The sequence below is a fragment of the Apium graveolens genome, chromosome 4 (assembly GCF_009905375.1).
Source record: "Apium graveolens cultivar Ventura chromosome 4, ASM990537v1, whole genome shotgun sequence".
NCBI lineage: Eukaryota > Viridiplantae > Streptophyta > Magnoliopsida > Apiales > Apiaceae > Apium > Apium graveolens.
In genome coordinates, this window is record NC_133650.1 from 152,331,252 (window position 1) to 152,403,340 (window position 72,089).

Consider the following 72,089-nt stretch of genomic DNA (forward strand, 5'->3'; position numbering starts at 1 on the left):
AGCGTGTACATACACTTATTTGGTACGTATAATCACATTATCGACTCAGAAAATAAATTTCTCATGCACAACATATTGTGGGCTAAAAGTTTTTCCCGATTTTCACGGTTACTATTCATCAAGCGTTTTACAAAGTCTCAAAAATTTGAGTTATTACAGTCTTCCCCTCTAAAAAAGATTCTGTCCCGGAATCAAATAGAAAACAGGTGGAGATATCTTTCCTTCATTGCGTCCTCTAGTTCCCAAGTTGACTCTTCAACATTCTTATTTCTCCACAAGATTCTGACCAACTTCACAGTCTTGTTTCTCAGCACTTGTTCTTTCTGGTCCATCACTCTCACTGGTTACTCAACATAGGTCAAATTTGGTTATAAGTATACCTGTTCATACTCTATCACATGTCACGCATCGGCATGGTACTTCCTTAGCATTGACACGTGGAACACGTTGTGCACTTATTGCAGGTTAGGAGGCAAGGCGAGCTCGTAAGCTAGAGGTCCTATCCTCCTCAAGATCTCAAAGGTATCTATGAATCTAGGACTCAGTTTCCCCTTCTTTCCAAACCGCATCACTCCTTTCCATGGAGATACTTTCAACAACACTGAATCTCCCACTTCATACTCTCTATCTTTCCTGGTCTGGTTGGCGTACTTCTTTTGTCTATCTTGAGCCGCTACCAGCCTTTTTCTGATGAGTCCCACCATCTCTCTGGTCTGCTGGATCAACTCAGGTCCTATTATCTTATGTTCTCTAACTTCATCCAAACATAAGAGAGAGCGACATCTTCTTCCGTAAAGAGCTTTATACGGAGGCATTCCTATGCTAGCGTGGTAGCTATTGTTGTAGGAAAACTCGATCAGGGGTAAGTGGCCATTCCAGTTTCCTTTAAAGTCTATGGCCCATACTCACAACATATCTTCTAGGGTCTGGATAGTCCTTTCGCTTTGCCCATCTGTTTGGGAATGGTAAGCGGTACTCATATTTAGTCTGGTGCCTACACACTCTTGGAAGCTTCTCCAAAATCGGCCTTGGGTCCCTATCTGACTGTGCCTCACTATGATTTTTCTCAGGTAAGTATCCACCAACTTGTCTACGGTTTACCTTTCATTGATTGGTTTTAGTTCTTGGTAGGCCTATCACAAAATCCATGGCTATATGCTCCAACTTCTATTCCGGAATTTCCAGAGGCCGTAATAGTGCACTCGGTTGCTGATGTTCGGCCGTCACTCTCTGCATGTCAAACAATTGCTGACCCACACTTCTCTCTTCATGTTAAGTCATCAATAATATTCCTTAAGGGCACGGTATGACACCCCCAAATCCGGGGTCAGGATTGGGTGTCACTACATAACTTTAAACAATATAAACCTGTATATTAAAATAATTATACAGACAACCCCTCATTATACCAGATCGCTTAGAGGTTATGGTATGAAACAAGAATCTAACCTTCTAAAATTACAATATCTAAATACAATTTCATTACCTCATTACTAATTTCCTTGTATTAATCACTTTGACACCTCCAAATTTCTTCAGTTGAGATTTCTCCACTTTTTCTATCTATTAAAAGCTACTCACTTTTGTCCTCATTAGATACTGAAATAAATAAGAGTTCACAAAGCAAGAGTGAGCCAGAAATGCCGAGCAAGTATCATAAATGGTTTCCAGGTATCAGATCAAAGAAATTCTTGGAAACGATTATTGAATTATTTCAAAACATCTTTATATATTTAAAACAATTGAGCGAACAAAACGTCGGCCCCCATTGGCCTTTAATCATAAATCACATTTTTCTGTAAAAGAACAGTAAATGTTTCAATATTTCATCCCTTTGAATCAAATCTTTATTTGATTTTGTAATTATAAACTATTCAAGAAGGAATGCCATTAATGGCGATCAATAATAAATTAGACTGGACACTAGAGACCAACATATGCACTATAAACTGATGATCAGTCAGGATATAGTGCAGATCGACACCCAACTGCATAGACCCAACCAACATATAGGGTACCCAGGAAACTATGGCCTAATAACCAAGGGACCAACCATCTCGGGCCCTTAGGGTCCAGGTCATTCCTGGCCCTCATCATAATTATCCAGTCCGTAGAGTATTTTGATGTCAAATTATTTTGATTTCAAAACACCTCGATTCAGGGTCCGCAAATAACCCGAACTAATGGGTATTTCCTCAAGAGATCAATCGATAATCAAGGAACAAGATCAAAAAAGTACTTGCATAAATAAGAGTAATTGCAGCAAAATATAAAAATATTTAACTATTCTGAACTTAGAATAGGAACGAAGAAATATTTGCAGTAAGGTTATGAATACTTGGCTTAATTGATTCGCTTTCTAATCTTCAATCACCATTCTTTGCTCACATCTATTTTGTATCCACTCGTCCCATTAATACACACAATCAGACTTTACTTTCACTATCACTGCCTGGCTTTGAATGCCTTGAACTAGGTGTATCTATCATAAGGGAATGTTATTCCAATTAACCAACAATGTATCATTGTCTATTTTACGCTTATTCTTATCGTCTACCCATCCGATAATAACAAATAAGGATCATATTCGAATCAGATAACGTTTAAAAGACATGCTAACTCATAGTCCACATAACACATACACATAAGGCATGTAATCATATTATTCATATAATACACCATCACATAATTCTTATAGCACATAAGTTGAATCATCAAAAGATAGGTCTCGATATGTTTAGAATTGAAATCAGGTCAAAAAGGGTATTTTATGGATCAATAACCAACTCAGTATGATTCATAAAACAAACTCCCTTTTGATACAAAAGAATTTAGGTCTCAAAAATATTTTTAATAGAAGCAGAATATTTTTCTGAGTCTAGAGGCGTTCGTTTCGTATTAAACGGATGAACAGTTGATTTATTATGAATAAAATAAGAATAATTCAATTATTAATAATATTAATTGAATTTTTAAATACCTTTATATATATATTAAAAGCTAAAAATGATTTTTAAATCATTATTTGGCTTAATTATAAATAATTACATTTTATTTAACTATTTTTAGATAAAATTAACTAATTAAATGCATTAATTAATTAATTAAATCCATAATTAATTAATTAAAACAAATCATAAATAATTAAATCAAATTTAGATTTTTGAAAATAATAACGAAAATTATTTTCTGGAATTAATATAATTCAGTTAATTATTTTAAATAATTAACTAAATTAAATTTTGAATTAAAACAATTTTTGGAATAAAAGAAATGAATTTTTATTTAAAATAAAAACAGAAATTCCAAAAACATAAAAATTAGGATTCAAGTCGGGGGAAACGGATCAAAGAGCAGTTCAGGTGAAGAAGACGACCGAAAAAGTTTGAAGAACTCGGGTTAGTACTTCTGGGAATCATTTAGTTCTTTTAAATATATGAATCGGTTGTAAATCATCTTAGGAAACTATTCCAATCATCAAAATCAATCAATAACCCTAGAATTAAAAACCCCTAAAAATCAACTAAGAACATTCAAACCAATAAAGCCTAATTTTATTTCTGAGAATCAAACCACCTTTTCTATATGTTATTGAACTCGGTTTTTGACATATAATATACCAAATTGACCAGAAAAATATTATCTACACGATGGAATCATCATATCATATCAACAACATCAACAAAAAAATTTCATAATTTAATTTTTAAAGAATTCGAATTAAAACAAATAAATAGGAAAAATACCTTAATTCCTGCATAAAAACGGATGATTGATTATGAAAGTACTTTTCGAGAGCTTCGATTTGATATATGGCACGCCCAAATCAGAGTTCGATAACGCCCTCATTCGTGGGTTTGATTATGAAGAACGCAACGTTTTATTAGGGTTTTCTCTGTATTTCATGGGAATTTACTGACTGATTATGATTATACGAATAAAATGAAATAATAAAAGGGTTATATATATTTATGGAATATTGGATCATGTTGGATCATTTTGGATCGATAAGTTAGTTACTTAGTCGTTAAGTAACTACAAAAATGATCCGATTTGGTACCCGTATTGGATAATTATCCCAACCGGGCCTCTTATAAAACACTTTATACGAAAATAATGTAATATTATCCCGTCTTTTGAGAATACAGGTTTTGTTGCTTTATCGAAATGATTATCGTATCAAAAATTATATGCCGGGACGCGTATGGGTCAAACCGTAATCCGGATCGAAAATTTTGAAACACGGAAAATGTCCGGAATTACCAGATTAGGTTAGGAAGGAGTTTTCGGAAGAGTTTCAGATTGTAAAAACGTAAAAACGGTTAAAGTTGGACGATTCCCGCCTTTATAAACCATTTTTGTAATTATTCTGAAAATAATAATAAATTCATAAATAATTATAAAATCATATAACATTCCAAAAATTACCAGAAGAATATCACAGTCATCTATATTTTATTCTAGACATCATAATATTAACATACTCACATTTTATCATATATAAACATCCAAAGATCAACACCAATCATCAGATAATTCACCAAATATTCACATAATAATCACATAATAATCATTTATTGATAAAAATAATTACACGATATTTCCCGGGTGTTACATCCCAACTGTAACATCCCCAAATCCGGGGTCAGGATTGGGTGTCACTAAACAACTTTAAACAATATAAACCTGTATATTAAAACAAATATACAGATAACCCCTCATTATTTTGGATCGCTTACAGGTTATGATATGAAACTAGAATCTAACCTTCTAAAATTTCAATATCTAAATACAATTTAATTACCTCTTTACTAAATTCCTCGCATTGCTCACTCTGACACCTCCAAATCCACTTCAGCTGCAATCTCTTCACTTTTGCTGACTATTGAAAGCTATTCATTTTTTCCCTCATTTGATACTGAAAGAAATAGGATTTCACAAAGCAAGAGTGATCCAAAAATGCCCAACAAGTATCATAAATGGGTTCCAGGTATTAGATCAAAGAAACTTCTGGAAATAATTTTTTTTGAATGATGTCAAAACATCTTTATTTATTTAAAACAGTTGAGCGAATAACACATCGACCCTCATTTGCTTTTAATCATAAACCGCATTTTTCTGTCAAAGAACAGTGAACGTTTCACTGATTCATCTCTTTGAAACAAATCTTTGTTTGATTTTGTAATCATAAACTATTGAAGAAGGAATGCCGTTAATGGTAATCAACAATAAATTAGACTGGACATTAGAAACCAACATATGAACTATAACCTGCTGATCAATCAGGATATAGTGCGGATCTATACCCAACTGCATAGACCCAACCAATATATGGGGTACCCAGGAAACTATGGCCTAATAATCAAGGGACCAGCCAAATCTGGCCCTTAGGGTCCAGCTCATTCCTGGCCCTCATTGTAACCATCCAGTCCGTGGAGTATTTTGATGTCAAATCATTTTTATTTCAAAACATCCCAATTCAGGGTTCGCAAATAACCCGAAAGAATGGGTACTTGCTCAAGAGATCAATTGATAATCAAGGAACAAGATCAAAAAGGTACTTGCATAAATAAGTGTAATTGTAGCAAAATATAAAAACATTTAACTATTCTGAACTTAGAATATGAACGAAGAAATATTTGCAGTATTTTAGAAGAAATGTTAGGGTACTTGCCTCTATTGAGAATCCCTCTGATCTTTAACTATCTGCCATATTACTCAGTCCTGATGTATCTGTATTTCCATTGACATGCCACTTGACCTTTCCTATCATTCACCATTTCAGGTTTATCTCTATTCTGAATCCACTCGTTTCTTTACTATACATAATCAGGCTTTACTTTTACAATCTCTGTCTGTCTTTGAATGCCTCGCACTATATGTATCTATCATAAAAGATACCATTTAATTAACTGACAATATATAATTGTCTAGTCTATACATTTATCTTTATCGTCTACCCGCCCGATAATAAAAGATAAGGATCATCTTTAATCTTATAAAGTTTAATAGACGCGTGGACTCATAGTTCACATAACACATAGGAACATAAGACACGTATCACATATTTCATATAACACATAGTCACATAATTCATGTGGCACATGAGTTGAATCGTCAAAAGATAGGTCTCGATACGTTTAGAATTGAAATCGGGTCAAAAATAGTGTTTTATTGATCAATCACCGACTCAGAATGATTCATAAAACAAACGCCCTTTTGATATAAAAGAATTTAGGTCTCGAAAATATTTTTAATAGAAGCAGAATATTTTTCTGAGTCTAGAGGCATTCGTTTCGTAGTAAACGGACGAACAGTCTATTTAATACGAATTTTTGAACATTTTTCGGAATAAAAACAGGTCTCTGAATTATTTTATAATTAAATAATAGGGTTCGAATACTCGAATATGACTTTAAAATAATTTTATAATAATTATCGAGCCTTGAAAATAATTTAAAATAATATTTTAAAGCTCAAAACTATTTTTCAGAATTTTTAAATCCAAATAGCTCATACTTGTATATGGATATTTTCAAGAAGTTATACTGCGTCATTTATCCGATCAAACAAAACCGCTACCCTTGAGAATATGCGCTTCTTTCATTAGTTCACTTGTCTAATTTCTAATAATCAACACATGGTCTCAATTCACACTATCGTAATTTATGAAACTCGTTGGTTCTAAAGTGTTACTTCTTAAAAGATTTCTATATAACGGATTCATGAACAGGTAAAAGTGATATAAATTGTTAATTAAAGAGCTTAATGATGAACTAGAAGAATCCATAAATAAAGTTTTTGAGAAACAGTGGAATAATTATATATTCATTAGTGGAGTTCCGAGATATTCTGAAGGAATAAATGAAAGGTATGGTTAAGTCCCTAGTTTGATAAAAAGATGTATGATATGTTAGTCAGTAATATATATAGATATTAGTATTATATGTTCTGAAGTATGGTGAAATGATGAGTTGATGATGGTGGATTGATTTGGTTGATTGATTGTTTGGTTAATTTTTGGTGTCGGCTTGAGTCCGACTGGTAGCCATAATATAGAGGAGATGCTGCCTAAATTTTTAGAAATACCCTACCTTTAAAGTCAAAAGTATACTTTCGTGTGTTATTAATATTCCTGTTGATACTCCAAATAATTGCGATCTCGATTCCTGAAAGAAGTGGTTGTAGCCAAACTGACTTTATATAATTGGTCTCTGATTTCATTTAGCTAGCCATCACTTGGTTCGATTGATCAATTAAAAGAGTTAATTGGTTAATTTTACCGACTTATGGTCAGTTAGATGGAAATTGATTCCCTTATTATTAGAGAAAGGGGAGTACTATCTAGATTAAGTCAAATTCTGATTTGATTTTCAGATATGAAGTCAAAGCAATGAGAAATTTGGAGGAAGTAAGGACACCTGTAGAATTCAGAAGTTTAGCGGAATCAGCGCGATGTTACGGCAAGTGTGCGGGGCTTTAATTGGATAAATATGCCCTTTGCAATAGTTAAGAGAATTAAAATGTTATTTGCACATACGAGTGAGAAGAACGTTTTCAAGAACTAAAGGTTCGAGATAAGAGCCAAGAAAAGGAAGGGAGAGAATGAAGAAAAAAAGGCTTGAATAAAGAAGAGATTGGAAACTACGCCAGTATATATGCTGTTAGACGATCAAAGATATTTTTACCATCTGCAATAAGGTTTTATGCAAGGACTTAAAGTATACCAATATAGAACGATGATGTAATAAAAATTATTCCAAAATACCGGAGAGCTCGTGAATATAAGTATTTGATATAAGCTGACAATGTTGGCATGTGAACTGAAGAAAAACATCTCTTGATTATGCAGGAGAGACGATGTACAGCGGGCATAGACCTCAATAGAAACATATCTTCAATGTGAAAAAGCCAAAGATGTGACAGAGAATAGTTGGAGTGTATTAAAAATGAAAGTTGTACGATTAGTTACGGTGTAAATAAGATTAAGGAAGTGGCTGACAATGGGATTTGATAGTTCGGTCGACAAGAATTCAAATAATTATGGAAAGTTTTTATTCCAGTATTAGCCACAGAATGTATAATCTAGTAACAACCGAATTGGTACAATTAGAAAGAAGAAATCGTTTATTTTAAGAAGAGACAAGGAGTCATGAGAATGAAGAACTTGACTAGAAGGGAACGTGGAATCAAAAGAATGATAAAGAAATTTTATGAGATTATCATATAAGAAAAATATGAACGTCAACGTGCCAGAGCTAATATATAGCGTGGAGTGAGATGCCTATATTTGGAGATAGGAAATTCATTCTAAGATTGCGATTAAATATGGAAATTTAAATGAAAGTACGGATCGACATGGTATAAGAATGGAAATGGAAGGACGTGTAAGTAAATGAAGAATTAAAGCCAGCATCAGAGGATGAACCTATTACCGTAACCTTTTCAAAAATAAGAATAGCTCGTTAAGGGATGATATGGAGAATCATTTGAAAACCAGAGTTGAAGCAAGCGTTATTTAAATTATTGAGGATAGGTTAACTAAACCTAACCATCCTTTTATTAACAAATACTTTACCTAAGGAATAAGTTGATATTGCTACAAGGAGATTGTGTGCACTATCAGATTCAAGTGTGGTTTGGAACTGATCAATATTATTAATCTTTTTGGACAGCAGTGAAGTGAAGAATTTGATGAAACATATGTAAATTGAGATAGAGAATGCATCCCAGGAATACGATTAAGTACCGAGAGCTAAAAGAAATATCTAGTGACCAGACATGAAGAGGAAATGGGGGAAAGCGTCAATTGAATCATTAATGATAGGTTATTCCAAATCTGGTCATTCTCTTTTATTAATGAACAACTTGTCCAATAAGTGGGTTAGTTTCTGCTTGAATAAATGGTGGTACGTCATCAGATCCAGGAAATGATTATAAATGATCAAAACTATTTGATTGGAGATTTTACAGAAATATTTAGAATATAGTGAATTATGTCGAACCGGAATAGTATATACCACTCCTAAATTAACAAATATTAACTAAGATTGGACTAAAAAAAGAGGAATTTGGCTAAACATCATTAATTCAAGAGATTCAAGTTATTCCAAGAGTATGATGCAGGATATAGATGTCAGAGAAGACTTTCTGATAATATGACATAAAGAAAAGAATAGACATTATATGTGACAAGGCGTCAAGGGAGAGCATTGCAGTTAGTTTCGTATGAGAACTCCCTAAAATTAAAATAAATGATAATATGGGTTAGAATATGCGGGTGATACCCCTAAGTTAGTAAATTTTCTCTACTCGATTGTGATTCAAGGGAATTAAGGTGTGATGATGCGTTGTGCATCAATCGTACCTAGTTGAGATTTTCTCGTTAACTCTTAACACTAGTGTAACTTCGAGAACGTCGGAAATCAAATACGCCATGGCCTCAGTATACCATTCGCAGATGAAGAAGAAGATTACGGGAACGATTAAAGAGCCTCGAATGCGATTGGAAGCGATTACGAACTAGGTTGATTCAACAAAGAGACATGTGGGAATGAAATTCAACAATCAATAACTATTGGAAACGTTCATAAGCACAATTACTAGAATTAGAAAGAAAAGAAAAATTTATTTGCGTTATGATGGTACTTTGAGATGGTAAAATAGGCAGAATAAGTAGAAGTGAGTTGGCTTCACCGCCACCTGTATAGGAGATTCATAGGGTGTTTATATGTGTATACTCAAGAAGAGTAATTTAGCTCCATTATATATATAGAATATGGAGATTTGAGTTGAGTTATTCAAGAAACAAATAAAATATGATTTTATTGAGAGGCTGTTGAGGAATGATTGATATTATATGTTAAAGTTATGAAAAGTTGTAAGATTGAAAGATTCACCTGAGAAAATGAAAGTGAGATACTTGAAAAGTATTAGTATTATTCTTTATTGTGATTCTGAGGACATAATCCTTTTAAGGGGGAAGGATGTAACATCCGGGAAATATCGTGTAATTATTTTTATCAATAAATGATTATTATGTGATTATTATGTGAATATTTGGTGAATTATCTGATGATTGGTGTTGATATTTAGATGTTTATATATGATAAAATATGAGTATGTTAATATTATGATGCCCAGAATAAAATATAGATGATTATGATATTCTTCTGATAATTTTTGGAATGTTATATGATTTTATAATGATTTATTAATTTATTAATTATTTTCTGAATAATTACAAAAATGGTTTATAAAGCTGGGAATCGTCCAACTTCAACCGTTTTTACGTTTTTACAATCCGAAACTCTTCCAAAAACTCCTTCCTAACCTAATCTGGTAATTCCGGACATTTTCCGTGTTTTGAATTTTTCGATCCAGATTACGGTTTGACCCGTACGCGTCCCGGTGTACAATTTTTGATACGATCATTTCAATAAAGCAACAAAACCCGTATTCTCATAAGACGGGATAATATTACATTAATTTATTATCCAATACGGGTACGAAATCGGATCATTTTTGTAGTTACTTAGCGGCTAAGTAACTAACTTATCGATCCAAAACGATCCAACATGATCCAATATTCCATAAATATATATAGCCCTTTTATTATTTCATTTTATTCGTATAATCATAATCAGTCAATAAACTCCCGTGAAATACAGAGAAAACCCTAGCAAAACGTTGCGTTCTTCATAATCAAACCCACGAATGAGGGCGTTATCGAACTCCGATTCGGGCGTGCCATATATCAAATCGAAACTCTCGAAAAGTACTTTCATAATCAATCATCCGTATTTATGCAGGAATTAAGATATATTTCCTATTTATTTGTTTTAATTCGAATTATTTAAAGATTAAATTATGAAAATTTATTGTTGAAGTTGTTGATATGATGTGATGATTCCACCGTGTAGATAATATTTTTCTGGTCAATTTGGTATATTATATGTCAAAAACCAAGTTAAATAACATATAGAAAAGGTGGTTTGATTCTCAGAAATAAAATTACGGTTTATATATTTGAATGTTCTTAATTGATTTTTAGGGATTTTTGATTCTAGGGTTATTGATTGATTTTGATGATTGGAATAGTTTCCTGAGATGATTTACAACTGATTCGTATATTTAAACGAGCCAAACGATCCCCAGAAGTACTAACCCGAGTTCTTCAAACTTTTTTGGTCGTCTTCTTCACCAGAACTGCTGTTTGATCTGTTTCCTCTGACTTGAATCCTAATTTTTTTGTTTCTGGAATTTCTGTTTTTATTTTAAATAAAAATTCATTTCTTTTATTCCAAAAATTGTTTTAATTTAAAATTTAATTTAGTTAATTATTTAAAATAATTAACCAAATTATATTAAATCCAGAAAATTATTTTCGTTATTATTTTCGAAAATCTAAATTTGATTTAATTATTTATGATTTATTTTAATTAATTATTTATGGATTTAATTAATTGATTAATTCATTTAATTAGTTAATTTTATCTATAAATAGTTAAATAAAATGTAATTATTTATAATTAAGCCAAATAATGATTTAAAAATTATTTTTAGCTTTTAAAATTTATATAAAGGTATTTAAAAATTCAATTAATATTATTATTAATTGAATTATTCTTATTTTATTCATAATAAATCAACTGTTCGTCCGTTTAATACGAAACGAACGCCTCTAGACTCAGAAAAATATTTTGCTTCTATTAAAAATAATTTTCAAGACCTAAATTCTTTTGTATCAAAAGGGCGTTTGTTTTATGAATCATTCGGAGTTGGTTATTGATCGATAAAATACCCTTTTTGACCTGATTTCAATTCTAAACATATCGAGACCTATCTTTTGATGATTCAACTTATGTGCTACAAAAATTATGTGATTGTGTATTATATGAATAATATGATTACATGGCTTATGTGTACGTGTTATGTGGACTATGAGTCAGCGTGTCTTTTAAACATTATCTGATTCGAATATGATCCTTATTTGTTATTATCGGATGGGTAGACGATAAGAATAAGCGTAGAATAGACAGTGATACATTGTCGATTAATTGGAATAACATTCTCTTATGATAGATACACCTAGTTCAAGGCATTCAAAGTCAGGCAGTGATAGTGAAAGTAAAGTCTGATTGTGTGTGGTAATGGGACAAGTGGATACAAAATAGATGTGAGCAAAGAATGGTGATTGAAGATTAGAAAGTGAATCAATTAAGCCAAGTATTTCTAACCTTTCTCCTAAAATACTACAAATATTTCTTCGTTCCTATTCTAAGTTCAGAATAGTTAAATGTTTTTATATTTCGCTGCAATTACTCTTATTTATGCAAGTACCTTTTTGATCTTGTTCCTTGATTATCGATTGATCTCTTGAGAAAATACCCATTAGTTTGGGTTATTTGCGGACCCTGAATTGAGGTGTTTTGAAATCAAAATGATTTGAAATCAAAATACTCTACAGACTGGATAATTATGACGAGGGCCAGTAATGATCTGGACCCTAAGGGCCAGAGATGGCTGGTCCCTTGGTTATTAGGCCATAGTTGCCCGGGTATCCCATATGTTGGTTGGGTCTATGCAGTTGGGTATAGATCCGCACTATATCCTGACTAATCAGCAGTTTATAGTGCATATGTTGGTTTCTAGTGTCCAGTCTAATTTATTATTGATCTCCATTAATGGCATTCATTCTTGAATAGTTTATAATTACAAAATCAAACAAAGATTTGATTAAAATATATGAAACATTGAAACATTCATTGTTCTTTTACAGAAAAATGTGATTTATGATTAAAGGCCAATGAGATCCGATGTTTTGTTCGCTCAATTATTTTAAATATATAAAGATGTTTTGAAATCATTCAATAATCGTTTCCAGGAATTTCTTTGATCTGATACCTGGAAATCATTTATGATACTTGTTGGGCATTTCTGGCTCACTCTTGCTTTGTGAACTCTTATTTCTTTCAGTATCAAATGAGGACAAAAGTGAGTAGCTTTTAATAGACAGCAAAAGTGGAGAAATCTCAGCTGAAGAAATTTGGAGGTATCAGAGTGATCAATACGAGGAAATTAGTAATGTGGTAATGAAATTGTATTTAAACATTGTAATTTTAGAGGGTTAGATTCTTGTTTTATACCATAACCTGAAAGCGATCCGGAATAATGAGGGGTTGTCTGTATAATTATTTTAATATACAGGTTTATATTGTTTATAGTTATGTAGTGACACCCAATCCCGACCCCGGATTTTGAGGTGTCACACACGGTACATTTTCCTACTTCGTGGGTGGATTGAATACCTGGAGTTGTGCCCTTCGTGCAATAACTCGTGTCTTAGTTCTTGCACCTTTGGAACCCAAATATGGGATGCATACCTCCTGATCCCTTTCTCATCTTTCTCGCATCTAACCTCCTCACCGGTCAATGTTTCTCTTTCTTCATTCATCTTCTTTTTTTAACACACTCGTATCTTTTCAGCTAGTTCCTGTACTAGTTTAATCTCGAATAGTCTGTCAGGAGCAATTAATGATATCAAACAAAAACTATCAGAAGTTCACTTCAGAACTTATATATCAACGGATGTTGATGATATCAACGGATGATGAGATATCAACGGATAATGATTTCGACGGATGATGATGTCAACAGATAATGAAATTAGTATTGGTCACATCAGTTGATCTTCGATGAGGAAAAGGAAATAGGAACTCAAGCCGGTGAAGGACTTTATCTCAGAAGCAATTTTATAGGTTTCCTTGTTGTTAATAGAATAGGATTCCTTATACATTGGTAGTTGTGCTCTATATAAAGCACAGATTAGGTTAATGCTTTATGAATTGTGACATTGTTATATCTTTCGCATAACCTAACAGCTCTAAAGGATAATTGTTCTTCCTTTCGAGAGAGCATGTTTGTAATAAGTTTTTATCAGTGAATATAAAAACTGTTGATTCTGTTGAAACTTTATCGAATCGATTGTATGAACTGTATTCACCCCCCCCTCTACAGTTGATTAAGGGACTAACAATTAGTATCAGAGCTTGCCACTAACGTAAAAATAGTTTAAGATATGAAAATCAATCTACAATGGCAGACAAAGAAGAAGAGACACAGGATCTGAAACCACAACCCCCAACCACATCACAGATAAGCAGCAGCATGAGTATATATGAAGCAATCAAGGTTCCCATCCTGAAGATACATGAATATCCAACATGGAAAGTTAGGATGGCCATGTGCTTGAAAGCCATGGATCGTGAATACCTAAACAGGATCTATGATGGTCCTCATAAACCAATGAAGGTAGCTATTTCGCTTACAGGAGAACCAGAGAAGATGATAGACAAAGACAGGAAGGACTATACTCCTGAAGATATCTCATCTATCATGAAGGATGCTAAGGTTAGACATATCCTGCACAACAATCTTGATAGTGTTATGTACAATAGAGTCATTGGATGTAAAACAACAAAAGAGATATGGAATGCTTTAGAAGTAAAGTTTCAAGGTACAACTGCTATCAAGAAGAACATGAGGACAGTACTTACTCAAGAATATGAGCACTTTGACTTAAAGGACAATGAGTCCCTAACTGAGATCTATGACAGATTTTAGAAGTTGTTGAATGACTTATCCCTTGTCAACAAAGAATATGATCTGGAGGACTCAAACTTGAAGTGCTTACTTGTTCTCCCTGAAAAGTGGGACTTTAAAGTCACATAAATAAGGGATAACTATAAACTTGATATTATACCTCTAGATGAGATCTATGGAATTCTGAAAACTCATGAACTAGAGATGGAGCAAAGAAGCAAGAGGAAAGGATCAAAATCTAGTCCAGTTGCACTCAAGGTTGAAGAGAAGCCTAAGGAGAAAGCTAGGAGGAAAAGCTACTTCAAAGGGAAATCCATGATTGCAAAGTCAGATACCGAATCATCAAATTATGATGATGACTCAAATACTGATACTGAATCAGATACTGACAGTGATCACAATAACAATAAAGATATGGATCAAATGGTTGCCCTGCTAGTTAAAATGTTCAAGAAGATGGTCTACAGAAACTTCAAGAAAGGGGGAAGATATTCCAGAAAAGGGTCCAGTTCCTCAAACTTTGATAAGAGGAACAATAGAAGAAATACTTATTGGAAGGAATCTAGATCTGGAAAACTTGACAAGTCAAAAGAGAGATGTTACAATTGTGATGGACTTGGACACTTTGCAGCTGACTGCAGAAAACCCAGAGCTGAGAATAAACAAGCTTGGATCTCAAAAAAAAGAGAAACCGGGATGATTCATCAGACTCAAATGATGGGATCAATTATGCTCTCATGGCAAATGCTAATACTGAGGCTGACAATGCTGAATTAAAGGTACCTCAGACTACTCTTGTATTTGATACTAATGATATCTATGAATTAAGATTATTTCATAAATCTCTGCAAGTTAGTTTTAGAGATCAAACCTTAGAGAATAAATAGAATCAATAGTGAGAACTGTGTTAAAGAAAAGGAATGATCACCTAGAAATTGAGTTACTTTCCATTCTAGAGATTTAAAAAGAAAGAGATAATGTTGTTTTGTTAAAGAAAAAGTTGTTAGAAAAGCATGCTTATCTAGAAAAGGAGCTAGCAAAAGAAAGAGTAGTCATTAAACTTTGCACTAACTCAGGAAAGTCAACTCAGGAAATCTTAGAGAATGGCTGTTGGGGATCGGGTTTAGGATATTCAGCTAGATCTAATTCTGATAAGAAAAGTGGAGAAGATACTGAGAAAATAGGATCAATAAAAACTGATAGTTAGGTTAAATTAAACAAGGTTCAAATAAAGACCATTAAGTTTAATCCTAGTGCTAATTCTGTTAAGTCAATTCAAGAGGAAAAGATCTAGGAAAAATAGAAATGGCAAGGTAGGTGTTAATAAGAATGGGAATTATGTGACTCCTCCTAATGCACCTAGAAAGACCTTTTCAAACTGTGGTAGCACTAATCATCTTGCTAATTCTTGCAGGAAGAATAAAGAGATATAAGTCGTTCCTTCCAAATTAGAGTTTAGGAATAGAAAAGTTAGATATAAACCACAGATTCCTTGTTTACATTATGGCAGTGTTTGGCACTCTATTTATACATGTAAAGAGTATCATAGTTTGTATTATGATTTTTATAAACTGAAACCCTCTTCTGTTTCTACATGTATAAATACTGATAGTAAAAATGTTAACATAAATTATGATATGAAGTCTTATGCTGCATATGTTAACAAACTTAAAGAGGCCAAAGCATCCAAGCAAGTCTGGATCCTTAAAAATACTAACTGATTCAAATTACTGATTGCAGGGTCACAGGAGGAATGCTCTAGTCTTGGACAGTGGATGCTCAGGACATATGACTGGTTATAAATCCCTGCTATCAGAATTTGAGGAGAAGGCTGACCCAAGTATTTCTTATGGAGATGGCAACTTAGGAAAAATCTTGGGATATGGAAAAATCAGAATTGGAAATGTCATCATTGAAAATGTAGCTCTAGTTGCAGGACTCAAGCATAATCTGATCGGTGTCAGTCAAATCTTTGACAGAGGTTACCATGTCAATTTTTATGAGGAGCATTTTGAAATTGTTAGTAAGTCTGATGGCAAGATCATATTGACTGGTGTAAGACATGGTAGTTTATATGAAGCCAGGGTCTCCACAATAATTAAAAATTCAGAAGTTTGTCTACTGAGTAGAGCATCTGTGGAAGACAGCTGGAACATGTATAAAAGACTTTCTCACCTCAACTTCAACAATATCAATGAACTTGTGAGGAAAGATCTTGTAAGAGGATTGCCCAATGAAGTGTTTACTCCTGATGGATTATGTGATTCATGCCAAAAATCCAAAATAAAGGAAGACATATGTTTAGAGTAAAACTGAATCCTCCATTCTTGAACCATATCATCTACATCATGTTGATCTCTTAGGTCCAGTGAATGTTATGTCAATTGCCAAGAAGAGGTATGCACTTATAATTGTTGATGAATATACAAGATACACATAGGTGTATTTTCTGCACACCAAGGATGAAATTCCATCCATTCTTCTTGATCATGTGAGGGAGCTGGAAAAAGGATCAACATTTAAAGTGAAGATCATCAAAAGTGATAATGGAACTGAATTCAAGAATATCTCTATGGAAGAGTTCTGTAAACTCAAGGGGATAAAATAAGAGTTTTCTGCTCCTGGAACTCCATAACAAAATGAGTTTTTGAATGAAAGAATAGAACTCTAATAGAAGTTGCAAGAACCATGCTAGAGGAAGCAAAATTTCCTACCTACTTCTGGGCTGAGGCTGTGCAAACTGGTTGCTTTACACAAAATGCAACATTGATCAACATGCATGGAAAAACACCATTTGAGATGGTGAAAGGAAAGAAGCCAAATTTGAAATACTTTCATATATTTGGATGTAAGTGTCTTGTTCTCAAAACTCATCCGGAGCAGCTCACCAAGTTTGACTTGGAAGCTGATGAAGGAATTTTTGTGGGATATCAATTGTCTACAAAAGTCTTCAGAGTATACAATCTGAGAATAAGAACAATCATGGAATCTATACATGTATCTTTTTATGACAAGAAGATAACAGGTCTAGAAGATGCAGATGACCATGAGAAGTTGATATTTGAAAATGAAGTACCTTATGCTGAACTTATAAATCCTGACTCTGATACAGTAAATTCTGATATCACTCAAAGCTCTGAGGTTCCACAGAACAGTGGAAATTCTTCTAACACTAAAGCATATGTTGAGGGGGAGCAACATGACTCAAATCCAGAGACTACTACAAGTGATTCAACTCAAGAAATATCAGTAGAAAGATCATCAGACTCATCTTCCTCAAATTATGATAAGTCAAATACTGATAACAATGGGAACACTAATTCAGGGGGAGCATCAGGAAACAATAGTGGTACTAATGAAGGAAATAACATAGAATTCATGGATCAAGGGGGAGGTTCTTCTTCTAGGAGTCAACTTCCAACTGCAAGAAAATGGTCTAAGTCACACACACACCTGACTTAATCATTGGAAATCCTGACAGTGGTGTAAGAATAAGAAAAGCCACTCAGAATGAATGTCTCTACCATTCTTTTCTATCTCAAACTAAACCTAAGAAGGTTGAAGAAGCTCTACAAGATGCTGACCGGGTCACAGCAATGCAAGAGGAACTCAATGAATTTGAAAGGAACAAAGTCTGGACTCTTGTGCCAAGACCAAAGAATAGATCTATAGTTAGCACAAAGTGGGTGTTCGGAAATAAAACTGACAGTGAGGGCATTGTTTTATTGAATAAAGCAAGATTGGTTGCATAGGGTTACTCATAACAAGAAGGCATTGATTATGATGAGACATTTGCTCTAGTTGCAAGGTTAGAGGCAATAAGAATCTTTCTTGCCTATGCTGCTCACAAGAAGTTCAAGGTGTTCCAAATGGATGTGAAGAGTGCATTTCTAAAGGGAGAACTTGAAGAGGAAATTTATGTTGAACAGCATCCAGGGTTCATTGATCCAAAGTATCCAGATCATGTCTACTTACTGGATAAAGCACTCTATAGATTGAAGCAAGCTCCAAAGGCCTGATATGAAATACTTGCTCTATTTTTGCTAGAAAGTGGTTTCACAAGAGGTACAATTGATAAAACTCTCTTTTATAAATACCATGGTAAGGATTTGTTATTAGTACAGATATATGTTGATGATATTAGTTTTGGATCAACTAATGATAAATTCTGTGAGATTTGCAAAGCTAATGCAATCCTGGTATCAAATGAGTATAATGGGAGAATTGAGTTAGTTTCTGGGGTTAAAAGTTAAACAGACTGATGAAGGAATCTTCATAAATCAACCAAATACACCAGGTATTTACTCAAAAGATTTGGAATGCAAGACTGCTGAAGTACCACTACTAGAAAAAGTAGAATAGACATCACCTCTTAGACATCAGTTGCTTTTTTGACCGATGTAAAAGGTGTTTTCTACATCGGTTTTTGGCAACCGATGTCTTTTGTTGTTATAAACATCAGTTTTTTAGCCCAACCGATATTATATGTCTGTTTTAAAAAAATTAATCAACGCACCTTCCCCGTTCCCCCCTTAACCAAATTATTCATTCCCTCCAAGTGTTTCCCCCCTTGTTTTTTGACTTAGTAAAATTTTCCCCTTTTTTTCACCCACATCTTCCCCCTCTTTTTTATTAAAAAAAATAAAAATTAAAATCAAAAACTGAAAACAAAAACAAACAAAAACAAAAAACGTATTCATCATTTCATCACTCTCTCATCTCTCAGTTCATCACTCTCTCATCTCCCATTTTATCCCTCAATCAACTCTCATTTCACCTTCCTCTCGTTTCTCTTTCTCACTCACTGAAACTCACCCCTCTATGAAGAACCCTAAATATCACCTCTGGCTCTCAGTCATCTCTCCCGACTATTTTTATGTGCTTTGTGTGCTCTCTGTGCTCGCTCTCTATGCTCTCTCACCTCTCTCTTTTGGACAGAGTTTGAATTGGGTAAGGTCAAGTCTGAGTTTAAAGGTTAAAGATATGAGATTAAAGCTTGGAGGTCGAGCATAAATTGGGTAAGATTAACCCTAATTTTTCACTTAGAGGTTTCATTTTAAAACCCTATTTTTTAAATGATTGGTTAAATGTTTGAATTGAGCATGTTAATCTTTTATGCTTTTAGTTGAGTAATTGCTTGAATTATGTATGTGGGTATCAATTCTGATGTATATGTGGGTATATGTTTTTGTTTTGATTTTTGATTTATAAGTATTTATATTATTCTGTCACCCTTTATACAATACTGAGGAATCACGAAATTAGTTTAATTTATATAGTTGATCCGAACATTCATATTCTATTTCCAATTAATCGAGTTCTTTCCTGTTGGAGCATAACGATGCTTCTGATTTTCTTACTTATACAAAATGGCGACTGGTTGATTTTTAGTATCCATATATAATGATAGTGAGAACACATATATGTTTGAGTTTGTATTAGAAGGCTTCACTACTTGTAATATGTACTTACTTATCCCTTTCCTGTTATTGATGTCTTCTTTGTCATTGCAGGTGTTTGTTAAGGGAGTGGACAAGGACGACATAGTACTAATGGCTGCAAGAGCATCGAGGTTAGAGAATCAAGATACAATTGATGCTGCTATCGTTACAATGTTGGCAGACCCTAAACAGGTATTTTTAGATTTTTTAGATAATAGAGATGTTCCTCTTCTGATGCGAAGCAGCTAAATTATACTTGAATTCAGGTTTTACTAAAGGCACGAGCTGGAATAACTGAGATCCATTTTCTGCCATTTAATCCAACTGACAAAAGAACAGCACTGACATACATTGACAAAGCTGGTACAATGCATAGAGTTAGTAAATGTGCACCAGAGCAGGTAAAACTAGTTCTTGTAGTCTAAAGGTATCGGAGAAATTTCAGAGAATGCATTTGATAAGTTTGTTTGGTCTGGTGTTATGTAGATTCTTGACCTGGCACACAACAAAATCCAAAATTGAAAAGAAGGTACATTCAGTAATTGACAATTTTGCAGAACATGGACTTCGATCACTGGGGGTTGCTCGTCAGGTAACTGATAAAGATCTCATGGACAATAGCTTAAGTACTTTTGATGCAAATGTTTATGTTAGTGTACTTAATTTTTTTTTTCGGTTTCTTTCTACAGGAAGTGCCTGAGCGCAAGAAAGACAGTTCTGGCGGGCCTTGGGAGTTCATTGCACTTCTTCCTCTCTTTGATCCACCGTGTCATGATAGTGCTGAAACAATTAGAAGAGCTCTGGAACTTGGTGTCGGTGATATTCTCCATTAGTAGTTGCAATTTCAAAAATTAGGTACTATGATATCGTATTTGTTTATGTAAATATTTTATGTGCTTATCTATACAGTGGTAAAAGCATGGAGAACGTTATGCGTGCTTGTTGCAAAGGAATAAAGACTGGGAAAATTCTAATCCATCGTGATGGTGATAATGGTAAACAGGTATAGTGTTCTAATTTCTAAATTTATTTCTTTGAGCGTGTTTAACACTTTTTGCTGTTGAATTTTTTGCTCCTTGGTTTCTGAATAACATTCATTTGTATATTTACAGCTTATATATGAAAAACTTCCAAAAGATATCTCAGAACGACATGTCTTGCTCTTGGATCTAGTTCTTGGAACTGGTAATATTTGTTGCATATCAAGAGAGTGAGGGAGGGGGATTCCTTTTACTTTCACTTGTTTTCTAAAGTTATTACAAAATAACAAACTTCATTCTTTTATTGAAGGCAACTCAGCCAACCAGGCGATTGAATTACTCATACAGAAGGGAGTACCGGAATCCCATATTATATTTCTTAATCTTATATCTGTAAGTGTTATAAGTAAATTGTTTGCATTTACAGTTATGCCTTAGAGTTCCCTTGTCACTGATTCATTTGTCATTGATTCGTATTGGCTCCTGAAGGAATATATTGTGTCAGCAAGAGGTTCCCAACACTTAAAATAGTTACTTCAGAGATTGATGTAACATTAAATGAAGAGTTTCATGTAATACCGGTTATGGGGGAGTTTGGAGATCGTTACTTTGGTACCGATGATTGATTACTCAGAAGAGTGATATAAAATCGATATATCTGAAAACCATAAATTTATGTTATAATTTCTTTAATTATTTGTATCACATTGGACTTGTTCTAATTCAAGAATTATTTGTGGCGAGGTTATTTTGTTGGGAAGGCAATTTGGAGTCATTTTAAATGTCAAAACTAAGACTTTTGGGACATCACTTGTTTATAATAAAGTATCAGGGCATTTCACGAGAGATGATGTGAACTCTGAACTTTGAAGTATTTAGTTTTTCACTTTTTTAGGGTGCCAAGATATTTTCTTTTCATATAGAGCTTTGTACTTGTGTAATATAAATATTTCCTGTGTCATCAGACAGTTGGTATTTCTTTCACCATATTAATCCGATGTAGGATATATATATCCGCTACTGACTTGCATACATTTTAAAAGGCATTTACCTACAGTTTTTAGGATCTGAAAATGATACAATTTATCTGTTGTATTTATAAGTTGTTTGCTTCATTTATATTTCAGTTTTCTGTAATATAATTTCAGGATCGGTATATGCTGGAGTTGATTTCTGCAAGAAATTGTGTGGAGTCTCGATTGTTCGAAGGTGAGCGCTGAGGAATCTTTAAAACAAAAGAGTATTCTGTTTAAGACTTCTGTTTTGTTAGTCATGATATGAAGGAGTTGATTACATATTTCAGCATTCCCTTCTTTTAAACATATATGAAACTCCAATATTATGTTACACCAGCAGGGAAGGGATTCACTACTGCACCAGGCGATTGAATTACTCATACAGAATGGAGTACCAGAATCCCATATTATATTTCTTAATCTTATATATGTAAGTGTTATAAGTAAATTGTTTGCATTTACAGTTATGCCTTAGAGTTCCCTTGTCACTGATTCATTTGTCATTGATTCGTATAGGCTCCTGAAGGAATACATTGTGTCAGCAAGAGGTTCCCAACACTTAAAATAGTTACTTCAGAGATTGATGTAGCATTAAATGAACAGTTTCGTGTAATACCGGGTATGGGGGAGTTTAGAGATCGTTACTTTGGTACCGATGATTGATTACTCAGAAGAGTGATATCAGCAATTATCTTGGTGTTTACTCTCGAAGGACGTACCACACCAGCCTATGTAACATAGAGTTAGAGAGTGTAAATGTAGATCAACTCGTGCACACAAGTGAGTTTGTATTTTGTCTTTTATCTAGCAATTATGTTGGAGGAAGCTTTGAGTTTTGCATATATATATAAAACCTTTGGCTACTACATGAGGAATGTGATGTATGATATTCTTAATTGTTTAATGGTATTATTAACCCAGAAACCTGACAGTTTAAGTTTGATTCTGGCATTCAAGTGTTTGGGACCCGTATATATGATTATTGTCATCATACGGGACGAGGCTACATGAGCTTTACTAAGGAGTGAGAAGATGCAGAAGAACGAGGGCGTTCCTCAAATGATATTTTACATGCTATTGTCGGTACCAAGTCAAATTCTTTGTATAAACAGTAGTAGAATATATGAATGGATATGTGTAGTACTTGATATTTGGATTAGACGAATCTGTTGTACCTGATGTTTGAATATTGATTGTTAGATTTATAAATGACTGGTATTGTGCAACAATTGGTTTTGGTACTTCATTGGTTTTTGGAATCTATAGTTTTAATATATGCATTAATAAAACAGGTACAAACATCATTACAATGGAAAATGATGTCTGTCAAAGCTTAATACATCAGTTCTAGTGGACCATTAACATCAGTAAAAACTGATGTTAAATACTACAACAAAAAAAATTATTAAAACAAAAAACTGATGTTATTAAGTATTATAGACATCAGTTTGTTACAAATAGACATCGGTTACCAATTAAGAACCGATATCAAAGGTATTGTTAACATCGGTTTTTGATGAAAACTGTTGTTACTGGTACTAGTAACATCAGTTTATTGGTTAAATTGAAAGATTTTGCTTAGCTCATATATATTTAAATTGATAAAAATATCATATTCTGATGATATATGAAGATTAGATATGCATGAGAAATTTAATATCAAGATATAGAAATCAGTTTTAAACAAAGAACTGATGTTATATCTTGTATTTAACATCAGTTTAAAACCGATGTTAAATGGGGGGTCTTTAACATCACCCACGAAGACATCGGATTTTTGCATTCATAGACATCGGTTTTTAGCCGATGTCTATTGACGTTTTTCTAGTAGTGTACATCAACTCCCATGGCCACTACAACCAAGTTAGATACAAATACTGGTTCTTTAGTAGATATAATTAACTATAGAGGTATGATTGGCTGATTCCTATATCTGACTGCTAGGAGACCTAATATCATGTATGCTACTTGTCTCTGTGCAAGGTTCCAAGATGACCCTAGAGAACCTCATCTATTAGCTGTGAAAAGAATTTTTAAGTATCTCAAAGGCACCATGAATCTCGGATTATGGTATCATAGAGATTCAGCCTTTAAGCTAATTGGATATCCAGATGCTGATTTTGCAGGATGCAAAACAGATAGGAAAAGCACTTCTGGAAGCTGCCAATTCCTTGGCGGCAGATTGGTTTCTTGGTATAGCAAGAAACAAAAGTGAATTTCCACATCAACTGCAGAAGAAGAATACATTATTGCAAGAAGCTGTTGTGCTCAGATTTTATGGTTGAAGAATCAGCTACTAGATTATAGGTTAGACTATTCTTCTATTCCTATATATTGTGATAATCAAAGTGCTATTGCAATGACAGGAAATCCAGTGCAGCATTCAATGACTAAGCACATCATTTTCAGACACCATTTCATAAGGGAACGTCTGTAAGCTGGTACAGTGGAATTGGTCTTTTTTCCAAAGATCAGCAAGTAGCAGATGTATTCACCAAGCCTCTATGTGAAGCCACATTTACAAGATTGGTGAATGAATTAGGAATGATATCAGGACAATTCTCAAACTCCGATAATTAAGTCTGCTGATATTTTTAAAGCATGGTATCTTATTATGTGTCAGTACTTGCTAGATACTGATTATTGTGCTAAATGGTTGATGCCATGATAACATGCAAATTGTGCTAAAATGATCTTATGTGAAAATTCATGTTGAACTAATGATTATGCTTATAAACTCTGTTATTAGTTAAACTTGTTTTAACTAATATTTTATGTCAGTAGTTGATAAATCCTGATAGTCATGATTACATGTTGTTTAATGGTCAAACCTTGATTGACTATATTGATGAAAATACTATTTAAATTAGCATTGTAATTACAAGGTTGAAGTTCACCTCAAATGGGAAATTTTTCATGGTTACAGGAGGTTACCATTGAGTAAGAGTTGGAACATGTTCGTTTAATGCATAACTTAATTCTCGGGAACTGTGAATACAGTAACACACGATTACATGATTACTTTTTTAAGTCAATTATATATTTCCGCGTGTCCTATTAAACTGAACGTGACTGATTTAGTGGAGAAAAGTTTTGTATAAGATCAAATTTTTATTTTAGATAATACTTTACTTATATGTGTTATCCTCTCTCCGCTACTTTACCCTTCTCAAAATCGTAAACTCTGAAACCTGAAATATTGTTCATAAATCTTTCTTGAAAAATTTACCATGACTTCACCTGCCACTTCTAAACCATTTGATTATAGTGATACAAAGTTTATGACTAACAACTATTCAACTATCCTGTCTAACAACAATGTGAAAGTTGATTTTTATATTTTTCAAGACTTTCTTAGATCCAGTGAGATTGGTTTTTCTCTCACAGCTCCACCCACAATCTCTGGTGACCAGGTGCTTGCTATCTGGAGAACTGTAGTGTATTTGATGATGGAGGAGCTAATGGATCTCCAAGCCTTGTTTTTGAATTTGACAATACAACAAGGATAGTAACTCCTCAAGCTGTACGGGATGCATTGCAGTTGCCTACTTATACCTCCCACTCAAGTTTGGTATGTGATATTGAGATGAGGAGATTCTTTACTGAGATTAGCTATGACAAGGATTTAAATAACATTGGTCAATTAAAAAGGAATGGGCTAAGGAAGGAATGGAATTTCTTCTTTGATTGCATTACAAAGGTTTTCAACAACAAATATTTAAACTTTGATGCCTTGCCTATTATGACACAACAGATAGGGTACTCTCTAATTGATGGTTCACGTTATGATTATGGTAGAGTAGTTCTGTCTTTTATTGGTGATATGATAAATGCTGATAGAAATATAGTATAGTATGCTAGATTCTGTCAGTTGATTTTCAATGCTTGTTTTCCTAATACCCTTATCCCCTCTAATCAAATAGTGTCAGTGTTTAAGTTGACAAAAAGGGATTTCTCTGACTTAATTTCATAAGATGAAAATCGGTTGCATTTAGCTCCTTTGAGGTTACCTTTAGTTGCTAGAAACTTGCCTTTGGCAAGCCTTCCTAAGACTAATGGTTTGCTTAACAGTCAAAGTGCTAAGCTGCAGGAAATCACCATTGGAAACCCCCATGTAGCTCACCTCAGCACAACAAGTCAAACACTAAAACAATCTCAAACAGAAGCCACCTCAAGTGTCTCTCAAAAGACACTTGTTGTAAAAAGAAAGAAAGACTTGATAAAAAGAGCTACAAATCCTACTGTAGCTAAGACAAAAGATGAAGCATCTCAAGTTCCTCATTCTTCAAAACCTTCAGAAATTGTAAAGAGGAAACTTGTACTTGCTGGATTAGAATCAGATTCAGATGAGGACAATGCTACCTTATCTTCCAGATTTCCAAACCTTTCATCTGATTCTTCTCCAAAACTAGTTATTCCATCAACTGAAAGAGACACAACTGCTGATACTAATGCAAATCTCATACCAAATAGAAGAAGATTGGTCAAAGCCTATTACAATCAGCACTTGCTCAAGCTTAAACAGGAAATTGCAGAGGAGACACAGAGTGCGTCAAATCTAAATTCTGACATCCAGTCTACTGGTGAGGCGGTAGAACTGTCTGAAACTCCAGTCATGCAATATCATAAGAGAAAAAGGGGAAGTATCTCATGAGCAAGTAGAAGCTAGTGTCAAGAGGTTGCAAGGGAAATGACTTTTTCCTGGATCAAGCACACAAGAACATGTATCTCAAAGGGGTACAACAGCTGCATCTTCTGATCCAATCCCACAAGAACCTGCACCTCAAAGTGGTGTAGCAGATATTGAAGCACAAGAGCCTCTGATTGAAATTGCTCAGGAGTCTATTTTTGCAATTGTGGAGAAGAGTACACAAGAACCTGGTTGTCAAAGTCATCCAGCAACTCCTTATTCTCCAGCTACACAAGAACCATTGCATCAAAGTTACAATACAAGCCTTACTCCTGCTGTAGTGACTCTTATTATTGACACTGAAGGCAGAGTTCATCCGTCTCAACTGACTACTGATATTTTATCAGTACCACAACTGAATGTTCGCACGGAATCTGCATCTTCAGATTCACAAGATGCTCAGAGTACTAAAGGAACAGATGCTAAACAGCAGTCTGTTGAATCTCAGGAAAACTCTGATGTACCAAAGGCTATTAGTCTCCCTGCAAGTCTAAGTCCTGATACTTACTTGCAGTCCATACATTCTACTATTCCACCACATGAGATAATCCCTTTTTTTATTGAAAAATAGTCCATTTACTCTACTTTTCCATCACCTGAGGAAATCCCTGTTGTTGCCGAAGATGTAGTAGCATAACAGTCCATTCATAAAGTTTCATCTATTTCAGAATCACCATAGCATTCTACAGGAACTGAGCTCCTGGAAGTTAATCTTGAAGCTCCAATTCATTTATCTACAATACTTGAAGGTGTGGAGTTAACAGCTGAAGGTGTGGAAGCTTCTGAAGCTACTGGATCATATACTGCACCAGTGTCTCATCTTATTCGACATGCTGAAGCTGGTGATAAATTTCAGAAATTAGTGTAAGATCCAGCTGCTATTGAAGATATTAATGATGGTAAAGAAACTCATGTATCTAATGCTATTTTAGATCTTGAGGATGATCTTTTATTTCCTGAAGATATGCCTATGCATGTGAGATAACAGAAAATGAAAGAGTTAGATGCTAAGAAGAAGCAGGATTATTCTGATAATCTCTGGAATGCTCATTAGAAAGATGATACGTATCCTATTTCCAGAACACAAGCTATTGCAAATCTGGAAATAGAAGAATAGAAGATAACAAATCCTGATGTGCTGAATCATCTGAAAGCATCAACTTTAGTTGGCAGATCCTTACACACAGCTCATGAAGAAACTACTACTCAAATCAATCAGATCAAAGAATCATTGATTGCTTCAAAGCTACTTACTCATCAGGAAATTCAGAAACAAATTTCACCAATAATTTCCAGACAATCTATAATTGAAGCCAGTAAAACTAGATTGGAAGCTAATCAAGCTCAAATGTCTGATCAACTTACAGAAGTACAGAATTCAGTGGAGCTTATTCTTTCTCTACTTCTTTTGATGATGCCAAATAGGGGGAGAAAATTGTTAAATCTAAATGCAAACAGCTGAAATTGACAAGTACTGATGATGAAAATCCTGATGGAGGTAATAAGGGGGAACAGAAGGAAAGCAAAAGGAGAAGAGGTGAAGTGCTAGTTGGAGTTAGTGGTTCATCAAAAGCAATCACTAGATTTTAGTCTAGATAAGGAGGAGAAAGTAAGAGGAATGAAAGAAGAGTTAAAGATTTGACTGTCACTACTAAAATGCAAAAACCTTCACAAGTCACAACTGTTGCTGATGCAGACCAAGGAATTCTGGAGAGAGAAGCTGGTACTGAAGCAAGTCAATATCTTCAAACTCTGAAAGTTAAAAGAAGAAAGACAACTATGTCTTACAAGGATCCAAAGATTCAATTATTTGACTTTGAGGTGAGTAGAAGAATATTTGCAAAAGAAAATCCCGGAGTTGATCTTGAACAGCTAATGGAAATGGAGGAAGATTTCAAAAATTCTATGAAGGCAGCAAATGCTAATATTGCTGTTATTTCTCAAGTACTTTATGAAGATGATCATTCTAAAGACCAACCAGAGATATAGTTATAAGGGAAATCAGTCAGGGAGATGATGAAAGATCTCTCAGATCACAAGTTATTGGAACTGCTGACAGGAAGCTTAAAGGGAAAGAGAAGACAGAAGAAAAGTCAAGGATTTTAAAGCCTAAAGCCAAAGCTGTTATAAAGAAGAAGTCAGTATCTAAGGAATCTAAATCTCAAACTCTGATAGATCCAATATATACAGTAGTTCAAGCTCATGATACTGAAGAAAAATGTGAAGAGGAAGAAATCATCAAAGCATATCAAAGAAGGAAGATTTCTGGAAGCATTATGAGCTGAGGAAGTGGAATTAACCTCTGACATTGCTCAAGTTAAAGAAGCAGTTCAGGATGAAGAGTTAAAGTCTGATATTCACTGAAGAAAGATTGAATACGCATACTTGATTCCTGTATTTAGATAGTTTTGACATCATCAATTGGAACTTGTCCATATTTTCATAATGAACAAGTTGGGGGAGATTGTTAGGAGCAATTGATGATATCAAATAGAAACTATCAGAAGTTCACTTCAGAACTTATATATCAACGGATGTTGATGACATCTCTGGTTGATGAGGTATCAACGGATGATAGAATATAAATTGATGATGATTTCGACGGATGATGATGTCAACGGATAATAAAATCAGTATTTGTCACATCAGTTGATCTTCGATGAGGAAAAGGAAACAGGAACTCAAGGCGGTGAAGGACTTTATCTCAGAAGAAATAATATAGGTTTTCTTGTTATTAATAGAATAGGATTCCTTATACATTGATAGTTGTGCTCTATATAAAGCACATATTAGGTTCATGCTATATAAATTATGACACTGTTATATCTTTTGCATAACCTAGTAGCTCTCAAGAATAACTGTATATCCTTTCGAGAGAGTACGTATGTAATACATTTTTATTAGTTAATATAAAAACTGTTGATTTTGTTGAAGCTTTATCGAATAGATTGTATTAACTGTATTCACCCCCCTCTACAGTTGATTAAGGGACTAACATAGTCCTTATAATCCTTTACCGGTTATTCTCACGCTGATCTTTATCTTTTCAAATTCCTTAAGTAACTCCTCAGATGTCATTATCATTTTGAGTCTCTCTTTCCTACTGAGGGCGTCAGCAACCACATTGGCTTTATCTGGGTGATACAAAATTCAACTATCGTAGTCCTTAATCAGCTCTAACCATCTCTTCTGTCTCATGTTTAATTCTTTACAAGTAAAGATATACTTGAGGCTCTTATGGTCTGTGTAAATCTCGCATTTTTCCTCGTTCAAGTAGTGCTAATTCTAGATTATGGGTGGGGTACCTTATCTCATATTCTTTCAACTGCCGAGAGGCGTACGCAATAATCTTTCCATGCTGCATAAGCACACATCCTAGCCCCTTGTGCGAGACATCGCTGTATATCACAATCTCTCATTTTCCATCGGGGAGAGCGAGCACTAGTGCTGACACCAGTCTCCTTTTCAGCTCTTGAAAGCTTTCCTCACATTTCTCTATCCATACAAACTTTTTAATTTTTTGGGTAAGCCTGGTCAATGGGTCGGCTATCTTGGCAAAGTCTTGCAAGAATCTCCGGTAATATCCCGCTAAGCCCACAAAATTCCTAACCTCGGTTGGGTTAGTCGGTCTTTCCCATTTGGATACCGCCTCTATCTTGGCGGGGTCGACTAAAACTCCTTTTCTACTCACCACATGCCCTAAGAACTGAACTTCCTTTAACAAAAACTCACATTTGAGAAATTGGCATACAACTTTTCATTTCTCAAGATTTCTGAGACTATCCTCAAATGTTCAGCGTGTTCTTGCTCTGTCTTTGAGTAGATTAGAATATCATTTATGAAAACTATCACACATATGTCTAGGTACTTTTTGAAACTCTGTTCATCAAATCCATAAAGGCTGCGGGTGCATTGGTTAGCCCAAACGACATGACTAAGAACTCATAATGTCCATACCTAGTGCGAAAGGTAGCCTTCGGTATATCATCCGATTTGATTTTTAGCTAGTTTCTTTATCTCAACTAGGGCCAGTCGATAGGGGGCCTTAGATATTGGTGCCGTCCTTGGTGCTAATTCTATAGCGAATTCTATTTTTCTGTCGGGTGGCAATCCTAATAAGTTCTCTGGGAACACATCCTCGAATTCATTTACTATGGGTATGTCCTGTATTTGGGGAACTTCCTTCTTAGTTTCCATCACATAAGAAAAGTAGGCCTCATTACCTTTCTTTAACAATCTCTTAGCCTGAATCATGGTTAGAAATTTTTGGGTTTGTCGTTGACCTTTAAACACTATCTTCTTTCCGTTTTGCACTCTTATACTTACCTTCTTTTGCTCACAGTATATCTGCGTTCCATTACTGGATAACCATACCATTCCTAGGATCATATTAAATTCTCCTAACGCAAATAGGATTAAGTTAACCTCAAAGAATTTCCCTTCTAGTTTTAACTTGCATTTAAGGTGTACTTGATTTACAGGGATGATTTCTCGGTTCGCTATTTCCACTCGTAATACCTCACGTAAAGGTATAGCATTAAGATTTAACTTCTTAGCAAAATTTCGAGATATAAAAGACTTGGCCACTCTGGAATCAAATAAAATATTTGCACGTTCGGAATTTAACAGAAGGCTATCTGCTATCACATCAGTGTTCTGGACAGTGTCCTGAATGGTCATGTTGAAAGTCCTAGCAGCTGGGGGTCGGTTAGATGCAGCTCTGCTTATCCTGGATGGTGGGGGCCTTAGTGTCAGACAATCCTTCCTCATATGCCCTACTTTCCCATACTAGAAACACACCACATTGGGTTGGGTACAGTTTTCGGTGAGGTGTTTGGTTTGGTTGCACTTGTAGCATTTTAGAGGGGCTCTCGCCAAGATACACTCTCCAAGGCGCCTTTTTCCGCATGTTCGACATTCCGGTATTAGGGCGCAGGGTTGACTGTGAAACGTCGCTCTAGTTTGTCCGCTGCCCTGGCCAACGCTCTCAATTAGGGCCTTTCTAAATCCGGGGCCTCTCGCAGGTTGGGACAACACTCCCCTGATAAACCTGCTTGGAAGGCTCCTATTCCTGGTGCCTCCTCCTCCTCCTTCACTTCATATCTTCCTTTTCCTACTTTTCTTCTCTTTCAAACTCTGTTCACTACTTGCTGCAACAATCGATGCTTTCTGCACTAAGGTGGCATAATCTGTCAGTTCTAGCACTGCTACTCGATTCTGGATCCACTATTTCAGACCAACCAGAAACCTTCATGCCTTATTCTCATCAGTATTCACAAACTCTGGTACAAATCTTGACAGTTCAGTAAACTTGGCCTCGTACTCCGCCACAGTCATTCTATCATATTTCAGCTCTAGAAACTTATTCTTCATCTGAGTCTCCATAAACCTATGGGAGTACTTATCTAAGAACAATAGGGTAAATCTATCCCATGAAATCACTGCATCAGTCTCGAGGTTACGTTTATACTCCCACCAGTAGTTAGCTTCCCCCTTTAGCATTTAAGAGGAAAAGATGGTCTTGTGTCGCTCTTCAACACCTAGTATCTCGAAGTACTTTTCTATTTCCTTAAGTCAGGCCCATGCCTCAATGGGGTCGACAGATCCTAGAAACTCCTGGTGTTTGATAGACTTAAATGCCCTGAAGGCAGTAGCAACAGTTTGTTAGAGAACGTGTGGTTGTGGTGGAAGAGGCTGTTGGTTCAGATTGGCCCTAAAAAGTTCCATAAATTCATTCATAGGGTTCCCCCCCCCTTGTGGGTATCCTCAGCTTCTTCTTCTACATATCCTTCTTTATCAAACTCATTAAAGTCTAGATCCTCTTCACTTTCCTCAGTCACTATATGGTCAGGTTCATTTTGTCGTTGATTGACAGATTCCGCGGGCTGTGCCCTGGTTCCTCTTCTACGGGGTGGCATCGTTCTGATAATGAGAATAATGTCAATACAGTTCTATATTTTTTTATTTGGATTAATTCATTTGTAGGTAAGCATGTTATTTAAATATCTAGCATGCTTCTATCAAAGTGCAATAATATAGTAGATAATTTCTTAATAACTGCTAGATAATATATCATAGGGTCTCCCAAAATATATCTTGGGGACAAAAACAACCATCCGAATCCATACATGGCCCTGAATGTAATACATCAATTACATTATCCTGAATACTGAAATACAAATATATATACCGGGTACCCTGAAGGGCTAGGAATGCTATCAGCTACTAGCTATCCTCACAAATTGGTGAAGAGTCACCCAGCCCTTTACAAGGTCAATAAGTAGTCATTGGCCTCTCAGTCAATGTTACTGCGCGTGAGGTCTCGAACCCTCCTCATCGCTCCTGCCAACATCAGTTCTGCATCATCTACCAGGATGTATCCCCCCATCGCCGTCATTCTCATCTTCACCCGGGTATGGAACTCAATCCCATCAATTGCCCGGTGAGCTATAGTCGAGGAAGCAGCTCTAAAGTCCCATAGGTATCCTAGCCTGATGGCTCTTAAAAGAGATGTGTCCTAAGTCCAATCATGTATGATGACTTAGGAATAACTTTTATGTAATCTGTTTTGATTTCAATTTTATTAATAAAAGACTTGTTTTATTTTTATTACGGGATTTATCTATTTAAGTGTTTAAATAAGATATACCATAGTTTAGAGTAAAGCTTTAATGGATTATAATGAGATTATAATAATGAGACCTAAAAGATGATAACTCTGAATTTAAATAGTTCCTAGTCATAGGAATACTAACTGGTAATTAGTATTCCGCAAAGATCGGTACATACTATGTTTGCTTCATCATGAAGGATGTTTGTTCTCATGGACATTTATATGGTGACACTATAGCTACTATGTAGGTGCTTATTATAGAAGAAGTTCACTAAACATGACTCGCACAGCTGAACAACTGATGGATTTCACTCATGTGTCAGTAGTTGTTGACGTCGTGATAGTTGTACAAGTGTTCTTAGACTTGAGGTCATTATAGTCATCTTGTGTACACCGAACTATACTTTGGTTTATTTCTTAGTCTCCGGGGATAATAATAAGGGCTCTTCTGGGTGTAGGAATTTGTACACGAAGATAGTGAATGATCAATAAAGGATCTGTTCCATCTAGTGAAAGAAGAGAATGTCCTATGCTATTCCACTTATGCTAGTTAAGGAATCTCTTGCCAGAGTAAATGAAATTAGAAAGAAGTTTCTAATTTGCATTAAACAGAACTAAGCATACCGAAGATGAAAACATATAATTAAATTAGATAGGCTTGACACGAGATCCATGCCTTGTATTTAATCAGGACATTGTAGGGCAGAAGGAATTTATTGTATGGTAACTATTCACCGAATAGGTTCTTCGTATTCTAAGCAGTGAATTCATATTATCTGGATAGTTGCGATATATTGAGAAGTATCCCCACGATGTAAAATAAATATGATTAATTTATTAATTATATTTAATGAATTAAAGAACTCATATAAATAATAATAAAATGGTTTTATTATTTTTTATTTCTAATACTGGCTTTAATATTGAACCTACAAGGTCACACCATAAATGGAATGATTTATTGGTGGAGGAGTTAAATTAATAATAGTTGGTCATTATTTATTTATGAAATAAATAATTGATTAGCAGTTCTTACAATTAATTAAATATGATTTAATTTATTTTAAAATAATTAAGATGCTTTATTAATATTATTAATTAAGAATTTAATGAGAGAATTATGTTTCTAAAGAATTTTAAAAAAATTTAATGATTAAATGAGTTTTAATTATTAATTAGTGGATTAATGAGAACATGGGGTTAATAATAATAATTTTATGGAAAAAAAATTCAGCTAAAATTTTCTCTATAAATACACTATTATAAACCCTATTTGCCTAACCCTAATTTTACAAAGAAAAGAAAAAATGAGGCAACCCTAAAATTCTCTCTTGGCCTTTTCCTCCCTCAATTGCTTCATTCTCTTGGTGAATACCGATAGAGTGCTTCACACTTGAAGAGCAGCTGCTAGGAGTCTCTATACTTCATCCTTGGATCACTTTTAAAGGTTAGTTTTCGATCCATAATTTTATTAACGAATTGTTTTCGTTTTATATGGGTTTTATGCGATTTAATTGTTGTTCATGCTTCCGTGTATGTAATAAATCCTTAAAATGGTATCATAGCATATGTTGTATGCATCTAGATTCGTGATAAAATTTCAGAATTTTATTATGTTGTATGAATTTTTTATTGATTTATTCGTGTTTGGGGATTTAAATATAAATTAAATATAAATAAATTATCAAAAATATTTTTGATCCCAAAATTCGATTCTAAAATGCTTGAGGATCTGTAGGATATTTTTTTCTGAATTTATTGATATGCAGATTATTTTTTATTGATTTATGAAAGTATTTAAAAATTGTTTTTAAAGCAATAACTATAATTTGTATATATAAATTGTATAATGATTATTGTAATCATTGATGAATGCACGAAGGCCGATGCACAGAAAGTACAGGAAAAAGAAAAAGCAGCAGGGGCTGTTGAATTCGTCAGCAGCTGTCTGGCGTCAGGCTTGTCAGGCGCACGCGGCGCGTGCGGCATAGTTACGCGCGACTGCGAACAATCAATCTTGTTTTGGCTGGTACGGACACGTCCGAACTCCAATTGAGACGTGTAATATATCGTTGGATCCTTTTTTCGAGACGCATCTGATGGGATTATTTATTATTTTTAATAAATTTATTTGTAACTGATTATATCCCTTAAAGTGTATTTAATTCTTTATTTGATAATATTAAATGCATGAATAATTCATACATTTGTATATAGTTGCACTACATATTATGACATGCCTAGATATATGTTCTTTTATATTTTTATATGTAATATATGCTTGAGTTATCATGCTATGATAGATTTAGGTGAAATTAATTGACATAAGTCATATGTTAGACGAACTAGGCTTAGTGGAAGTGTTCCATGATTATAATATAAATATTATGAATACAATCATGATATTCTTATGTTTATGAACTATAGAATGAAATTTTATTTTGATGTTGGATATGGAATTTCAAGCTAGGCCGTTGGATTTTAAGCGGGATCGATGTGACCCCTCCGACCACTTGGGAATTTTCCATTGATATATCATTATTTTATTTCGTTCAAGAAAAAGAGAATCTCTTTATAATTTGATTATGGTTGTAACATAATATAATCCCTCATAAAATAATATTAAGTAGTAAATTGGCCAATGACATAACGGGATTGTGTCGGTCATAGCCTTCCAGCATAATAGAAAGTAGAGTTCTTCTTTTGAGACACTGTTGTTTCGTGCTACAGCCGAGGGATTTGTTTTGAGATTAAGAGATTCTCTTCTATCACATGAGATGTGTATGAAAAACTTGGGTTCCAGTGGTTGTTACATGCCACAGCCGTGGGCTATTGAAAGTCTAATTTAATTATACAAGATGTTGGGTTTGACTTGACTTAGAATATTGAGTGTGTCGTGCTACATCGAGACTCAATGATTCGAGAGGCTAAAATATTATAGGGAAGAACATAAGATGTAACTGACAAGTGTTGTTTACCTATAGAACATCACATTACGTTTCGTGCCACAACCGAGGTGATGTAATGGAAAATAGGATCCTTATTCTCACTAGCATTATGAATGCTTATTTATACATTTAGAGGGTTGTATAACATAAATTAAATAGTGGGAGCCACCAATGGATAAAGACCCGATTCATATGGTGGAGTTATAATTGAATTATTTATGTGCTTATGTTGTTATGTGTTTTCATTTTCAGATTTTATAAATACCATATCTTCTGCACTATCACTCCATAGCATACTTGATGCTAACAAGTTGACTGGTCCCAACTTTGCTGATTAGCTTCGAAACTTGAGAATTGTTCTTAAGTCTGAGAAGATGTGATATGTGCTAAACTCACCATTTCTTTAAGCCCCCGATGATGATGCAACTTATCAAAAGAATCAAGAATATCATAAATGGATAGATGAGGCAAATGTTGCCCAAGGTATTATGCTGGCATCTATGAACCCTGAGCTTCAGAAGCAACAAGAGCACATGGATGCATACACTATCTTAGTGCATTTACAAGAGTTGTATGATGTAGAGGGGAGGACAGCTCGATATGAGATATCAAAAAAGCTATTCCGCATTAAAATGGAAAAGGGGACATCTGTGAATGACCATGTGCTCATAATGATCAATTTGATTGAAGATTTGGGGATACTTAGTTCTGCCATGGATGAGGAGCTGAGACAAGACTTGTTCTTGCAATCACTTCCAGATTTATTCTCACAGTTTGTTCAGAACTTTCACATGAATAAGATGGATGTCAGCTTGCCTAAACTTCATAACATGTTGATCTCCATCTTTTCAAATTCCTTAACTAACTCCTCAGATGTCATTATCATTTTGAGTCTCTCTTTCCTATTGAGGGCGTCAACAACTACATTGGCTTTACCCGGGTGATACAAAATTCCACAATCGTAGTCTTTAATCAGCTCAAACCATCTCCTCTGTCTCATGTTCAATTCTTTACGAGTAAAGATATACTTGAGGCTCTTATGGTCTGTGTAAATCCCGCATTTTTCCTCGTACAAGTAGTGCCTCCAAATTTTCAGGGCAAACACTATGGCTGCTAATTCTAAATCGCGGGTGGGGTACCTTATCTCATATTCTTTCAACCGCCGAGAGGCATACACAATAACCTTTCCATGCTACATAGGCACTCATCCTAGCCCCTTGTGAGAGGCATCACTGTATATCAAAAACTCTCCCTTTCCATAGGGGAGAGCGAGCACTGGTGCTGACACCAATCTCCTTTTCAGCTCTTGAAAGCTTTCCTCACATTTCTCTGTCCACATAAACTTTTTCATTTTTCGGGTAAGCCTGGTCAATGGGCCAACTATCTTGGAAAAGTCTTGCAAGAATCTCCAATAATATCCCGTTAAGCCCACAAAAGTCATAACCTCGGTTGGGGTAGTTGGTCTTTCCCAAATTGGATACCGCCTCTATCTTGGCGGCGTCGACTAGAACTCTTATTCTACTTACCACATGCCCTAAGAACTGAAACTCCTTTAACCAAAACTAATATTTTGAGAACTTGGCATTAACTTCTCATTTATCAAGATTTCTGAGACTATCCTCAAATGTTCTGCGTGTTCTTGCTCTGTCTTTGAGTAGATTAGAATATCATCTATGAAAACTATCACACATATGTCTAGGTACTTCTTGAAACTCTGTTAATCAAATCCATAAAGGTTGCGGGTGGATTGGTTAGCCCAAGCGACATGACTAAGAACTCGTAATGTCCATACCTAGTGTGAAAGGCAGTTTTTGGTATATCTTCGGTTTGATTTTCAGCTGGTGATATCATGTCCTCAAATCTATTTTGGAAAAGTACACAACACCCTTGAGCTGGTCGAATAGGTCATCAATCCTAGGGAGAGGGTACATATTCTTAATGGCCAGCTTGTTCAACTCTCGGTAGTCTATGCATAATCTCATACTACCTTCCTTTTTCTTTACAAAGAGTTCTAGTGCACCCCACGGTGATACACTGGGTCTTATCATCCCGTTATCTGATAACTCTTGCAGTTGAGAAGCGAGTTCCTTCATCTCAACCCGGGTACGGATCTCAATCCCATCAATTTCCCGACGATAAGTCACCCAGCCTTTTACAAGGTCCATAAGTAGTCATTTGCCTCTCAGTCAATGTTACTGCACGTGAGGTCTCGAACTCTCCACATCAATCCTGCCAACATCAGTTATGCATCATCTACCAAGATGTATCACCCCATCGTCGTCATCCTCATCTCCACCCGGGTACGGATCTCAATCCCATCAATTTCCTGACGAGCTATAGCCGGGGAAGCAGCTCTGAAGTCCCCTGGGTATCCTAGCCTGATGGCTCTTAAAAGAGATGTGTTATAAGTCCAATCATGTATGATGACTTAGGAATAACTTTTATGTAATCTGTTTTGATTTCAATTATATTACTAAAAGACTTATTTTGTTTTTAATACGGGCTTTATCTATTTAAGTGTTTAAATAAGATATACCATAGTTTAGAGTAAAGCTTTAATGGATTATGATGAGATCATAATAATGAGACCTAAAAGATGATAACTCTGAACTTAAATAGTTCATGGTCATAGGATTATTAATTGGTAATTAGTAATCCGCAAAGATCGGTACATAATATGCTTGCTTCATCATGAAGGATGTCTGTTCTCATGGACATTTGTGCGGTGACACTAAAGCTAGTATGTAGGTGCTTATTATAGAATAAGTTCACTGAACATGACTCGCACAGTTGAAAAACTGATGGAGTTCACTCACGTGTCAGTAGTTGTTCACGTAGTGATAGTTGTAGAAGTGTTCTTAGACTTGAGGTCATCATAGTCATCTTGTGTACACCGAACTATACTTTTGTTTAGTTCTTAGTCTCCAGGGATAATAATAAGGGCTCTTCTGGGTGTAGGAATTTGTACACAAAGATAGTGAATGATCAATAAAGGATCTGTTCCATCTAGTGAAAGAAGAGAATGTCCTATGTTGTTCCACTTATGCTAGTTAAGGAATCTCTTGCCAGAGTAAATGAAATTTGAAAGAAGCACTATACCATATTTGACCTGTAGCAACACCAAAAAAAAGTGTTAAAATGACCAAAAAATGTTACCTAAAGCCAAATTATTGGCTATGGTTACACTTTTTGAAAATAAGGGGGTGTTGGATTTGAGCCTGCTACAATAGGGGTCTATGGTTACATTTTTTGAAATTTTGGTAACACCTCTTAATTTGTTACAATAGAGTACCAATAGTTACATTTTCTATTTCTATGGTTACAACTTGAAAATGTAACCACAATTCTGTTGCAACATACACAACCCTATAGTAACACCTAAATATGTGTTGGAATAGACTCTTTTGCAACACCATATTAGTTATTGTAACACAAGATTGTAAAACAGTTAAATTGTTTTGGTAATATTTTTATAGCCTATTGTAACACCACCTTTTTTAAACATTCGTGTAATATACTGTTACACTCTCTTATATTTTTAATAAGACCATACCAAAATGTTATATTGGTTACACTTTCTGATTTTGAAAAAGTAATAAAACCTAAATCTACTTCCAATGAAATGATACGACTTGATTAATACATAACATTAAGGATTAAATACAGTTAGCTTCAGAATTTTACCAAGGTACAAATTCATCCTAATATTACAAAGTTCCAAAAGCAACCCAAAATAAAAGTTCCAAATTACGTTTTAAGTTGCCATTAACTACTTAATACCATATCAAGTTCATAAAAGTACTTAAATAAGTAGCTATAGTAGCTGCTTAAACATCAATATCAGTATCAGCATTGGAGTTGGAGTTTCCATCTGCACTAGAGTTTCCTTCTGCACTAGAGTTGCCTTCTGCACTGGAGTTTCCATCACTCGAGTTATTTCCATCTGCAAAGTTAATTTTCAGTTCAGGATTTTTCTTGGCCAACTTTCTCAGCATCTCCTGAAACCAATTTATTTGCAGCTTCAACATTTCCTCCAGTTTTGAGAATCTTGCCAATGTCATCCTGTAGACCAATATATTATGACTAGTCTCAACACTCTCAAAGTGAGGAAATGTAAATCTAATAATATTGTATCTAAAATTTACTATGATTTGAACAAGCATAATTCAAAACATTACGACCAGTCACATTTATGCACATTCCACATTTACAGAAACTAAATGCAGAAACATTCCAGATTTACATGCATTAACATTCCCATGTCTTTTTGAGATCTTAAAGTATCCGAAACTAAACACACACAAACAGTCATAATGTTTGGAACCAATACACACAAGCAACAGTAAAGAATATAAATACCGTAACCATTGACCAAGACATTACGAGTTCAAATTTTTACTTGCAAGTTTATTATGATGTCAACAAGAAGATTTCATAACATTATGGCCAGTCACATACATTTATGCAAAATATTACGACCAAGAAAATTTCATATATCCCAATCTCACATGTCATCTAGATTTCAAAGGGAAAATCAGAGTTTAAATTTTAACCTATAATTTTTTTCATAACCGCCTCAGTGGGGACCTTGTACTCACGCTTGAGGTTTAATTTGCAGGTTTCTACAAAAACATGAGCATCCTATATCGGTGTCGGAGGTTCCTTATCAGGGTCCTCAGGATCAACTTCCAGTTCCTCATCAGGATTTTCAGGATCCACCTCCCTTTCAAGTTCTTTCCATAAAAAACAGGGTAATTTATAAATATGTCCTACTTTCTAAATCACAATTATGAATATGTCCTACTTCATAAATCCATTTATAAATATATCCCATTTATGAATATGTCCTATTTATAAATATATCCTATTTATAATCCATCAAATTTTATTTAATAAAAGCCTACGATACAGGTTCTGATAAACTGAAGCTGAGAAATTCTTAATACTCAAGGGAAGCTTTTAAATTATATCATTGATTAAATTAATTTCAAAACCAATTTCATAAATTTAGCGTCTTCAGTTTTAACGTCAAAAGAATTTTATTACCATTTTATTGTGAATTTGGGCGAAGCTCCTAGGACCAGTAGTATGTGTGTCTTCCACTTTACTTCGCGCTTTTCTGTTCTTTTCAGCCTTTTCCTACAAACAAGGATAGAAAGTGATTAAAACTATACACGATATAAATTGAAAAACACGACTGTTGATTTAAGTTATTATTACCTGTACTTTCTCATCAGCCCAATAATTTAAAAGTATCTTGAAGTCAGAAAGAGGAATTTCTCTAGGTCTATTTTTCAATCTCTCATCATCTGATGGGTAAGCAGTATAATGGTTGGCCTTGATGCGACATTTATACGTCCTAAACTGATCTGCCATTCCTTTAAATACCCATTTCTTACTCTCCTCGGGAACGACATATTTTTCCTAAGAAAATATATGATTCTTAAGAATTATTTAAAATTCCTCAACTACACAAAAAATATGACACATAATTATATCCCTAAAAAATATACAGTTTACCTTGACATACTCCCCCAAGAGATCTTTATTTGGAACTTTACTCCAACTAACACAAGTTAGTGATACATAATCCCTTACGATTGTCCCCATAAAATGGCTGAACCCGATACTAATTTGTCATCAGTTGATACAGGCTGGGACTTCTTGTTGGTGGTAATCACTCTTTTATCCGTTCTTCTATGGACATGATACATTCGTGTCTTTCCTCACTTTCTTTTTTTCGACTCTTCAGGTTCATCTGTCCAACCAATAAATACATAAATTTAATTAACTTGGTTAAAGACAAAACAACTAAAAATATATGAAGGTAAACAAGAAAACCAGTTTATGTTTGCAAATTTTCCAGCTCAGATTGTAGTTGAGATTGTGACTGAATAGCCTCAATTTCCTCTTGGGCTTTTTGACGTCTTCTAAGCTCATTGTACGGTACCATTGAACCAAGAGTTGTCATTTTCATCTTTTTAAGCTTCTCTGTCAGAGGAACTGGTGATGCATCTTTTGCCTTGAAAAGAAAAGGCATAATAAAAAGCATTATAATTTACTTCCAAATTAAAAGCTAATCAAATTTGACAAATAGATCAAAAATTGATCAGTAATAAAACAAAAGACATAATAAAACAAGAAAAAAAGTTAATCGAAAAATGTTCATGAGTTCCACATATTTAGATGACTAGAAAAAAAAGACATAATAAAACAAGAAAAAATGAAAAAAACACACATTATAAAATAAAATCATACCTCAGCTGTAGGTAAATCACCAACTATGTTCTTTTCAAGAGATTTTGCAACATTCATAGCCTTGGAACGAGTTCTTGGGCCAGCTCCGACCTCAGCTCTTTTCACCTTTTTAGATTTCTAAAATATTTATGTATTCAAGTCAATAATAAGCAGGTGGCACAATAATTTACCATAAAATACTGATAGATGTACAAGTAAGTAAAAATTGTACCTTTGATGTGACAATGTCAGCATCGCCATTTTCCAGTTCAAGCTCATGACTGGGAAAATATGATTCACTTTCACTTCCAGCAGTCTTATCCTTTTTCTTCGAAAGATTCTTCGAAAACAAGTCAGCTGATATCTTCTTTAATCCAAGTTCATCAACTTTTTTCTTAAGCTCCGCAACATTCTTGTTTCTAATCACCACATATTCGTTACATCCTTCACCTTCAACATTAATCTTTTTCGGTTCTTCCTTCTCAACATTGATTTTCATTAGTTTTGCAGGCATTTCAAATCTCTTTATTTACTCTCCCATCCCCATAAGCTCACCGGTATTCTCCGTCCCTGCCACCTCCAGCATGGCTTTTGAACTTGTTCCCTCCTTCGTATTACTTGGAACAATACTCGAAACACTAGAACTAAACTTTAGTTTCTTTCTTGAACTCAATCTTCACTCCTTCTCATCAGTGATATCTTTCAAGGTCACAAACTGACGCTTCTCTGCATTTTCCTCTAAAATACAAGGCCTTGGCCTTACAATCACGAATGGCTGCATTTGTGTCATTGGGGCTACTCGTTTGTCAACAATGCAGTCAACATAAAAATCCACTTCAGATCTGTCAATTTCATTAATATGTTGAAAGAGACTGCGATCATCTGTTACCAATATCCAGCCACCCCCTTCCCTTTGTTAACGTATACACCCCCAATCTCATCAAACTTGAGATCTTCTTTAACCCAATCCATCATTACAGAATACGAAAATTTGTCAGCATCCGACACATAAGTGACAAGTGAGCCACCACAGTACTTGGTCTTCTTGAAATCTCCACTATGGTGCAAGTGTATGGTATATCTATCACCCATCATATAAAAAATATTATGAAGACTGTTAGATTACATATTAAAAAGGATTCATATCAGAATTTGAATCTATAACAAGTAATAAGAATTAGAGATACAAACTGACAAAATAATAAACAAGTAACTAATTCAGAATTTAAATCCAACTACAACAGTCTAAATCGAAAAAAATAGATAAACAAGATAAAATAAAATTGATCTTAAACTAAGAGGTTAAACATATAAAACACAATTGATGGAAGAGTGTAATTCAAACAGATAAACAAGATGCAGAACAATATAAGTCTGATTCAACAAACCAAATTCTCCAAAAAATCTCCAAAAAATAAACCTAAATTCTCCAAAAAAATCAATTTATCTGATTAAACAAACTACAGTTTAATTTATGAAAGATAAGTCTATAATTATTAATCGCAAACAATATAAGACAATATAGGACACCTGACTTAATCATCTCCATCTGGAATTTCCTTTGCGGGAACGTCATCTCTGAACCAGGTAACTTTATTATCATGATTTTTTATCATGGTACGAAAGCTAGTGTCGTGTGAATGTGAAAACTGCTGAGAAAGGTCATCTTCAACTGTATTTTCAATGCCAATTTTGATAACTTTGTTGATAGCCTCTTAACAGGATAATGAAAATTCATTTCAACTGGATCTTGAATATAAAATACATGTTGTACTTGAGTTGACATAACGAAAGAATCATTTTTTGACAAGCTCGGTTAAAGTTAACTCGCGTAAAACCAAGAGCGTCCTTTTCATTTTCGTACCAGGTACACTTAAATAAGACCACATTAAAAGCACCCCAGTAGTCAACTTCAAATATCTCTTCAATACATCCATAGTAGCCTACATCCCCAACTATTGAATTTGGATCCTTTGAACTTACGAAGCTAGTAGTCAAGGCTTTCAAATACACACCACTATTCTATGTTGTACACTTATGATCTCTCTCTTTTTTCTGAAACCTATACCCATTTACAAAATACCCACTAAACTGCCAAGCTGATCGTCTGGGACCCCTTGCCAGTGATGCTACTTCCCGCGAAACTATAACTTTTTTCCCTATTTCATCCTTGAACCAGTCACATATTTCATCAGCATGTGTTCTTTCCCTTTTATATAGTTTAGAATTTGCGTTATTCGCCAAGAATGAGTGGTTCTTCCTATAATTATACACAGGTAAGTTCTGTTAATGTATATATAGGCATTACTTTATTTATTTATTTAATTGTAGAAATATTAAAGATATAAGGACTTACTCAATTAGCTCCTCAACCTCCTTGTCATCATAGTTGAATAATATATATCGATGAGCTGTGATCCATGTATCATATGATAAATGAATATCTTTCCCATCTTTTTTCTTCCTTGAGCCGAGAGAATACCCTCTAGTTTCTTCACCGGGACTTGCAAAATCATTTGACGAGTTATTCTGGCTATCATTTTGAAATCTTGCGCAGAACGTCAAACACTCATCTGCCAAGTACCGTTCTGTGATCGATCCCTCTGGTTTACTCTTATTGTGAATATATCGTTTTAATACTCCAACGTATCTCTCAATCGAATACATCCATCTTTGATGGACTGGTCCACCATATTCTATTTCCTTGCACAAATGTAGCGGAAGATGTACCATTATGTCAAAGAATGGTTCCGGAAATATCATCCCAAGTTGACAAATTATTTCGATAATCTCCTGCTGTAACCTTTTTAAATCACCTACCTCAATCACTTTAGCACATATATCTCTCAAAAAATTGCCAAGTCTGATTAAAGGAATTGCAACCTCAGGCTTTAATGTTTTTTTTACAGCAATTTTTAATATATACTACATAAAAATATGTGCATCATGACTTTTGTATCCCACGATTTTCCTGTCCTGCACGCATCTGCTAATATTCGAACCAAAACCATATGATAACTTAGCATTTTGGAATACAACAAAATATATCTTTTTCTTTATTGGTCAGGTCAAAGTTCGCCGCCCTAATTACAGATTTTCCATCAGCACCAGTGATGGGATGAAGGATCTTCCTTATACCTAATTCTTGTAGATCATATCGAGCTTTGATATGATACTTTATCTTGCCTCCAATATTTAACAATGTGCCTAGAACACTATCGCAAATATTCTTCTCGATGTGCATTACATCAAGGTTATGTCGAGTTAGGTTGTCCCTCCAATAAGGTAAGTCAAAAAATATTGATCTCTTATTCGAAGGGTTTGTTTCGCAGCTGGCCTTTCATTTACCTCCCTTTCCAAATGTGTTCACATAACCATTCAGCAAAACTTCAATTTCCCTCCCAGCTAGCATTGTTGGAGTTTTTTCAGTCTCAACATCGCCATTGAATCTTCTCTTATCAGACCTCCACTTGTGGTTGGGATCTAGGAATTTTCGGTGATTCATATAGCACACTTTTTTGCTATGCTTCAATTACTTCGATGACGTCTCGTAATTACATACAGGACATGCTAACTTCCCTTTAGTGCTCCAACCCGACAACATTGCATAGCCAGGAAAGTCACTAATGGTCCATAAGATGATTGCATGTAACATAAAGTTCTTATCCGTCGAAGCATCATAAGTTTCCACCCCTACATTCCATAGCTCTTTTAGTTCCGCGATCAACGGCTGCATGTAGACATCGATATTGTTTCCGGGATCGTTGGGACCAGGTATGATTGTTGAGAGGATTAAATTTTCTGGTTTCATGTTTAGCAAGGGAGGAAGGTTATAGTTAACAATAACAATTGGCCATATGCTGTGTGTGGAACTCATTTTTCCATATGGATTGAAGCCATCAAAAGCTAAACCTAATTTGACATTTCGATTATCGGAAAAAAATTATGGATATGCGGCATCCATCATCTTCCAGGCTTCACCATCAGCCGGATGCCGCAACTTTTCATCCTTCTTTCGGTCTACTGCACGCGAAAGCATTAGTTTAGAGAAGTATTTGCACAAAAACATGCATTGTAGGCTTGGTTTTAGTGGAAAGTATCTCCTAACTTTGGCTGCGACTTTATTATTTTCCGACCCCTGTGCTACAGCCTTCCACCTTGAAACACCACAATTTTTGCACTTAACTTCTTTTTCATTCTCACTGCAATATAACATGCAGTCGTTTGGACATGCATGTATTTTTTCATAGTTAAGACCTAAATCCTTGATGGTAGTTTTAGCGGAATTAAAAGATTTGGGCAATCTGATATTGGGAACAGCCTGTTTTAGTAATTCTATTATTTCACTAAACGCCGCCTCGGTTATTCCATTAAGACACTTCCAGTTATAGAGCCTGATTAAAAAAATTAATCATAAAAAACTTATTACAGCCCAGATACAGTGGTTGCCTTCCTTCCTCGACAAGACGTAGAAATTTCTTTGCGTCTGCATTCGGTCCCACAGGTCCCACATTACCATATGCAACATTCAGCATCTCATCAATATTATCCTCAAATCCATTATTTTCTTCGCAATCCATAGTATTCAATAAGGCAACCTCATATATCCACTGTACTAATCTCTCAGATGGTCCATTGCAGATAAGGTGATCATGAACATCCTTTTGACACTACCATAGACGATTATCACATTGATGACAAGGACACTTCACTTCATTTTCGACGCCAAATTTGGACATCAAATTTTTCACAAATTCTTTCACTCCATTCCTATATAATTCACTATACTTAGGTTGATTTAACCATGTACTATCCTGATCAGTCATATCTACATATAAAGCAAAAGATCATTAAATTTTTGTTTACCATGAAAATTATACAATATTAGCACCACCTTAATTATTTATGTTTTATCATTTTATTATCTGCCTATATGATTAAATGACATAGATACATCTTGATTACACTACTTAATTTACATAACCAGTCCTTATGTTAGATATATTTGATAATGTCATGTCTAATATGATTTGTGTTTAGTTTTCAGATCTTACTTAAACAGGACAAATCAGTACTTAACTAGATATCAACACTTATACTGAAGACAGAACTTAAATTATCAGTACTTAAGGTTCAGGAGATATTTATCAGGAGATCATATCAGGACTTAAAGAAGACTTTCAGATAAGGAAGGCGGCTGATTGAAAGGAAAGAAGATCAAGACAAATGTAAGAAGATATATACATGAAGAAGGAATTCTATGAAGAATAAAATACTTGGAAGAAAAGAGATCTGATTGATATATTTTAGGAAGCAGAATTATATTCCATATCAATTAGCGATTATCTTGTAACTGTGTAGTATATAAACACAGACATAGGGTTTACACTATAAGTGTTATCATTATCGAGAATAATATTCATTGTAACCCTAGCAGCTCTCGTGATATTTTGTTCATCACTGAGAGAGGACAGTTCCACATTATAACAGAGTTTAATAAAGTTTTTTTTTCTGTTACTTGTGTTCTTTGAATTCGATTTGATTGTGCTATATACTGTATTCAACCCCCCTTCTACAGTGTGTGCGACCTAACAAGTGGTATCAGAGCCTATCTGTTAACACACAAATAGTTCAAGATCCAAAAACAATCATGTCTGAAGCAGAAACTCCAACCAAGCCCACTAAAACAGAAGAACCTCCAAAGACTCAAATCCATAGTCGATATGAGGCTATTAGAGTTCCCATACTGAAACCATCTGAATACCCCATATGGAAGGTGAGGATGACTATGTTTTTGGAAGCTACAGATCCAGAATATCTTGACATAATCAATGAAGGACCTCATAAGCCAACCAAACTCGTTGTTGTAGTTGCAGGCGAAGCAGCGAAGTCTGTACCAAAGGAGAAGAGTGATTATACTGCTGAAGATATCGTATCAATTGCTAAGGATGCTAAGGTACGACACTTGCTGCATAGTGCCATTGATAATGTAATGTCAAACAGGGTAATTAACTGTAAGACTGTAAAGGAGATATTGGATGCCTTCGAGACAAGATGCCAGGGAACTAATTCGATTAAGAAGAACAGGAAGACTATACTCACTCAAGAGTATGAACACTTTGACTCAAAGCCTAATGAGTCATTGACTGATTTATATGACAGATTCGTCAAACTCTTGAATGATTTGTCACTAGTTGATAAGGAGTATGATCTTAAAGATTCAAACCTTAAATTCCTGTTAGCTCTTCCTGAAAGTTGGGATTTGAAGGCCACAATTATAAGAGACAACTATAATCTTGAAGAAACAACTCTTGATGAAATTTATAGGATGCTCAAGACTCATGAACTTGAGATGGAACAAAGAAGCAAGAGGAAAGGAGGAAAGTCAAGGACAGTTGCTCTTAAGGCTGAAAAAGAATCCTCCAAAGCAGCTACCTCAAGGAAAGGCAAGGGAAAAACACTCATCACAAAGTCTGATACTGAGTCATCAAGTTCTGATAGTGATGATGACTCAGAAACTGAAAGCTTGCCTGAGATGGATGCTGATGAAGAGATTATGAAGTTGTGTGCTCTTATGGTGAAAGGAATCACAAGGATTGCATACAGAAAATTCAGGAAGGAAAAGAAATTTTCCAGGAAAGGTGCAAGTTCTGATAAGAAGAGTTTCAGAAAATCTGAAGGCAAAGGAGGGAAGTCTGACAGAGGAGATTACATAAATATCAATTGCTACAATTGTGGTGAAAAGGGCCACATATCTCCTGATTGCAAGAAAGTGAAGAGTGACAAAGGCAAGGCTCTTGTCACAAAGAAGAAAAGCTAGACAGACACTTCAGATTCTGAAAGTGAGGTGAACTATGCCTTGATGGCAAATGCTGATAGCAGTTCTGAAGCATCTGAGTTAAAGGTACCTCAAACTACTTATGCCTTTCATACTGATGATATTAATGAGTTGAGAAGATATCTTAAAACCATGTTCATTAGTTATAGAGATCAAATTTTAACATGTGAAAGATTAACTTCTGAAAATCTTGCCTGTGAAAAGAGGAATGATTATTTAGAAAAAGAGTTAGTCATGTTCCATCTAACTCAGAAAGATAGAGATGATGCTTTCTATGTTAGGGATGAAGTACTTAAAATGAATGAATCTCTAAAAACTGAGTTAGAAAAGGAAAGAGAGATTATCAGGACTTGGACTAACTCTGGCAGAACAACTCAGAATTTGTTAAGTAGTGGAAATTGGAAAGAGGGCTTAGGTTATGGAGATGATAAGAATGATAAAAGAACTGTAGAAATTAAGCCTATAGTTGTTAAACAAAAGCCAAAGGTAAAACCTGTTAAGTTTGTAGCTGAAAAGTCTGATACTGAGAAATCAGAAGTTAAAGAGGAATTAACTTCTGATAAACTAAAATAGGAAAAGCCAACTGAAGTTAACGTAGGCTTAATGACAAAGAAGTAGCTTAAGCATAAGCTGAAAGATGTTAAAAAAGCAAACAAGGTAAAGTCACCTAGGAAAAACGGGAATGGAAAGGAAGGTGTGAATAAAAGCATTGATTATAAGCCTGTTCCTAATGCTCCTAGAAAAACATGTCATAACTGTGGAAGTTCTAACCATCTGGCTTCTTTTTGCATGAAGAATAAAAACATAAACTCCTTACTCTCAAAGTCAGGAGTTAAGAGTCAGTATGTTAGATATAGGCCACAAAATCCTTGTTTTCATTGTGGTAGTTTATGGGATTCCATTTATACTTTTAAGGAATATCATAGTTTGTATTATGATTATTATCAAATAAAACCTTCTTTAAAGAAAGTTAGCATTATTCCTTCTAGTGTAAGTTCTGATACAAAGTCTGATAGTGTAAATGCTGATAAGAAAAATATTAACATAAACTCTGATGTTAAATCTGCTGCAAATGTTAACAAACTTAATAAGGCCAAAGGATCCAAGCTAGTCTGGGTCCTTAAAACTAATCATTAGTGGTCTTTATGATTGCAGGGCAACAGGAAAAACATCCTAGTTCTGGACAGTGGATGCTCATTTAAATTTCAACAAAATAAATGAACTGATCAAGAAAGATCTTGTGAGAGGACTGCCAAAGTCAGTATTTGCTCCTGATGGCCTTTGTGATTCATGTCAGAAGGCTAAGCAAAGAAAATCTTCATTCAAGAGCAAGACTGAATCATCAATTCTTGAGCCTTATCACCTAATACATGTAGATCTATTTGGTATAGTGAATGTCATGTCTATTGCAAAGAAGAAATATGCTATGGTCATAGTGGATGAGTTCACCAGATACACATGGGTGTATTTCTTGCACACAAAAAGTGAAACTGCATCTATCTTGATTGATCATGTCAAACAACTGGATAAATTGGTCAAAGATTCAGTAAAGATCATAAGAAGTGATAATGGCACTGAGTTCAAGAACTTGATCATGGAAGAGTTCTGCAAAGACCATGGAATCAGGCAGGAATTTTCTGCTCCTGGAACTCCATAGCAAAATGGAGTTGTTGAAAGAAAGAATAGAACTCTTATTGAAGCTGCACGAACAATGCTTGATGAAGCAAAGCTACCAACCTATTTTTGGGCCGAAGCTGTGCAGACTGCTTGTCTTACTCAGAATGCAACACTCATTAACAAGCATGAAAAGACACCATATGAGATGGTGAAGAAAAAGAAGCCAAATTTGAAGTATTTTCATGTATTTGGATGCAAGTGTTTTGTTCTTAAGACTCATCCCGAACAGCTATCCAAATTTGATTTAAAAGCTGATGAAAGAATTTTTGTTAGATATCCACTTTCCACAAAAGCCTTCAGAGTCTACAATTTAAGAACATGGGTTGTCAAGGAATCTATCAATGTATTCTTTGATGATAAGAAGATTACTGGACTTGAAGATTTCAATGATCATGATCAGCTGAGATTTGAAAATGAAGACTTAAATTCTGATACTGAAAATCCTGATAGTCTAAATCCTGATACTGCAAACTCTGATGGATTAAACTATCATGTTATTGAAATTGTGGTGACTACGCCAAAGGAAGATGCACCTGTGCAGGGGGGGCATGCTGAAGATACAACCACATCTCAAGAAGCATCAGAACCTACAACTAGCTCTTCAACTTCTGATTCATCAAATTCTGATGAGCCAAGTTCTGATAATTCTGGAAACTCAATTTCTGAAGGATCCAACTCAGAGAGCATAATTTCAGGGGGAGCATCAGAAAATGTTGATGAAGACAGCATGGATCATGGGGGAGCATCCAGTTCTAGAGAAAATCTTCCATCTGCAAGGAAGTGGACTAAATCACATACACCTGATTTAATAATTAGAAATCCTGATGCAGGTGTCAGAACTAGAACAACTACTTCAAATGAATGTCTCTATAATTCTTTTCTTTCTCAGACTAAACCAAAGAAAGTGGAAAAAGCTCTTCAAGATGCTGATTGGGTGCAAGCAATGCAAGAAGAGTTAAATGAATTTGAAAGAAACAAAGTCTGGACCCTAGTGCCAAGACCAAAGAATAGATCTGTTGTTGGTACAAAGTGGGTGTTCAGAAACAAAACTGATAGTGATGGCATAATTATAAGGAATAAAGCAAGGCTGGTTACAAAAGGATATTCTCAACAGGAGGGAATTGATTATATGAAACATTTGCACCAGTTGCTAGATTGGAAGCCATAAGAATATTTTTGGCTTATGCTGCTCACAAAAATTTTACTGTCTTTCAAATGGATGTGAAAAGTGATTTTCTCAATGGAGAATTGGAAGAGGAAGTATATGTTGAACAACCTCCAGGCTTTGTAGATTCCAAATTTCCAAATCATGTCTACAGGCTTTATAAAGCACTTTATGGCCTTAAGCAAGCTCCAAGAGCATGGTATGAGACTTTAGCTCAGTTTCTTCTGGAAAGTGAATTTAACAGAGGAACTATTGACAAAACACTGTTCTACCTCAACCATGGAAAGGACTTATTTTTGGTGCAGATATATGTTGATGATATTATTTTTGGTTCTACAAATGACAGACTTTGCAAGAAGTTTGCCAAACTGATGCAGTCAAGATATCAAATGAGTATGATGGGGAACTTAGCTATTTTCTGGGCCTTCAAGTCAAGCAGAATGAAGAAGGCACTTTTATTTTTCAATTCATGTACACCAGAAATTTGGTGAAGAAATTTGGAATGCAAGATTGTTCAAGTGCATCCACTCCCATGGCCACTGCAACAAAATTGGATAAGGATACTGGTATATAAGTAGATATTACTGATTATAGAGGTATGATTGGCTCACTACTCTATCTAACTGCTAGTAGACTTGATATCATGTATGCTACATGTCTTTGTGCAAGATTTCAAGCAGATCCAAGAGAACCTCACTTAACAGCTGTGAAAAGAATTTTCAAGTATCTTAAGAGAACAATTGATCTGGGATTGTGGTATCCTAGAGAATCAGACTTTAAGCTAATAGGTTACTCAGATGCAGATTTTGCAGGATGCAAAATTGACAGGAAAAGCACAAGTGGAAGCTGCCAATTTCTTGGAGGTAGATTGGTTTCTTGGTTTAGAAAGAAACAAAAGTCAATTTCCACATCAACTGTAGAAGCAGAGTACATTACTGCAGGAAGCTGTTGTGCACAGATTCTTTGGATGAAGAATCAGTTACTGGATTATGGGTTAACATATTTTAAAATCCCTATTTACTGTGATAATCAAAGTGCTATTGCTATGACAGGTAATCTAGTTCAACACTCAACGACAAAGCACATCAGCATTAGGTACCACTTCATAAGGGAACATGTGGATGAAGGTACAGTGGAATTGCACTTTGTTCCAACAAATCAACAACTAGCAGATATCTTCACAAAACCACTGTGTGAAGCTACTTTTACAAGATTGGTAAATGAACTTGGAATGGTTTCAGGTTCTTTCTCTAAGTCTGCTTAGTTTATGTTCTGTTTCATCAGATTTTATAATCAGTATTTACATATATCACTAACTTTGTGTATTCTGTGCTTAATTGAAAAATGTTGTCTGATTTAAATTTCTAAACTCTGATAGTGATATGCATGCTTCTGTGACTATTCAATCCAATGAGGATAACTATGCTAGATGCTGACCTAGTAGTCTTTAATATACTAAAGATTCCATGTTTGAAGTAATTGTTTATGTGGAAATCTTTTAACACAAGCAAATTCTGATATTGAGCTTAGTTAAGTTTACTTTGTCTATCTTATTACTAAGTCAAAAACTAGAATAATGCTTCTTATCTGTTAAGTTCTGATGTCAGTAAATCTGGTGAATGTACTAAGTGCTGATAAGCCTCACTTATCAAAAGAAAAGGAAAAGAAAAAGAAATAAAAATCAGGTACTCCTTTGAGATCTAGAGTAAAAATGTGGAAGGGAAGACCCAAGTGCATTGCTAGTATTAAGTAATATGCATCAGAAAAGCAAAATAAATATTTTTTTGGTGACTTTTCACACTCTATGATTACTGGAGAAATACTCTGATAATAGCATAAATTCTGATAAGCAGTCGTGACTCACTTATACTGAGAAGCCACTGTAAAATGGAATTTAAAAAGATGCATAAAATGAGCACAAAACAGTTGAGGTGGATTCATGCATGAACTCATTCTAAAGTAGACTTCCGAATCATGACAGATTTTGAGCAAAGTTCTTAGTTATGCCTTATTTCTAAGATTTACTGAAGTGAATCAGACTTTAATCTTTATCTGATATTTAGCTTACTGCACACATACACTCCATATAATTGATGAAAATTCCTGTGGTGATAAATGTTGTTTTAGATGAACGTTTAAGTGTCAGTTGCATAAATTCTGAGGACAAGTAATGATGGAAGTTCTGATGATTAAGTTCTGAAGAAACGAAATCAGAATTTGTGTGAAGAATTACAGAAATAGGAATTCACTTTTCAAGTTAAAGAATCATGTTCTGATGACTGTTAAGTTCTGATATAAGTCTAAGTTCTGATATTAAATTCTGATTCTTTACTTGACTTATTTGTGGTTAAAATATGAAACAGTCTTATTTAAAATCAGAATATGTTTGGGTGAGATATTAACAGTCAACATAATTTGGGTTAGTGGTATTCGTCTATGCACAGTAATTTTTACTTGTTTCGTGTGCGCATTAAATCCTGTTTTTAAGCTTCCAATGGCTGTTATTATTCTCATCAATCTAGGGAGATGAGGTATAATTATTTTTACTTATAACCATTCAATTTTCCTCGCGTCTCTTAGTATTCAATTGGTTATATAAACCAACACCTCATTCCAGCCAACACATCTCTCATTTTCTCTCAAACTCATTTTTTTTACTTATCAAAAACATGGTTCGTTTCAACTTAGTCCTGAACTATGACACTTTTAAAATAGAGTTGAGCTGTACTGAGTGGAGGCAGGAGTGGCATGTCACTGCCATTCCTGATGATATTTGGGACTCAGTTCCCCAAGAGGTTCTCACAGACCTCTTATTCTTCTATATGGACTATCATCGCCATCTTGAGCGTCTGGAAGAGGAAAGGAGAGAAGCTCTCCGATGGCAGGAGCAAATCATTCGTCTTGCTGTTCTCTTTGTTGAGAGTAGGAAGAAGAAATAATTGTTATATGTCTATTTCTCTTCACCGTCAGCTTTGTCTGGCTTCTTAGCTTAGGACTAAAGCTGTTGATGTTAGGATTTGTAGCTTAGGACAATCTTGTAATTTTAAGCATGTAATTTAAATTTCATGAAATGTATTTGCTCAATATATTAATGAAATTTTATATTTTTGCAAGATTTTCTCTTTGAGTCATTTCATATTCTGATAATATTTTAAATCCTGATACTAACCATATTCTGATGACCTTTTTAGCTCTGATACAAATCACGTTCTGATTCTGACGTGGCAGTATTTATTTACTTGGTTTATTTATGGTCATTCTCTCATTGGTCATATTTTTACAGAATTTTGGTAAAGCAGTAATAATAATTTATTAAGTGGGAACAGTTTTAAAATTTAAAATAAAACTGAACGTCCTTGATTAATGGGATTACTTGGTAAGTGGAACGGTTTTTCCTTGAAAAACTGCATGTGATAAGTAATGATTACTGAATTCCCGTGCCCATTAATTATCTTTTACTGTTGCATGTCTGACAGGTGTCTCAACGGTTACTTTTTCTACCGTGTATAAGTAAAAGAGAGAAAAGATTGTAAACTCTTTTATTTACTTTCATATTTTATCTCTCTCTTTTTACTTTTATTCTCTCTCATCTTCTAACGATTTTTCATACAGACATTTTCTCAAACACCTTACAGGCAATTTTCTTTCTCACGAATTCTCATGGCACCCAAGGACATAATTTTCGATGGAGCTACGTTTGTTCCTAATAACTTCTCTGCTATTCTTAGCAAGTCAGAAGCACCATCTGAACTTCATTTCATTCAGGACTTTCTTGCTAGTTCTGATATTGGGTATGCTCTGACTGAACCTGAAGCAGTTTCTGGTACTCAAGTACTGGAGTTCTGGAGAAGCGGTGTATATGATGATGGTGGTGCTCAAGGGTCCCCAAGTATTATTTTTTCATCATGGGAGGATGAGTATGTTGTGACATTGTCTACGGTTTGACAAGCACTGCAGCTACCTGAGAACTGTGTTTATTCTACTGCTGAAGATCCAGTTCTTCAAAACATGATGGCCAGTCTGGGATATGAGAGGACATTGGCAAAGCTGGGCCAGTTGAAGAGATCTTTCATAAGGAGAGAATGGAGTTTCTTCTTTGATTGCATAACCAAGGCTTTTGCAAACAAATGTTCCAATTTTGATGTAATTCCCATATTCAGCCAACAAATCAGGTATGCTCTCATAAATCAAACAGATTTTGACTATGCAAGTGTTGTCTTAAGTTTTGTTGGGGACAGAATGAATGAAGATAGATCTACTGTTTATTTTGCTAGATTTTGTCAGCTTATCTATAGTTTCTGTTGTGATAATAAGCCCTGAAATGCTAGTGAATTAATTTTATCATTCAGAATAGCTAAAAGAGCTTTTACTGACTTATTATCTACTGATAATAAGAAGGCTGTGTTAAGACCCCTCTTAATTCCTTTATTTATCAAACAAGCCTTAATAACCTATGATCCCGTTAAATACACTACACTATATCCTGATGTCCAACCGTCTGCACCTCATCCATCAGCACCTACCACCTCTACTCAATCATCTCAAACTTCTCCACCTCAAACTTCAGAACCTACAGTGCAGCCTTCATCTTCCAAACCTAAGAGGACTAAGAAAGCACCTCAGACACAACAGAAGAGAAGGACATTCATTATGCGAGATGAATCAGATGCTGAGGAACAGGTTCCTGTATCAGAACCTGTTGTTCGAGAAGCTGAAAAGGTCTCTTCTCAGGAGGATGTTGATATTGGGAGTTCTAGGCCCCTAAAAAGGCTTAGAAAGCGTAATTCTGATGATACAGTTCCTAAAGTCTCCTTAAAAGCTAAAAGATTCAAAATATTGGCAAAAAGGCCTGAAGATTCTGGTAAAGGAATGGAAGCAACAGCTAAGGAAGGGGGTCAGGAATCTCTGATCTCACAAGACCCTGTTGAAGCTCACAATTCTCATAGTGCTGATCCAGACCTACATGCAACTCATCAATCTCCAGTTCATGCTGATAACCAGGGGCCAAGTGATGAAATTGACATCCATAACTTGGAAGTGCCTCAGGTTTTGAATCTAGAAGCTCCACCAACTCTAGTCACTCCACCAACAACACCAATTCCTGATGCTGATTTTAATCCAGAATTGCCTACAACACCTTCTCTGCATCTAGATACTGAAGATCAGATTTTAGTTGAGCATCAGAATATGGCTGTTGATCAGAACATAGTTGGAGATCAACACTTAGAGGATGATGTTGAAGCCTCCATAGCCTCTCATACTGTTCTTTTATCAGAGGATGGTGAAGATGTTGACTATGTAAGTTCTGATGCTGTACATGTTGATGATACTGGTAATGCTGCTACAAATATAGATGCTGATGCAACTGGTCCTTCTGGACATGCACCTCTACAAGCTCCTTCCAAAACTGAGATTGTCAAAAATTTTGTTACAGGGGAAGGACCAGTACCATGGAGTGAAACTCCTAGAGGACAGGAGTGGAGTAAGGAGTGGAACACAGTTACCTTTGTTCCTACTGAAAAGATTCTTGCTGATTACTTGGCAAAAGCTGATGAGATGCTAGTTAATGATGATTTCAAAACACAGCTAAGAGTTACTGCACTTAGTACAAGGCACCTTCAAGGTCAATAATCTGTAACTCAGGCCAAGGTGGACAAGATTCAAGAAACCTTAAATCAACAAGATACAGTTGTCAAGTTGGACAAGAAAAGGTTTTTCCAACCTTCCTTTGACAAAATTACCAACATTGAGAAAACCCAAGAGAAGCAACAATCTCAGATTGATGAAATTTTGAAAAATCAAGCTTCTCAGCAAGATCAACTCAATGAGATCCAATCCTCAGTGGAATTGCTTGTCTCTCTTCTTTTACCTGCTGATGCCAAAAAGGGGGAGAAGGTAATTAAGTCCAAATGCAAACCTGTTAAGACACTGAAGAAAAAGGATGATGGTAATGACCCGGGAAACTCTGGAATGGGTGGAGGTCATGGTCAAGGTGGAGGTCTCTCATCAAGTAGAACTGGAACTACAAGTCAAAGAACAAGTTCTGATACTGGGAGAAGAAAAACTTCTGATACTGGTAAAAGGATAAGTTCTGATGAACTTTTGGAACTTGATGAAGAAATTTCAAGATAGTTATTTCTGAAAGAAAATCCAGGAATGGAATTTGAGATTCTAAAGGAAGAGGAAGCCAAACTTAAGTTAGAAAAAGTCAACTCCAAATCTGAAGCTTCTGTTGTTAAAAAGAAACTTCCTAGGACCAAAGGCATTGTGATAAAAGAAAGGGTAAATCATGAGGCAACTAAAGCTAAATCACAATTGCAGATAGATCCAAGGTCCAAGGGCAAAGAAAAAGTTGGTGAACCTGTAAAGGTTTATGTGCCTCCTATGGATGAAGAAATTTCTGATAAAGATGCTAATCTTACTCTGACTTCAAGGAAGATTTCTAAGACAATCTCTGACATGGCTCAAGTTGTTCAGAGTCAAGATATAGTTAGTTCTGATATAACTATGAAGCAAGCAACCTCTGACATAGCTCAAGTTGGTTTGATATCAGAAGATAAGTCAAAGGAAACCTCTAACATTGCTCATACTAAATCCTCAAAGTTACTTCTACCAGGATTCACTAAAGCCAAACAGACTCAACCTTTGAAGACTGAAACAAGTGGTTTTGAAGCAAGAGTGGTTACTGGAAAGGAAGCAAGAGATAAATCTGGATTGGGTAGTGTTGATGAAAGAAGAGTGCAAACACAACCAATGATCCAACTTCCTTAAGTGAACCAGGTGTTGGAGCAACTCCAGAAAGATTGAATCAGCTTGAATTTGTACTGATGGTTTACCATACCTTCTTGAAAGAACACATCTTGTTATATTTCAAGACAGATGGAAGGGTTTACCATATAAGGGAAAATGCTATACCACTGAAGTATTTTGAGGAACTAGAACATGTTTTATTCTTACATCAAGTGAAGGACAGATTAATAGAAAGTGCTGCAAATTATTTAAAGACTCAAATTCAGAGATAGAAGAAGCTTTATTCTGTGAAGTCTGACAACACATAATGTCCTAAGTATAGAGATCACAAGGGTGATATTGTTGATATGAAGCCTAATACTGCAAAGATCAGAACATATCTTGGTATTAAGGGACTTGAATTCAATCTAGAGTCTGACAAAGCCTATGTCATCAGACTAGATCAGGAGTTGAGAAAAGCAAAAATTAATGATCTCAGATATGCTATCTTTCAAACTGGTGAAGATACTGCAGAGCTTAAAGATGCTAAAAGGAGGATGATTGATGAACTTAGATATGCTGAGAGATGTTTGTTAAAGAACTATCTCAGAACAACTCCTGACATCAAAGAGATCAGAAATTGAAGCCAAGTCAAGATCTACAACTGCTCAAATTCTGATGTGTGTACAGACTAAAGTTGTTATCAGAAGTTAAAGTTGGTAAAGTTTTAAGGACTGTAAGTCGTAGTTATCTAGTCAAATTCTCATGCATTTGTACTTAATGTTTTTGACATCATCAAATATTTGTTACACTTGTATATTATGCTAATTTACAAGTTGGGGGAGATTGTTAGATATATTTGATAATGTCATGTCTAATATGATTTGTGTTTAGTTTTCAGATCTTACTTAAACAGGACAAATCAGTACTTAACTGGATATCAGCACTTATACTGAAGACAGAACTTAAGTTATCAGTACTTAAGGTTCAGGAGATATTTATCAAGAGATAATACTTAAAGAAGACTTTCAGATAAGGAAGGCGGTCGATTGAAAGGAAAGAAGATCAAGACAAACGTAAGAAGAGATATGCATGAAGAAGGAATTCTATGAAGAATAGAATATTTGGAAGAAAAGAGATCTAATTGATATATTTTAGGAAGCAGAATTATATTCCATATCAGTTAGCGATTATCTTGTAACTGTGTAGTATATAAACATAGACATAGGGTTTACACTATAAGTGTTATCATTATCGAGAATAATATTCATTGTAACCCTAGCAGCTCTCGTGATATTTTGTTCATCACTGAGAGAGGACAGTTCCACATTGTAATAGAGTTTAATAAAGTTTGTTTTCCGTTACTTGTGTTCTTTGAATTCGATTTGATTGTGCTATACACTGTATTCAACCCCCCTTCTACAGTGTGTGTGACCTAACACCTTATAAGCTAATTTATCACATTAATTAAGTTCTAATTTTTAAAGGACGATTATCACTTTAATTAAGTTTTAAATGTTGATTTAAAGGACGATTATCACTTTAATTAAGTTTTAAATGTTGTAGAGATTTCAATTTTAAAGACTCATCAATTCATATAAATATTAAGTTTAACCAGGCTATAAATATTAAGTCATGTTCCTTTGTTAATCATCCCCCTTTCTTATCTATATTACACATCAAACACATTACCCCAACATTATCAGTATTACTCTACATATATATAATTATACATTATTTATATGAACGACTTGTCAACTTTTTTCCACTAGTCGGGCGACTTGTCGACTAGTCGATTCCAAGGTACTCAGGCGCCGAGGCTCGTCTTCGCGACTTAATAATACGCTTCTACTTTTAACACTACAGAGGTGAGAGGACGACAATATTGTTCCACTTCCAACACTACATCCTTAAGCATTCCATATTGTTCAGTAACCATCACAACATAAAACTAGAACTAAAAAATAGAACATAGCAATAGAACAGATAAAAATCACAACAAAACACTATAACACATATAAATTAATGATGAACTCAATGATGAATATATCAAAGGAACAGAGAAACATCTCAATAAAACAAAATAACACATAAAATTAATGTGCGTGTATCATTGGGATATAAAATAACACATACAAACAAAACATAACTAAAAAATCAAATCTCAACTCCAACAATATCAAAAACATCGAATTAATCAAATATAACAGATAAATTATCAAAAAAAGAAGATAATATACCAGATATATGGCATGCAAAGCAAAAAAAATCAAAAGAGCATACCCAAACCCCAAACCCAAATAATAAATTAACTGAACCCCAATTTCAGAGATAAATTATCAAAAAAAAGATAAAATAATTACTAAACCCCAATTTCAGAGAAGAAAAGAGCATACCCAAACAAAAAGAAAGCAAACCCGACTTATATCCAAGATCTGAGCTAATTACTAAACACTAATTTCTCCAAGATCCAAGCAACCCGACTGATTGTTCAGAACCCCAATCTCCAAGCAACTCGGCTGATATTCAAGATCTGACCCTAATTACTAAACCCTAATTTCTCTGGCCCGAGTGAGCTGAGCTGTTGTGAGAGTTTTTGGAACCCTAATTACTACATGAACTGAGTTTTTGTGAGACTGTTTTAGAGTGTGTGGGTGTTTTTCTGAACGTGAGAGTGTTTTTCTGAGTGTGTGAGTGTTAAAAGTTTTATTTGTCTGAGCGTGTGTGTTAAAAATGAGCGCGGGTCATTTTTTAATTTGGGCCGCCCAAAATTTTGGCCAAAATCAAGCCCACTATTTTATCCCGCCTAAAAATTGATCCCTATGGTAACACTTATTATTATATCAATGCTAACAATAATTTTTGTGTTACAATAGGGATTTCATCATATCTATTGTAACAATTTATATTCTCTGCTGTAACACAAAAAAAACATGTTACCTCAGACTAAATTTTAGTAACTTAAGGCAATATTTTTGCTTGTAACACCAAAAAAAATGTCGCTAGAGGTCAAAAATGGTGTAGTGAAGTTTCTAATTTGCATTAAACAGAACTAAGCATACCGAAGAGGAAAACATATGATTAAATTAGATAGGCTTGACACGAGATCCATGCCTTGTATTTAATCAGTACATTGTAGGGCAGAAGGAATTTATTGTACGGTAACTATTCACTGAATAGGTTCTTGGTATTCTAAGCAGTGAATTCATATTATCCGGATAGTCGCGATATATTGAGAAGTATCCCTCACAATGTAAAATAAATATATTAATTTATTAATTATATTTAATGAATTAAAGAACTCATATAAATAATAATAAAATGGTTTAATTATTATCTATTTCTACTACCTGCTTTAATATTGAACCTACAGGGTCACACCATAAAGAGAATGATTTATTGGTGGAGGAGTTAAACTAATAATAGCTGGTTATTATTTATTTATGAAATAAATAATTAATTAGCAGTTTTTATAATTAATTAAATGTGATTTAATTTATTATAAAATAATTAAGATGCTTTCTTAATATTATGAATTAAGAATTTAATTTGTGAAATTAAATTATTGAGAGAATTATTTTTCTAAAGAGTTTAGAAAAAGTATTAATGAGTAAAGAGTTTTGAATATTAATTAGTGGATTAATGAGAACATTGGGTTAATAAAAATAAATGGAAAAAAAATTCAGCTGAAATTTTCTCTATAAATACACTATTATAAACCCTATTTGCCTAACCCTAATTTTACAAAGAAAAGAAAGAATGAGGCAACCCTAAAATTCTCTCTCAGCCTCTTCCTCTCTCAATTGCTTCGTTCTCTTGGTGGATACCGGTAGAGTGTTTCACACTTGAGGAGCAGCTACTAGGAGTCTCTATACTTCATCCTTGGATCGCTTTTAAAGGTTAGTAATCGATCCATCACTATATTCACGAATTGTTTGCGTTTTATATAGGTTTTATGCAATTTAATTGTTATTGATACTTCTGTGTATGTAAAAAATCCTTAAAATGGTATCAGAGCATAGGTTGTATGCATCTAGATCCGTGATAAAATTTCATAATTTTATTATGTTTTATAAATTTTTTATTGATTTATTCGTGTTTGGGTCTATATCGATTTAAATATAAATTAAATATAAATAAATTATCAAAAATATTTTTGATCCCGGAATTTGATTCTACAATGTTTGTAGATCTATAGGATATTTTTTCTGAATTTATTGATATGCAGATTATTTTTTATTGATTTATGAAAGTATTTAAAAATTGTTTTTTAAGCAATAACTATAATCTGTATATATAAATTGTATAATGATTGTTATAATCATTGATGAATGCACGAAGGCCGATGCACAGAAAGTACAGGAAAAGAAAAATTAGCAGGGGCTGTTGAATGCGTCAGCAGTTGTCTCGCGTTAGGCGCATCAGGCGCACGCGGCGCGTGCGGCACCGTTGCGCGCGACTGCGAACAATCAATCTTGTTTTGGCTCGTACGGACGCGTCCGAACTCCGATTGAGACGTGTAATATATCGTTGGATTCATTTTTTTGAGACGCATCTGATAGGATTATTTATTATTTAAAAAAAATTGTAACTGATTTTATTCCTTAAAGTGTATTTAATGTTTTATTTGATAATATTAAATGCATGAATAATTGGTACACATGTATATAGTTGCGCTACATATTATGACATGCCTAGATATATGTTATTTTATATTTTTATATGTAATGTATGTTGGAGTTATCATGCGATGATAGATTTAGGTGAACTTAATTGACATAAGTCGTGTGTTAGACGATCTAGGCTTAGTGGAAGTGTTCCATGATTATAATATAAACATTATGAATACAAACATGAGATTCTTATGTTTTTGAAACATATAATGAAATTTTATTTTGATGTTGGATATGGAAATTCTGGCTAGGCCGTTGCATTTTAAGCGCGACCGATGTGACCCCTCCAACCATCTGGGAATTGTCTATTGATATATCATTATTTTATTTTGTTCAAGAAAAAGAGAATCTCTTTATAATTTGATTATAGTTGTAACATTATATATTCCCTCATAAAATAATATCAAGTAGTAAATTGGCCAATGATATAACAGGATTGTGTCGGTCATAGCCTTCCAGCATAATAGAAAGTAGAGTTTTTATTTTAAGACATTATCATTTAGTGCTAAAGCCGAGGGCTTTGTTTTGAGATTAAGATATGCTTTTCTATCACATGAGATGTGTATGATAAATTGGGTTACAATGGTCGTTATGTGCCACAACTGTGGTCTATTGAAAGTCTAATTTAATTATATAAGATGTTGGGATTGACTTAATTTAGAATATTGAGTGAGTCGTGCTACAGCCGAGACTCAATAATTTAAGAGGCTAAAATATTATAGGGACGAACATGAGATGTAACTGACAAGAGTCGTCTACCTATGGAACATTATATTGTGTTTCGTGCCACAACCGAGGTGATGTAATAGAAAATATGATCCTTATTCTCACTAGTATTATGAATGCTTAGTTATACATTTAAAGGGTTGTATAACATAAATAAATAGTGGGAGCCACCAATGGATAAAGACCTGGTTCATATGGTGGAGTAATAATTGAATTATTTATGTGCTTATGTTATTATGTGTTTTCATTTTCAGATTTTATAGATATCATGTCTTCTGCACTATCATTCCGTAGCATACTTGATGCTAACAAGTTGACAGGTCCCAACTTTGCTGATTGGCTTTGAAACTTTAGAATTGTTCTTAAGTCTGAGAAGATGGGATATGTGCTAAACTCACCATTACCTTAAGCCCTCGATGATGATGCAACTTATCAAGAGCATCAAGAATATCATAAATGGATAGATGAGGCAAATGTTGCTCAATGTATTATGCTTGCATCTACGAACCCTGAGCTTCAGAAGCAACATGAGCACATGGATGCATACACTATCTTAGTGCATTTACAAGAGTTGTATGATGTAGAGGGGAGGACAGCTTAATATGAGATATTAAAAAAGCTATTCCGCAGTAAAATGGCAGAGGGGACATCTATAAATGACCATGTGCTCAAAATGATCAATTTGATTGAAGGTTTGGGGAAACTTGGTTTTGCCATGGATGGGGAGTTGAGCCAAGACTTGGTCTTGCAATCACTTCCAGATTCATTCTCACAGTTTTTATGAACTTTCACATGAATAAGATGGATGTCAGCTTGCCTGAACTTCATAACATGTTTAAAACTGCTGAGTCGAATTTTCCTTCTAAGAAGAGTCATATTCTTCTTATTGGAGAAGGCTCAACTTCCAAGAAAAAGAAAAGGACCTTTCCCAAGAAAAAGAAGAAGATTGGTGAGAGTAAGCCTACTCTAGCAAAGGCTAATATAGACCCCAAAAGCAATGATGTTTGCTTCCACTGTAACAAGGTGGGTCACTTGAAGAAAAACTGCAAGGCTTATCTTGAAGAGTTGAAAAAGAAGAAGGCTAGTGAGACTACCCCTTCCGATTCAGGTATGTTCATGATCGAAGTTAATATGTTAGTAAGTCAAATTTCTACTTGGGTATTAGATACCGCCTGTGGTTCTTATATTTGAAATTCATTGCGGGGACTAAAGGGAAGTAGGACTCTTGAAGAAGATGAGGTGATTCTACATATGGCAATAGAGCAAGGGTTGCCGCCATATCTGTAGGATCATTTAGTTTACATATGCCAACGGGCAAGACTATTATTTTGAATAATTATTATTACATTCCCTCTATTGTGAGGAATATTATTTATATTCCTATATTGGATTTGGATGGTTTTTCATTTATTATTAAGAATAATGAATATTCTATTCTTCGAGATAATATTTTTATGGTCATGGTACTTTAAATAATGGTTTGTGTGTATGCGACTTAGGAAATGATTTACTTCAAATTGAACAAACTAATAAAAGAAAACGAGATGATGAAAATCTGACCTATTTATGGCACTGTATGCTAGGTCATATTAGTGAGAAAAGATTACGCTCATTACACCAGGATGGGTTACTTGAACCATTTGATTTTGAATCATATCCGATATGCGAATCATTTCTCATGGGTAAGATGACCAAATCCCCATTTACTGGACATGGAGAGAGAGCTGTGGACGTGTTAGACTTGGTACACACAGGTGTATGTGGACCAATGTCAACACAAGCTATGGGAGGATTTTCATACTTCATTACTTTTACGGATGATAAATCTAGATATGGATATGTGTATTTAATGAAATACAAGTCTAAAGCTTTTGAAAAGTTTAGAGAGTATAGATATGAAGCAGAAAAACAAACCAAAATTAGTATTAAATTTCATCGATCAGATCGAGGAGGTGAATACTTAAGTAGGGAGTCCCTAAATCATCTCAAAGAAAACGGTATACTATCACAATGGACACCTCCTGCAACTCCACAATTGAAAGGAGATTCTAAAAGGAGGAACCGAACTTTGTTGGACATGGTTCGGTCCATGATGAGCTATACAGATCTTTCAGTATCTCTTTGGGGTTATGCCTTATAAACTTCAGCATATTTAATGAACAAGGTACCTTCTAAATCTGTTTCGAAAACTCCATATGAGATATGGAAAAGAAGGAAACCAAGTCTTAAACATATTACGATTTGGGGATGTCCAGCTTTTGTCAAGAAAGTTGAACCTGAAAAGCTGGAATCAAGATCCGTAAAATGTAGGTTTGTGGGATATCCAAAAGAGAATTTAGGATATTACTTTTACACCAAACAAAGGGTGTTTATTTCCAAACACACGACCTTCTTGGAAAAATAGTTTATCCTTGAAGGGAACAGTGGGAGCAAGGTTGAACTTAATGAATTCAAGAAGCACAACCTACAGCGGTTCAAGAGGAAGTACATATTCAAAAAGTACAACCTTCTGTAGAACAACCTATGCGTAGGTCAAATAGGGTGTCTCGTCACCCTGATAGGTATTATGGCCTTATCATTGAGAATGACAATGACTTGTCACTTATTGATGGAGAAGACCCTATGACATATGATGAGGCTATGAGTTGTGAAGACTCATAGAAATGGTAGAGTGCCATGAAATCCGAAATGGACTCCATGTATGCCAACCAAGTGTGGACTCTGGTTGAGGCGCCTGAAGGTGTTAAACCTATTGGGTGCAAATGGGTATATAAGAGAAATATTGGAGCATATGGCCAGGTGGAGACCAATAAGTCCAGGCTTGTGGCAAAAGGATTTAAACAAAGACAAGGGATTTATTTTGATGAAACCTATTCGCCGGTAGCCTTGCTTAAATCCATTCGAATTTTGCTTGCGATTGAGGCTTACTATGACTATGAGATTTGGAAAATAGACGTGAAAATGGCGTTCCTCAATGGGAAACTTGAAGAGGAAGTGTATATGACACAACCAGAAGGATTTTTTTAAAGGTAATGAACATCTAGTTTGTAAGCTGAATCGATCCATATACGGACTGAGGCAAGCTTCTCGCACATGGAATGCCCGTTTTGATGAGACAATCAAAGATTTTGATTTCATCAAAAATATAGATGAGCCATGAATCTACAAGAAGGTTAGTGGGAGTGCGGTAACATTCATAATACTGTATGTGGACGACATACTTCTCATTGGGAATGATATATCGATGCTTCAATCATTCAAAGTGTGGCTATCAAAGAACTTCACAATGAAGGACTTGGGAGAGGCATCTTACATTCTTGGAATGAAGATCTATAGAGATAGATCAAAGAGAATTTTAGGCTTGACCCAAAGTACATACATCAAAAAAGTGCTAAAGAGATATAGTATGGAAAACTCCAAGAGAGGACTCATGCCCATGAGCCATGGAGTTTCTCTTTCCAAGAAAATGCCTCCAAAGACATCTGAGGAGAGAAAGCATATGAGTAAGATTCCTTATACTTCTGTAATATGATCTATCATGTACGCGATGTTATGTACTCGGCCTGATGTTGGTCACTCACTTAGTGTGACAAGCAAATTTCAGTCCGATCCAGGTGGAGAATACTAGAAAATGGTGAAAAACATCCTGAAGTACTTGAGAAGGACTAAGGAAATTTTTCTTGTTTATGGTGGTTCTGAGTTGAAAATAGAGGGGTATACACACTCTAGTTTTTATTCAGAACTAGATGATAGTAAATCCATGTCAGGGTATGTCTTTACCTTAAATGGTGGGGCAGTTAGTTGAAAGGGTTCCAAACAGTCAACGACGGCTGACTCCACAGCGGAAGCAGAGTATATAGCTGCAAGTGAAGATGCAAAAGAAGCTGTTTGGATGAAGAAATTTGTTTCTCTGAGTTGGGAGTTGTTCCTAGCATAGAAGAGCCAATAGTGTTGTATTGTAACAATAATGCGGCAATAGCACAAGCTAAGGAACCAAGATCTCATAAGAATTCCAAGCATGTCCTGTGGCGCTTTCATCTAATTAGGGAGATTATTAAAAGAGGAGATGTCAATGTCAAGAGAGTTGACACACATAACAACATTTCAGACCCTTTAAAAAAGCCATTTTCTCAAAGTCACTTTGATCGTCATAAAGACAAGATGGGTATTAGATACGAGAGTGATTGGCTTTAGTACAAGTGGGAGATTGAAAGAGATGTGTCCTAAGTCCAATCATGTATGATGATTTAGGTATAACTTTTATGTAATATGTTTTGATTTTAATTATATTAATAAAAAACTTGTTTTGTTTTTATTACGGGCTTTATCTATTTAAGAATTTAAATAAGATATACCTTAGTTTAGAGTAAAGCTTTTATGGATTATGATTAGATCATAATAATGAGACCTAAAAGATGATAAATCTGAACTTAAATAGTTCCTGGTCATAGAATTACTAACTGGTAATTAGTAATCCGCAAAGATCGGTACATACTATGCTTGCTTCATTATGAAGGATGTCTGTTCTCATGGACATTTGTGCGGTGACACTATAGCTAGTATGTATGTGCTTATTATAGAATACGTTCACTGAACATGACTAGTACAGCTGAACAACTGATGGAGTTCACTCACGTGTCAGTAGTTGTTCATATAGTGATAGTTGTAGAAGTGTTCTTAGACTTGAGGTCATCATAGTCATCTTGTATACACCGAACTATACTTTGGTTTAGTTCTTAGTCTCCAGGGATAATAATAAAGGCTCTTCTGGGAGTAAGAATTTGTACACGAAGATAGTGAATGATCAATAAAGGATCTTCTCCTTCTAGTGAAAGAAAAGAATGTCTTATGTTATTCCACATATGCTAGTTCCGAAATTTCTGGCAAGATTAAATGAAATTAGAAAGAAGTTTCTAATTTGTATTAAACAGAACTAAGCATACCGAAGAGGAAAACATATGATTAAATTATATAGGCTTAACACGAGATCCATGCCTTGTATTTAATCAGGACATTGTAGGTCAGAAGGAATTTATTGTACGGTAACTATTCACTGAATAGGTTCTTGGTATTCTAAGCAGTGAATTCATATTATCTGAATAGTCGCGCTATATTGAGAAGTATCCCTCACGATGTTGAATAAATATATTAATTTATTAATTATATTTAATGAACTAAAGAACTCATATAAATAATAATAAAATGGTTTTATTATTATTTATTTCTACTACCGACTTTAATATTGAACCTACATGGTCACACCATAAAGAGAATGATTTATTGGTGGAGGAGTTAAACTAATAATAGCTGGCCATTATTTATTTATGAAATAAATAATTGATTAGCAGTTTTTATAATTAATTAAATGTGATTTAATTTATTATAAAATAATTAAGATGCTTTCTTAATATTCTTAATTAAGAATTTAATTTGTGAAATTAAATTATTGAGAGAATTATTTTTCTAAAGAGTTTAGAAAAAGAATTAATGATTAAAAGAGTTTAAAATATTAATTAATGGATTAATGAGAACATGGGGTTAATATTAAGAATTTTCTGGAAAAAAATTCAACTGAAATTTTCTCTATAAATACACTATTATATACCTTATTTGTCTAACCCTAATTTTACAAAGAAAAGAAAGAAGGAGGCAACCCTAAAATTCTCTCTCGGCCTCTTCCTCCCTCAATTTCTTCGTTCTCTTGGTGGATACCAGTAGAGTGCTTCACATTTGAGGAGCAGCTGCTAGGAGTCTCTATACTCCATCCTTGTATCACTTTTAAAGGTTACTAATCGATCTATAAGTATACTCACAAATTGTTTGCGTATTATATAGGTTTTATGTGATTTAATTGTTATTCATGCTTCCGTGTATGTAATTAATCCTTACAGTTCTCTCGGCGGTCAGCGCCTGTCGTAGCTCCACAATGCGGGCAGATGCCACGATATTAAGATGAGCCACTATCCATTCATGCACGGCTACATGTATGGTTGCTGGGGGTGGTAGAGCTGAGTCCGGGTCACTGGAGGATATGTCATGAATCTTGTAGGTCTGTGCCTCCATCTCGTCATCCTCGTCCTCATCAGTATAGGGAAAAGGGCCCAGCATCCCTGGGTGAGCTGTGGGAGGGTGAACGGTCCGGAGAGGGTACATCTCTATGTTTATCCAGTCTACACCATCGCCCTGGGGCACCTCAACATCATCATCCATGGGGGTAGGGAAGTCAGTCTCCTTCTTTGGGGGATCCTCGGTAGGATCATCATCTGCGTCATCAATAGGTGGGTCCTCTGGCTTGGGAGTAGGGTCACACTCAGGGGCCATAACATCCTCAACAGGGTCAACCTCCCCCATAGGCTCCACTAATACCTTACACAATAGACAAGGTCTTACTAACTTAGAGTCGGAATTCCTTTGAGGGTAAAACTGTCAAGACTACCCATGTAGTCTGACGACGAACTCGACTTGAGTTCTAATTGATTATTATTATTCTTACGTCTACGTATTTTATATCCTATCATTTCCAAGGTTTGATAACTTAAGGCTCTGATACAATTTCTGTGGTGCCCCAAAATCCGGGGTCAGGGATCTAGGAGGCCACGTGAACTTGAATCATGTTTAACACTTATCACATAAAACAATATATAAATACTCAAACCTTTATGACCCCACACTTATCAACACACACACACACTTACAGGTTATTGTCTTGGAAACGAACAATGCATTACTAGAGTGTATCAATCCACAAAGTGATAAATATTACAATCCCAAAAGTGATTAAGTCTTACCGCAGGAGTAACCTTTATGAAAGGTTAGATCGACGGCCAAATATATGTTTCTTAGTTATGATTTTACATAAGTCATACATGTAAATAAGCCGGACTAAAAATAACTTAAAACCAATCCAGCTTAATCGATCTACCTGAGGTACAACACCAAACATCCTACGGAATAGCTGGCCATTTCCAACCCGTTTCCTGGCCGTGAGTTTCATGATAGGCATCTTGATTCACTATTGTGTTGTATCAATTTAAGAAAACAAGTGTGAGCTATAATTCCCAACATAATAATGTAGAGTATGAAAAGACTGCATAAGAAAGTTATGACTGATTCCATTTACTATCAATATGTTTGTTTAGAAATAGTACTTCACGGTGATACATACCTTCTTTCACCGGAGGCCCCGAGATACGATGATCAGTCGTATAACGGTAAATATTTATTGTTCTCTACATGCCGAAGGATGATTCCATTTGTTATCGGTTATCACCCTGGCCACATTCGTGCCATTTCTATGTCCATCCTTCTCAGGTATACACTTCGTGTCTATCCTTCTCAAGACACGGTTTTGTAAACATCCCTCTCAAGTATGCATACTCCACATGTTCATCGGTATATAAGGTACCTTCTCATGCGGTATTAAATTGGTAGTCCCCCCAGTCCTGAAATACTGGAGTCTACCCCTCCTTGTCCTTGTAAGAATCCCATCATATATTTGAAACTTATTTTGTTCCCCAAACATATTTCTTGTTGATAGGTGCACATTGATATGTATGTATATATATGTACTTCCGAGAATTTTGTTGAGTGGCATTCATGTATTTGTACTCAAGTTATTGGTATTTTAATGTATTTTCTAGTGTTTTTGAATTTCAGGCATTAATCTGAGAATCAGGTGAATTAGCATTGATTTGATGCTAATATGGTGTCCAAGGAATAAAGCTCGCAAAGACCGGCTCAAATCTGCAAGAA

The 72,089-nt window shown here is 34.8% G+C and overlaps 2 protein-coding genes and 1 pseudogene across 2 annotated transcripts; 2 read left to right on the forward strand and 1 right to left on the reverse strand.

Moving 5' to 3' along the window:
- The first annotated feature begins 14,238 nt into the window (after window positions 1-14,238).
- LOC141719074 (plasma membrane ATPase 2-like) lies at window positions 14,239-20,878 on the forward strand (annotated as a pseudogene).
- Window positions 20,879-20,905: 27 nt separating this feature from the next.
- LOC141719076 (uridine/cytidine kinase UKL1, chloroplastic-like) lies at window positions 20,906-22,874 on the forward strand. Its single transcript, XM_074521456.1, has 5 exons — window positions 20,906-20,913; window positions 20,955-21,048; window positions 21,158-21,230; window positions 21,336-21,418; window positions 22,558-22,874. Exons 1-5 carry the CDS (start codon window positions 20,906-20,908, stop codon window positions 22,702-22,704), a joined length of 405 nt encoding a protein of 134 aa, XP_074377557.1. The 3' UTR covers window positions 22,705-22,874.
- Window positions 22,875-30,715: 7,841 nt separating this feature from the next.
- Window positions 30,716-31,501, reverse strand: LOC141719077 (uncharacterized). The gene has a single exon (XM_074521457.1). The coding sequence runs from the start codon at window positions 31,499-31,501 to the stop codon at window positions 30,716-30,718; it is 786 nt and encodes a 261-aa protein (XP_074377558.1).
- Between the last annotated feature and the right edge of the window lie 40,588 nt (window positions 31,502-72,089).

Coding starts and splice junctions, on each gene's coding strand:
- LOC141719076 (XM_074521456.1), top strand. Junction 21,049..21,157: donor ATGGTGATAATGGTAAACAG/GTATAGTGTTCT, acceptor GTATATTTACAG/CTTATATATGAAAAACTTCC. Junction 21,419..22,557: donor TATTTCTTAATCTTATATCT/GTAAGTGTTATA, acceptor TGATTCGTATAG/GCTCCTGAAGGAATACATTG.
- LOC141719077 (XM_074521457.1), bottom strand. CDS start 31,501: ATGAGGAAGGATTGTCTGACACTAAGGCCCCCACCATCCAGGATAAGC.